Source organism: Xenopus laevis, chromosome 8S (assembly GCF_017654675.1).
Source record: "Xenopus laevis strain J_2021 chromosome 8S, Xenopus_laevis_v10.1, whole genome shotgun sequence".
Taxonomy (NCBI): Eukaryota; Metazoa; Chordata; class Amphibia; order Anura; family Pipidae; genus Xenopus; species Xenopus laevis.
In genome coordinates this window covers 58,115,234-58,187,322 of record NC_054386.1, presented here as the reverse complement: position 1 = coordinate 58,187,322, position 72,089 = coordinate 58,115,234, and the positions used below count along the sequence as shown (strand labels likewise).

At 39.1% G+C, this 72,089-nt stretch overlaps 1 protein-coding gene across 1 annotated transcript; it reads left to right on the top strand.

The window, feature by feature from the left end:
- The first annotated feature begins 14,668 nt into the window (after positions 1-14,668).
- Positions 14,669-71,788, top strand: gucy2f.S (guanylate cyclase 2F, retinal S homeolog). Its single transcript, XM_041574927.1, has 20 exons — positions 14,669-14,898; positions 20,693-21,529; positions 29,118-29,419; positions 29,748-30,102; positions 40,196-40,280; positions 41,160-41,256; positions 50,368-50,511; positions 51,798-51,878; positions 52,271-52,447; positions 54,790-54,946; positions 57,421-57,570; positions 58,270-58,418; positions 60,666-60,829; positions 61,508-61,700; positions 62,614-62,788; positions 63,078-63,176; positions 64,752-64,846; positions 66,968-67,053; positions 67,152-67,240; positions 71,251-71,788. The coding sequence occupies exons 2-19, from the start codon at positions 20,788-20,790 to the stop codon at positions 67,237-67,239; spliced, it is 3,339 nt and encodes a 1,112-aa protein (XP_041430861.1). The 5' UTR covers positions 14,669-14,898; positions 20,693-20,787; the 3' UTR covers position 67,240; positions 71,251-71,788.
- Positions 71,789-72,089: the final 301 nt, after the last annotated feature.

The window sequence follows — 72,089 nt, the reverse complement described above, 5'->3', positions numbered from 1 at the left end:
CAGCCCGTCCTTTTTACGTTCACACGCCCTTTTTTAGAATAGGTCAACTATTCTGCTGTCTTTTTGGATTTAACCGGCAAACCATATACAAGGGGCTTCTCAAAGCACGTTTAAATGTAGTAGTAACAGAATAAGTTTTGTGAAAAGTTCATTAATGTGCACATTCATTACCTATATGCCCAGAACAAACAATCTAGATCATAAACAGTAAGAAGGCTGTATTTGTGGCATTAAGCTTTAGCTGGAACACAAATACAAAAGGCAACTCCCATCAAAAAGCAACCGCTTGACAAACATGGGGCTGTTCTTGTTACCAAGCAGCTGCAGGGCTACAGTCCCCCTTATTTGGGAATAAGTTATCTGTCATTTTTAATTAACACTGACTTATTGAATTGAAATAAGCCTATACTTTTTGCCTCCCCTGCAGTCACAGGGTCTACTTCCTTGATATTTATGCTCATTCCCTATGCGTCTCAATCAACATGTTTTATGGATAGCCTCACATGAGCATGGGTGGTTGGTACATGTACAGGGGATTCACCTGAAATGTGTAGAAGATATCCAGATAAAATGCCTTGTGGTGGGATCCTGAGGAAAGTTGGGAAGCCTTGAGGACAGGAGTAACTCCATGTAAAGACCTGCCAGTGCTTGCACTGTGTTTTGGGTCACATCTTTATCACAGAGCAGGCTAAAAGGGGCCTGACATTCTCCTGTGGTAGAGGCACTGCAAGAGGTACAGAGTATAGATCTAAGAAGTTTTTTGCCACTGCTGCTTGTTATGTTGGGGTCACAATGAAAGTGAATTAGATTGGCAAATGGATAATTCCACCATTCAGCATACTAATTTTAAACGATAAACCTCCTTCCTCTAATCAAATTATACTGTGGCTCACGGAATGCTCTTGGGCAGAGGCACATCCATACACAATGTGTATAGCTTGTTTATTCCACGTACTTCCAAGAAATTGCCCTTATTTGGTTTATTCACCCTGAGCTCTTTACAAGAAAACTGACGTCCCCAAAGACCTGAGTTTTGTTTTCTCAGCCACCATTAATGTTTCCAGCTTTTCTTTTTTTTTTTGAAGATCTTGCAAAGCCCATTTCCTGCATAGTCCCCTTGCCTTCTGCTGATGTCATTTATCATAAGGATGCAGGCACAGTAGGCACTCAATAAGCAGCAGTCAAAATATCATCAATGTTTAAAATATTCCCCCAAGTACCATGATGACTTGTAGCCATACACCAAGTTAAACTGGAAGTGTAACACTGAGGCATGTATGACAATGTCAGCGTTTTTCTGGAAAGTGCGACCTTTATGAATGTTCAGATCAACGTGCAAGTTATGAATTACTGGTAAAGAGTAAGCTAATGTCATTTATTTACACTTTTTCCCCCCAAATTAAATGTTTAATGCAGCATAGTTTTATTAGTTTATTGTTGATGGGGAGGTCTTATGCCATTAATCATTATGATTACCTTTCATTGTAGCTGTAGCTGTTTTTCTGGAGATCAGTGAACTTGACATGTCTTTTTCAAGTGTCAGCTAACACCATACCATTTGGACTCTTATTTAATGTGACATTTATTGGATTATTTATCAAAATTCTCTGTAAAATTTTCCCCCTTATTTATCAATCCATTTTCCATAAATTTGCTGTGCAGGAAAAAACCCCACAAAATATTCGGATTATTGCACGAAACCCAGCGCTCATCAGGATATCTGATAATGTGTGGGACAGCTAAGCTGGTTGCACAGAATATGTACAGAAAGGGCAAATGTTGCTGGGTATGATTGGGAAAATCATCACCAAAAATGTGGCTACACAAGGTTCATGTCCATCCAATAAAAGCTGATTTATAGCCCTAGCTTCTAACCCTTAGCAAATGGAACAGAAGTATAACCATTTATCATGTGATGGCGGCAGATTAAGGTATTGAACCTACATAGCACACACATTCTTTAACTCAGGGGTGCCAAAAAGGTAGATCGGGATTTACCAGTAGACCTTTAGCTGGTGATCAGTAGATCTCAAGACACTGTCAACAAACAGCTTGTCTAAATCATCCTCCTATTTCATGCATTTCATTCAGATATGTATTATGATAAGGTTACAGAAGGAATAGTTGTTTGTTAAATAAAGCAATATACATTTTCTCATAAATCAATATTTAAGTATTTAAATATTTTCCATGGAACAAAATGCTAACAACGCTTTTATGGATGTAGATCATAATGGGACAACATCACTAAAAGTAGACCTCACATTAGTAAAGTATGGGCACTCCTGCTTTAACTGCTTTTAGGTTGTACATTTGTTTGGCAAGATTTTTATCCCACAAATAGTGTCAATTTCTAAAAGACCATCTTGAATGTAATCTGTTAATAAATCCTTAAATTACATAACTTCATAGTCTTGAACACCTGTGGGGGTTGCTGGGGGCTCTTAAACAGCTAAAAGCTTTGAGATTGGGCATGTTTTCCTGAATAACCTGGAACTTCCCTTGCTATAACTCTGGGCCGGGTTCACAGCTTGTGTGGTTCTATTCCACCTTTGTCCACAAATACTGGGGCTAAAATGGTCACAGATCACAAAGGACCTTAGACTAAAATGAAAGCAGTCATGCTAACCATATATTTCCAACTGACTGCTTCCTCCCCAGGGGCAATCCTGGCCCTCCGCTTCTGCCTCCCTCCCTCCCCCGGGCGCTTACCTTTTTGCGCCTGAGAGGGTCCACAAGGGGGCGGCAGAGAGGGCCAGTACGCGAAAGAGTGCAAAGAGCCTAACTGCGCTCTCTGTGCCAGAAGAGCCTGAAATTCAGCTCTTAAAGTACCAGGAGCGGCATTTTTGCTGCCCCTGGTGCCTAGTGGGGCGCTGCCGCCTGAGGCGACAACCTCAACTCGCCTCATTGGCGAAGCACCCCTGTTCCTCCCAACTACATGATGGTGACAAATTGTGCCACAAGATCACATGTCTCATGCCCAAATACTAAATATATCCACTTCCATTCATAATAGAAAAAAGCTGGGAAGTCTAAAGGCATTATACACAGTTAACATTCCAAATTCCTTCTCTAATGTACCCCAGACAAACTGACTCATGTAGTGGTGTCACATCTCTTCCATATACAGCGATTCTTTGAATCATTTCCTTTGGCATTACAGTGAAATCATTTCCGTCTCTGAAATAAGCCAACTAGTTTTCATTTTTAAGTAAGAGGGTGCAGTGCAAAGTTCCCTAAAATCCCTAGACAAATGTGGTGGTGAATTTGGTGAGATAAAAAATATTACCAAAGCATGTCTGATTTGGAAGGTGCCCAGCTCTTAGAAAGCTGAACCCAGCAAGATTCAAAATTCCAAAAACGGGGGATGCTTGGGGAGCATGGTTTTCTTATCAGTCACTGGACCATTATAAACAGAAGCCCATTTATTTTTCTGTGTAGCCATGGGGCTGTAACAGCAAAAAAACAAAACAAAAAAGAGGAGGGTTACTTATTGTTCTGGTTCGTTCTGAATCAACAGAGCAGGGAGACGCTTGGATAACCAAGGAGTCCATATCTTTCCAAATGTTTTTAGATGAATAGAGAATGTGTTAATAATATAGTCTGATTTCGGATTAATTTAACATAAAATATCTAGTCAAGAGGTCCTCTGCACTCTGCCCTTTAACAATATACAGTATAAGGACAATGCCCTCCCCTTTAAACAAAATGTACAATGTATAATTAAGCAGTAGAATTCTTATTTAATCAGATGAAAGTTGAGTGTAAGACTGGCCAGACCAGGGATGACTTTGATGTAGTTAGATTGCAATGCAGGTATGGAACCTGTTTTCCAGATTGCTAGGTACCTGGGGTTTTCTGGATAATGGATATTTTTGTAATTTGGATAGCCATACCTTAAAGTGATACTGACACAAAAAAAAATATTTTCAAAATATGAATGTAAATTAAACGTTTTTCGCTAATCATTCTGCTTTTGTAAGTAATTGTAACTTGCAGTTCCTAAACCTGACTGTTTTGTCAACCTGACTATCCTTTCTCAGCCTGTGAGTTAGAATTTCTAATGCTAACGGACTACTGTTGCAAAGATATGACAGCCCCCTCATAGGAAAAAAGGGGGGTAATAATAATGTAAAAAAAAGGTAATGTAAGTAATGTAAAAGCATCAAGCAAATACTTTTATGGCAAAACTATAAATAGCATTCATAATGTTATGATAGATATTAAAAGAGTTTATTTTCTGGTGTCAGTATCTCTTTAAGTTTACTAGAAAATCATATAAATATTAATTAAATTAAATATTAATCAAGTACATGGTTCTGTTCTATTATTAGAGAGAAAAAGGAAATAATTTTTAAATATTTGGATTATGTGAATAAAATGGATTATATGGGAGATGGCCTTTCTATAATTCGGAGCTTTTTCCGGACAACGTATCTCATACCTGTATATGGACAAACTATTCCTGTTTTGTTTAAAGGGGAGGGCATTTTTTAGTAGCTTAAGGAACAACATGGTCGAATTTCGAGGGGTTAAAATATTTAATCGATTTATACTTCGAATCGAAGTCGAAGTAAATTCGAAGTTATAGTATCCTATTCGATGGTCGAAGTATCCAAAAAATTACTTTGAAATTCAAACTTTTTGGACTTCAAAATTCACTCGAATAGTAATAGTTAGTAAATCTGCCCCTAAGTATCCTTAAAGGCAAGTCAATCCCTTTGATGAAGTGCCGTTTGTTCTGGGCACGAAACGCGTAGGCTGAACTGCACTATTGATTGCCACTGTATATCACATTGTTTGCTGGAATAAAGCCACATTTGATGATGATTATACGTTCCCTATTTTCTCCGGCTGAGCACCCGCACTGACTGAGCTCATCTTGTTCTGTGTGAATTGGGATTGCTTACGCCTGTGGAGTTCTTGCTGGATGCCACTGGAGGGGAGACGTGCTTCCTAAACGCAGAGTGGGTGAGCTCCGCTATTTCTCCTCATATACCTGTTTTCACCTTCTAGCACCTATTTGGAGTCAATTGCTGGACTCTGAAAAATCTAAGTTTTTTGGGAAAAACTTTCAATCTAATTTGATCGAATGCACTATTCCTTCGATGCGTACAATTCGAAATAGGCCGAATACGGACCTATTCGATTAAAAACTGACCTATTTGACCAAAAAAAACTTCCACTTAATTTTCCCTTTTTGAATTCAAATTTTGACATTTTTTCAATTTGAAATTCGACCCTTGATAAATATGTTTGTCTTTGGTGTTTCAGTTTGGCTGCTCAGTTATCCAGGTGAAGATTTTGAACTGTTTCAATGTACACTATTAGTTGATCCATTTCTCAGCAGCATCCGTGGAATATTAGCCACTATTGTATCAATTCTAACAACTGTTAATCAGCTGCCATGTCTTACATTGTTTCCACAGTCTGAGCCATCAGGGCAGAATAGAAAGGGGCAGACAAACACTGCTTTCAATAGCAATACATACACAAATAACTTAAAAACCATAGAAAATGTGTAATGAATATATATATTGCAAAGTTGCTTAGAATTATGTTTTCTTGTATTAGGCAAAAATGATTTTTTGGGTTGACATTCCCTTTAATCACAGTGCTTGCCAACTATATTTATAGGAACTCAAGTAACTAAGAAACTATATGGTCAAGAACAGTCATGAGTTCAGAGCAGGAGAGGCTTAAATTAGGATTCTGGGTGAAGTTATATGGTAACGGTTAAAAAAGAAAAAATCTTCCATCTACAGTTTCTACAGAAATTCATCCCTTGTATATGGTTAAAAATAACCTATTTATCATCGAAGACTGGTATATTCAAATTATTGGGTCATGCAGATGGATATATTTCTGCAGTTTCAATGCCTTGCACACATCTGTTATTCTTTTTTTTTCATGCAAGGCAAAGAGAGAAATGGAGTCTTGGCTGGAGGGAAGCTGACTGCCTCCAACATTGTATCAATGGTACATGCACTAAGAGTCACAAATACTGAAAACAGCAAAGGACAGAGAGAAACTATATTCAGTGGCAATTTTATATGATTAAAATTGTGTCATTAATGTCATTTTGCTTTGCTTACACAAACTTTTATAGCTGTTTAACTGTTTTTGAAAGTCTATGTTTGCTGCCAATTCCTGCAGCCAATTGAGTTGAACCCATGTTACTATTATAATATATACTAATATACTATGCATATCATAAACATACAGCATGACAAAACAATTCTACTCATCTGCTACTTTATGGCGCCCTCATGTGGTTAAACATTGGATTTTTAAACATCTTTGCTTGGTATTTTTTATCATAATGTATTTATAAAGTGCCATCATATTCTGCAGAACTGTACAATAAATGCATTAATACATTGAGCATGCATGTTTACATACAAATGTAACAAATAACTGATACAAAAGGCAGTGTCTATACAAAGGAATAGAGATGTCGCGAACTGTTCGCCGGCGAACTTGTTCGCGCGAACATCGGGTGTTCGCGCTCGCCGGAAGTTCGCGAACGTCGCGCGACGTTCGCCATTTTGGGTTCGCCATTTTGGGTTCGCCATTGTTGGCGCTTTTTTTTGCCCTCTCACCCCAGACCAGCAGGTACATGGCAGCCAATCAGGAAGCTCTCCCCTGGACCACTCCCCTTCCCTATAAAAACCGAAGCCCTGCAGCGTTTTTTCACTCTGCCTGTGTGTGCTGAAGAGATAGTGTAGGGAGAGAGCTGCTGCCTGTTAGTGATTTCAGGGACAGTTGAAAGTTTGCTGGCTAGTAATCGTTTTGATACTGCTCTGTTATTGGAGGGACAGAAGTCTGCAGGGGTTTGAGGGACATTTAAGCTTAGGTAGCTTTGCTGGCTAGTAATCTACCTTCTACTGCAGTGCTCTGTATGTAGCTGCTGTGGGCAGCTGTCCTGCTTCTGATCTCATCTGCTGACTGCTGCAATAACAGTAGTCCTTGTAAGGACTGCTTTTATTTATTTTTTTGTTGTTTTACTACTACTACTACTACTACTATAAGAGCCCAGTGCTATTAGTCTAGCAGTGTTGGGGAGTGGGACTGGTGTGCTAATCTGCTGCTCCTAGTAGTTCAGCAGCACCAACTTTAATTTTTTTTTTTAATATTCATTTTTTTTTTATTTTACTTTTTTTTATTTTACTACCGCTGTAGTAGTGTATAAGTTGACCTTTTAGGCATTATTTGCCCTGTAGGCATTATTTGCACACTGTTTTCTTCAACCCGCCATCTAGCTGTGTGACCTTGTTCACATTCTGTCTAAATATCCATAATATTACCGTCTCCAGAAAAAACACCGGAGTGACTTTTTTCAAGCAGCCATAATATATTTTACGTAATCCGTATCCACCGCTGTAGTAGTGTATACGTTGACCTTGTAGGCATTATTTGCACAGTGTTTTCTTCAACCCGCCATCTAGCTGTGTGAGCTTGTTCACATTTTGTCTAAATATTGATAATATTATCGTCTCTAGAAAAACCACTTGAGTTACTTTTTTTCAAGCAGCATTCATATATTTTACGTAATCCGTATCCACCGCTGTAGTAGTGTATACGTTGACCTTGTAGGCATTATTTGCACACTGTTTTCTTCAACCCGCCATCTAGCTGTGTGACCTTGTTCACATTCTGTCTAAATATCCATAATATTACCGTCTCCAGAAAAAACACCGGAGTGACTTTTTTCAAGCAGCCATAATATATTTTACGTAATCCATATCCACCGCTGTAGTAGTGTATACGTTGACCTTGTAGGCATTGTTTGCCCAGTTTTTTTGGCCGCAGCCACTGAAGAACAGAGGCCAGAAAAAATATGCCATATAAATGCTGAAAATAGTCATTTTTTGCCATACGTTGACTCAACGTATATGGCAAAAAATGACTATTTTCAGCATTTATATGGCATATTTTTTCTGGCAACTGTGCTTCAGTGGCTGCGACCAAAAAAACTGGGCAAACAATGCCTACAAGGTCAACGTATGGCAAAAAATGACTATTTTCAGCATTTATATGGCATATTTTTTCTGGCAACTGTGCTTCAGTGGCTGCAACCAAAAAAACTGGGCAAACAATGTCTACAAGGTCAACGTATGGCGAAAAATTACTATTTTCAGCATTTATATGGCATATTTTTTCTGGCAACTGTGCTTCAGTGGCTGCGTCCAAAAAAACTTGGCAAACAATGCCTACAAGGTCAACGTATGGCAGTTGTTTAAAGAGAACAGTAGATTACTAGCCAGCAAAGCTACCTAAGCTAAAATGTCCCTCAAATCCCTGCAGACTTCTGTCCCTCCAATACAGAGCAGTATCAAGCAGATTACTAGCCAGCAAACTTACTATCATCTGTCCCTGAAATCACTAACAGCTCTCCCCCTACACTATCTCTTCCAAGCACACACAGGCAGATTTTTCAGATACATTTTTGCCCTTGATCCCCCTCTGGCATGCCACTGTCCAGGTCGTTGCACCCTTTAAACAACTTTAAAATCATTTTTCTGGCCAGAAATTTTTTTTTTAGATGTTAAAGTTCGCCTTCCCATTGAAGTCTATGGGGTTCGCGAACCGTTCGCGAACCGCTCGCATTTTTGCGCAAGTTCGCGAATATGTTCGCGAACTTTTTTTCCGACGTTCGCTACATCCCTACAAAGGAATGCAATAATAATTACAATATCTATTTTGCTTACAGTAACATGGATTGATGTGGCCCAACTTTGTGGGGAGTATTTCTGCAATCCCAAACTCTGTGTATATTGCCTATTGGCAGAACATATCTGGGATGAAGATGGATGCCTTGTAAACACACAGAGCTGTAAAAGAAGTGGCAAAGTGTAGGGAACAGTAAGCTAACCAGACAGGACATTATTAGCATGAAAACTTGGATACAGCCAAATGCATGCTACATGTCTAAGAAGCCCTTGCGCCTTCTCTCAAAGTGGGCTGCACAAGGTGATGGAAATGTCCATGTGACCCTGGCCAAAATACAGCACAAAGGTTACTGTTTTATACTTAATTTAACAGCCCTATGCCACTGAAGTTATCATCTTATCTGGTAAAAACTAATTGTTTTCAGATAGATCACCAGAAATAACGGCTTTTTCCAATTAATTTGTATTTTCTATAAGTGTAATTTTTCACCTTCTGAAGCAGATCTGGGAGGGGGGTCACCGACCCTTTAACCTGTTCTAAATGGATACATTTAGTTGATACATTTCTTATCTTTGTCCCTGCTGAACAGAATCTCTGGGGATTACATGCAGTTGCTAGAATTGATACAATACAGTAGTTGCTAATACTCCAGAGATGCTGCTGAGAAATGTATCAACTAAATGTTGCAAAATTGTAACAGTTTAGAGCCGGGGTTAGCAACATTTACTATCAGAAGAGCCATTCTGCCCCGTCTTCCACTAAAGAAAAATAGTCTGGAGCCGCAAAGCATAACACAGCTTATAAACTCTTAAAAGTTTTAACCTTTTCTTAATTTTAATTGTTACAACAACATAATACAACAAACAGAAGTGCAGTGTGCATGTGTAGGCCCACTTTGAAATAAATTAAACACTGAATAGCCCTATTAAATGCTAGTGTCCTCATCTGTTTAATGTGACTTCTGCGGTAAGGACCAGGATGAATCATCTTGCTGCTGCTTGGTCTTGCCTGTCACTCCTGGGACGTCTATACAGCCCTTGCACCTGCTGGCGGCTTCCTGAGTGTGCGACTGCGGTAAGCTAAGTGTTAGCTTACCACGTTCACACACTGAAGAAGCCGAAAGCAAGTGTGAGAGCTGCATAGACGTTGTGACAGGTAAAGCCGCAAGACAGAGCCGCAGCAAGCAGGATGAAGAGCCGTATAAGGCTCTGGAGCCGCGGGTTGCCTACCCCTGGTTTAGAGTCTGCACCTGAATTACTGAGTTGTCAGACTGAAACACCAGAGACAGGAACATTCACCTTTAAACTTAGATTTTGAAAAAGCAGTAAAAATGGAAAGTAATTGAAATAAGTCTTTATTTCTGGGTAAAAATCTAAAAACAACTGAGTGTTTTGGAAGGTCAAAAACCCCTTTAAAGAGTCAGTGACCGGGGGTAGGGGGAGGGGGGCCCCCGACTCTTTAACTGCTTTAGGTGAAAAATGAAACTTTACACTTCAATGTAAGAAAAGAAAAGTAGAAAATAGAAAGTAATTGTCTTTATTTCTGGTGAACAATCTGAAGCCAACTGAACTGAAAAAGGTGTTTGAAGGTGAACAAACCCTTTAATGCCACTGAGCCTTTGCACGGTGCTACCTTAGGTGCAGGATATTGGTGCACATGTACATCAAATACTCTACATCCCAAGCAGAAATTTGGGGGGCTCTGAGTTAGGTGGCATAGGGCTGCTAACTATGAAAAGCAGAACAGCCATCCTTAATTTGAGGCTATGTTAATAAGCCCTTTCAGTTTATGACCTAATGAATGTATTTAGTAGTCATGGGTTCGTAGTTATAGATAAACGTCTCTCCAGTAGTACTGAAATGTACAGTGGAAGTAAAAATTACATAGATGAAAATCCCTTGGTGTACACAAGAGGGTGCTGCACAATCCCAAATCTCTTGTTTCCACTGAGAAAGTTCTACACCACAGGGAAGCTAAAACTTTTTCTAGTGTTTACTGCAGGGAAATTAAATTTTTCATTCAATAGATTCACCTAATAGAATAGTGAACATTAAAAAAGAAAAAACATGTAAACTATGACCAAACATATCATTGCACAATACTAAATTGATCAACAGTGCTGTATGATTTCAAATAAACATACATGTTTAGGTTAACAAATAACTAGGGGAAAAATACAAGATAGAGACACAAAGTAACATATCAAATAATACTGTATGGATTCATATCTAATGCCAATACACTGCATGTTATACATTTACTTTCTCCCCAAAATATATTACATAACAGGAAAACATTCCCACTTCAGGAAGTGTAAAAATATTATATAAAGCAACAAATAACTCTGACTTGCCATCTTATGAACAGATCATCTGAAAAAGTGTGGATACATTTAGGGGATTATTTACTAAACTCCCAATGCATAAATCACGAAAAATTCTAGATTTTTTTTTAAAAAAAAATCTGACTTTGAAAAATCATGATTTTTTCGGAATTTATTAAACCCCAAGGATGGAAAAGTCTGAATCAGAAAATCCAGCATCCAGATGTGCGCTGGGTTTCGTGCAATACCCTGAAGTATTCAGAGTTTTCGGGTGAAAATTCAGAAAAAATCGTGAAAATGTGATGTTTTCCACGCAAAGCAAATTTTCAGGAAAATGTAATAATAAATAAGCATTAAAAACTTGAGTGGATTTGATAGTTTGTAGCAGAAAATATTGAGATGAATTCGGACTTTGATAAATAACCCCCTTAGTATTAACATTTTCATACTATTAGTGTAGATTATAATCTAGCAATGGAAAATAACCAAATGTTGCCCATCATGTTACCTGGGATGACTGTAAATCTTTAAACTCAGTGTCAGCTGGAACAAATGCTAGGGGGAGTGAAGCTCAACTGAACAGTACTCCCTTCCTCATCCATACAGATTGCATTTAAGTCCATGCCCAGTAATGTTTTTGAGAAAGAACAGCAAGAGTGATGAGGGTGGCCATGTAGCAACTGCACCCCTATCCTTCTTTTTATATCTATAGTAAATGGTGGGCAGAGAGGATCAAGCTTAAAGTTAAAACACATGTGTGTATTGATGGTGCTAAATTGTGCAGAGCTTTAACTTACAAATTGGAAATCTGGGCAGCAAACTGCAAAATGAGGTTCAGTGTTGATAAATGAAAGGTTATGCACTTTGGCAAAAAGTGTTGTGATGGCAGATTTTATTATTAACTTCCTGACAATACTAACTTCAGGTTTTGTAGTTCCGTACTGATATGTTTTACCCAAGGAAGCCATTAACAGTGACCTGGAGCCTTCCAGTGAAATAGTAACATAGTAACATAACAAGTTAGGTTGAAAAAGACACACGTCCATCAAGTTCAACCTTTTAAGTCTACGGTATATATAACCTGTCTAACTGCTAGTTGGTCCAGAGAAGGCAAAAAAACCCCATTTGAAGCCTCTCTAATTTGCCTCAGAAAAAATTCCCTCCTGACTCCTAGGGGCAAATTTAAAGCTAGCGACTTTTCGCCAGCGTTGTCACTCGCAGGCCAATTTACTAACAGGTGCAAGAGCTAATTTGCTACCGAAACAGACTGTCACTATTGGTCATTCGCACTCTATCACCAGGCAACTTTTCAATCTGGCAAACGTACGTTACTCAGCACACTCACTAAAATGCGGATTTTACTGAACGTTACCTCTTTCGCCAGAGTTGCCTTCGCCACCTCAGACCAGGCGAAGTGCTATAAAGCAACTAGATCTTACTCAATCTTCTGTCACTTACATCATATCCTTTGAGCCGACAATGCATTAAAGTTCAAAAAACGCTGTAGTCTTTTTTCAGCGTGATTGCCTGCAAAAGTCCTAACAAACTTTTTTTGGGGAACTGTTTTTTTCCCAGACATTTCCAAACATATGGAACATTCATTCTATAGTGGGCTCATGTGTATTGCATTATATTAACTCTCTTGTCTTTATTAAGGTTCTCTGGACATGTGTAATATAAACCGGTAACTTAAAACATTTGAAGCAACATTTATTATAAAGAAGTCGATACAATTTCCCGCCCTATGCAAATTGACCTAAGCGCAAGATCACTAGGCACAAATGAATGCTAGGGAATCTTCACTATGAAATGCTTGCACAGCCGAAGTAACAGTAGAGAAAAATCGCCAGCGTTCTATGCCCGGGACGTAAATTGGCATTTCAGTGACTTACTGTTGCGTATTTGCGTGGTGCCAGTTTGTCAAGATCATGCTGCAGGAATACCGCATTCTGGATGGAATTAATTGGGCTGGATAGTTTTATGTCATCTACAAACACTGATACATTACTTACAATTCCCTCCCCTAAGTAATTAATGAACAAGTTAAATAAAAGTGGACCCAATAGAGAACCCTGAGGGACCCCACTAAGAACCTTACTCCAAGTAGAGAATGTCCCATTAACAACCACCCTCTGTACCCGATCCTGTAGCCAGTTTCCTATCCGTGTGTAAACTTCTTCACTAAGCCCAACAGACCTTAGTTTACAAAGCAGTTATTTGTGGGGCACTGTATCAAACACTTTGGCAAAATCCAAATAGATCATATCTACTGCTCTCTCGCTGTCCAGCAACTTACTTACCTCATCATAAAAAGCAAATTTGTCTGACATGACCTATCCTTCCTAAAGCCATGCAGATTGCTGCTCATAATGCCATTCACTAGGACAAAATGTTGAATGTGATCCCTTAACAAGCCTTCAAATAATTTGTCCACCACAGATGTCAAACTTATTGGCCTATAATTGCCAGGCTGACATTGGAATTACATTGGCTTTCCTACAATCCATAGGTACCATACCAGATGACAGGGAATTTGAGAAAATCAGAAATAGAGGCCGGTCTAAAACTGAACTAAGCTCTCTTAGAATCTGGGGGTGTATTCCATCTGGCCAATCAGTGCAGCTATGAAGTAAGCCTGGAAATTTTGACTCCTCTATTGTATACACTGAAGAAAAGAACTGGTTTAGTACATTTGCCTTTTTTGTATCTGATACAACCATACTGGTACCATAATTTACAGGAGCCACGCTCCCAACCTGCATCTTTTTTCTATTAATATACTTAAAAAAACTTTTATGGGGTTAGACAGCCTCTGCTGCAATGTGCTCCTCATTTCCTATCTTTCCCCTTTGGATTATAGTGTTTATATTCATTATTCATTATAGCAAAAATATTTCACTTGTTAAAGTTTTTCTCGACATATGGGGAACATGCACTTTCTATGCACCCTTCATTCATAAATGGCTCTTTTCACTGGCTGAAAAACATAGAATAAAAAGGAGCACAGTGATGTGTATTTATGTTGCTAATTATCCGACATGTTAGATATGCATATATTTGGAAAGGATGATATTAAAATAAGGAGGAATTTTGGGGGAGGGGGGTTATATAATATAAAATGCACAGCTTGTAACCTGCAGCAACCAATGATCAGCATTTCCTGGCCTCCTGTATGAAAGCAATCTGATTGGCTACTTAAGGTTTCAAAAACCCAGAGCACACTTTGCACCTATTTTTGCTTAACCCTATAGAGTGATGCCATACAAAGTTGTCCTTGTGTAGGCTGGAAGCCTTTTCAGGCTGCACTTAGGGTATGGGCTTGCCATTCAACGGACCTTATTTATACATAGTGCTTACAGAATGAGATGCATGATTAAGATATGCTTAGCAAATAAAAATATCTAAAGGTAGACTTTGCCCTATTAGCTACTCAAATGTAGGGATTATAAGAAGCATATCAGAAACACAAGCTTTATGTTATTTAATAGTGAGAGCAGTGAAGAACACTTAATTTATTAGGGAGAGCAGTGAAGTCCAACTGCAGGTCATATATAGGTCGTTAGTAAGTCCTAATTGGCTAGATCAGTTTAAAGGATTTAAAGCGTTATTGTATAGTAAATCTTAATCTGGTTCTTCGGTGGACACGCAGAGCGGTGATTTGGGAGGTTTATGACACATTCCAACTATGCACACCAACTTCTACCAGAGGAACATAAGAGAGTGAGGGGAACGCTGGCAGAAAATGCAAAAAGGGTTTCTGTGCCACCAACCTGGAAGCATTACTGCTGCTAATATCATGGGGACTGGGCCTCTTGCAGTTATTGAGATTGATGTTCACAGACTGGAATGATTTAACTGAAATCTTGCAAAGTCTGCCAAACAGAGCTTCAGCACATACAAGGGTGAGTGAGCATTATTAAATAACCTGCATAGGTAGCCCATCAATAAAATCCAAATCCCTCAGCCATTCCTATGCATCCAGTGGGTTAATCTCCATCTGTAAGGATTTAAATAAATTTTATAGTTATTTGCAACGTGTTTATAAAGTGCTTACTGAGTAAATGTTATTCCAAGGATCACAACAATGAGTGTGTATTGTTTTATTACTGCCGAACAGGGAGCATCACTTGTTTTATTATTAGAAACCTGTCAACACACTTCATTTTGCTGTGATGAAACATGAAGCATACAGTGTCTCATTGCAAAGGATAAATCATCCTCCCTTCCTCATTACTGAACAATGAATACCGACTGATTTATTCTGGTGCCGCACATTTTAACCTTTTTCAAATTATGGAAGCCTCAAATTAATAGATTTTCCTGCCAAGAATTGCTTTCACTTTAATTATCGGGGGCCTTGATTTTCTACATCCTTAATTTGTAAATATCGATTGAACCCTCAATTTAATTTGCCCCAGATAAGTGATATTTGTCAGTCTGAATGAAAGGTAATGAAGTGATTCAGTATGTGTATTAACTGAGCCCAGCACCTCGCCTTGTAGGGCAGGAACATTCTGCCTGTTTGTACCAGCATGTAATAAAAGTAGCAATGCATATAAGGACTGAATATGTTACAGGATATGGTTTAGGGGATTCAATGGGAACAATATCTGAATGTTAAACTATTATAACCTATGGACGCGTTGGTTGAATCTACCAGTAGGTAAATTCTTTGTACTTGTGCAAAAGATATTTTTCTGTCTATGGCCTACCCTCAAAATGTGCAGTGTCTTCATTCTTTGCCAATGAATCCCAACAGAGATACAACTCCCTACCTCCTAATAATGGGTGTGGGCAGTGGCCTAACTAGATGTTACTGGGCCCCACAGGAAATGCATTCTATTCTACCAAGGTTTATTGAAATTGCTCATTAATTAGGGCTTTACTGAGCCCCTACACTCCAGGTCCCTTCTGCACCTGCAGGGTCTGCTTCCTCTGTAGTTACGCCACTCATTGTGGGTTGGATAATATAAAATTAATTTAGACAAGGATTTATTTGGATGCTGGAGTGAGACAGTAAGAATGCTGCATATGTATTCTAACTCAAAGCTACAGTTTTTTGCACATGGTAATGCTAGCACTACCAAATCTAGAGCTGATGAAGTTAAGCCACTGCTTCCTTGAACTAATGTCATACTCACTGAGACCCCCTCCAAGCAAGATTTTCACCAGAAATAGTCATGGTGAGTAGAGTTCCACTGGCGTTGCATTAAGCTGAGTTGTAACAAATGACAAATATAGACATGGGCCGGTGCTGTATTTTGCTCATCAACAGATTAAAAACCATTCAATCTTGCCCAAGTGTTTTGTTTTCCTGATAAATGAACTGATCATATTCTACACAAATAGCTACTACCAAAGCACAATATATTTTTGACCACTAAGGATGCTGTTGTCAACGTGATATTAGAAGAGATTACCAAAGCAGTATGGCTGAGCTGCTCCTAATACATATTCACTTAACTTGAATTCATTATTTATTGTAATAGAGAATCAGAGAATGCCTGAAAACATATATTATAAAATAAAGCATGTAGCTAAAGATATAGATTATTGATAAATATAGATAAAAGATGCTTTCTGCAAACAATAAGCTAGCCTACAGCTTTCTTTGTTAACTGCAGTACTATAACCAAGTTTTAGAATTGCATTCCAAAGTCTCTTTGAAGGCTTAAGGCTATTGACAGCATTAAGCAACTAATAGAGCTTATGAACACTGACACCATAAGGATCAGTTTCCCCTGAACATCTTGCTTGGGCCCAGTATCAATAGGATCTGAATGCTGAGAGTGCATAAATCAGGAGCTGTCCCTGAGCTGATGGTGCTGAAAATTGTTTTATGCACTTCAAACATTGTAGGGATTGTCCTGTATAGTTTAATACTGGAATAGAGAAACCTGAAAAAGCAAAGCCTTCCCAGGTCCAATTTATAACAGTGACGTGCTCAGAACTTGTCTTTGCAAATTCTAACTAACTGCAGCACTCGCCATACATGAGGGCCCTTTATAGTGCTAGTTATAAATATCAGTTTCCTACAAATAACGTATCCTTTTGTTGCTCCTGTATTATCTGCTACCAAGAGAACAGGCAATCAACCACGATTAGAACCAATAGTTCATGACAGCCGGATGTGTTACAGAAGAGGAGCAAAAATAGAAAGAGGCATATAGGAGGAATATGCTATGCTTTTGTGCCCTGTGTAAAGAAAAAAAATGAAAAAAACACTACAACTATCCTTGAAATTCTAACTTTGTTTTGGAACAATTGCAGCACCTTTTGTACTGAGGGAGGGTCTGACCAAGGCCCATTTACATACAAAGTGTAGTGGGTACATTATCGAATGCACTGTACCTCAATTTCATTTATACTGTATATTTTTTTTCAATGAACGTTGCCTTTTCCAGGTTAGCGTTTCCATATATCAGAACACCACACATTTATAATTAAAATCAATTCCCAGGTTTATCTAGATATTCTCAAGGTATTCTCACAGTGAACAGTTAACAGTACTAATCAGACATTACTATGAAATCCACTGCACATGATGATTTGTAAACTCATTGGAGGCTTGACAAGGGGGAGAGCACAGACCACACTTCAACATTAGCTGGAGATGTTTTGAAATGGAAAGTGTACACAGAGCAAATGTTGCCTTATTGTAACTAGGGTATTAATAAAGTCCCTGGGGTGCTGTTTATTTGCAAAATGAATGTGTGTGTAATGCAGGAAGAAATCTCTTTATTACACAGTGCTTTAATCAAATGCATCTCAGGATCCTTATGGGCAATGATTTTAGAGTATGTTCCATAGATTAGATTACATTGACATTTGAAGACTTGCAGCCCAAGAGCCCTCTGTTAATAAATAACAACAGAGCTCAACCGTATGATGAGCACTGATATGATGATGATTAGTAGATTAAATACAGCCGGTGTGAGTCTAATTCTTTATATTTTTTTGCATTAGATTATATAGCACTGCAGAGGCCTGAGATTTTAGGTTTGCTTGCTAAAGGTAATTTACATTTTATTGGAATAATCTTCACTTAAATAAATATAGTGCAACTGTGGTGTATGGAGCAGATGCACAAGAATAAGAGAAATGGGTGAATCATAGAGCGCACGCCTGTGGGCCACTGGACTCTCTGCCATTTCTAGGCATGGAAGCATGACAGTAATACTGAGTGTAGCTAGCAGGGAAATCACAGCACAAATTACATGGAAAGCATAAACTGAGCTGTAACAACAATAATTCTAAAGAGCTTTTATTATTTAGATGCTAATAGGAAAATGTCAGTGTAATTTAGACTGCAGTCCTCATTTTCATGTAGAGACCCTCAATATGGGAAAATAATAGTTTTTTTTTTTTTTAAAAGAAGCCAACACTTTTAAAACTAGATCTCTAATATGACTAGAATGCGTATTTAATTGGCTAACCTGGCCTTGTAAGGAAAGGGGGAGACAAGTCGGTAAAGGTTATAGAACATGCTCACTCACTGTTCAGCACTTTCAGCATCAATGAGCATGCAAGTGGCAAGTGGGGATGGTGTTTTGGTGAGGCATAGGAATGAGCGAAATACATTCCCCATACACTAAAATTATAGTCCAAATAATGTGGCTCTATTTTATAAAAATGTTGCACATTTTAAAAAATGTCACTCAACAAATGCCTCATTGACTTCAATGCATGTGGCAATTTTTTTGCCATTTGGGAACTTTTGGTGAAGCAAAATGGGTAATATTCACTCACCCTATTGGGGTGAGTTACAAAAGGGGAGGGTGCAGATGATGGGAAGGTGCTTGCCTTGTATGCCCTTACCTTTTGGCCTGGCTCTAACCCCTGCCATAGAGGAGGAGAAAAGTACAGAGCCCAGCAGCATCATGTGCCTAATCATTCAGAAATTCAGAGTGGGGTAGCAGTACCTTGGTGCTGCTTCCAAACCTCCCCTTATTAATACAGTGCTGTTGAAAGGAGTAGATGTAGATCCTTTACTCCACTGCGGAGTGCAAAGATCCCAGCATCTGGGTGCTTAATAACATATATGACCTATACGGAGATTGAAATCAATGCACATTTAAGACATAGTCCACGGTTACCAGAGTACCTGGCAAAAGCAGTGAAACTTCTAAAAATGTAGGTAGTAGAATTGATTATCACTATTCAGATCTTTGCTTTTATTTTCTAACATAGACTGATCAAAGTAAATAGCTGATTGGTTGCCTTAGGCAACTGCATCAGTGCAATTTATCACCACTGTCTTCAGAGATTGAATGCAGCATTTTATCAAACAACAAAGCACATAACACACAACACTTAAATTGCTTCTTGGGTAAAACACTCCCTTGAGGAAGATTATTCCTACTATCTGTACTAGAGAAGAATTTAGAATTCTGCAAGTAATATCTATTGCTTCAATTCCTAATTCAGTGGTAGCCACAGGACCATCGATAAAGCCTAAGTTATGCAAACAAAAGCATACAGGTTGGATGACCTGGTTTAGGAGAAATAGCATTAGCATTTTTCTTATTTGCTCTGGCCAACATACAATGAATACAGGAGGATCATGAATCAGCAATGTTCAGCCTACAGCACATGACAGATGAGGTTAGACACTCCTTTAAATGGAAACATCTTCCTACAGGTACTATCATGCCTATATTATCTGTTTATCAAGTCATTAAGAGCTATAGACCGCTGCTGTACTTACATATATTTGGAACATTGAAGCACATCTAATACCTTTAATACATTTTTTATTAACGGGTTGTTCAGTCAGCATTTCTTTTAAATTATCTTAGTTTTTTTTTAATATTTTGCCTTCCTATTTTACTATCACTTAGATAAAACATAAATGGGTTAATGTATGACCCAGTGACTGGCCTTAGAAAATACAATTGTGCTAGAGAGGCTCCTTCCCTCTGTCTAATTGTTTAAAAATTAGTGGTGACAACAACTTTCCCTTTATTCCTTCCCTCCACCTATCAGCCCATGTCAAGCATCTATGGCAGGCATTAAGTACAGGGCTGCCTTATCCTTAACAATGCTCTTCTCTGCACTTGGCACCAGAGTTTTAATCTGGTTTACAAGATTCAGAGTTCAGCCTACATGGATTTTAACTGATTGTTCTTTAGAGAAATGATATGATCTTGATAAAGGCCTTAGGAAAGGAGCGAAAAGGTTGATATTTTTAATATATGTTAAATAAAAGCTTGTTATTTTTTAAAAGTACCCAGTGTGGACTCTGCTTTGGTATTATACTGTATGTATATCGCCCAAATGTAGCTCACTGATTGTACTGTTTTTCTCGGGTGCATGGCAAATGATTATAGATACTCCAAAAGAGACCAGCAACACAAAGTAATCTTGTGAAAAACGTCTAAAGTGTATTCAAAAGTGCATGAGCAGCCAATGTTGTTTTGGTCCCAGTTGGGACCTTTCTCTCTCTCTATATATATATAGTATATATCTCCTGGGCTTTTAGCAAAATTGATGTTAACTGTAAACTGATGTAGACTTTTATTAGACCAGTATTTAAAGGAGCTTACAATTTTCTGGTTCATGATGTGCAAATTTGAGACTGGTAAATTTGAGGGTAACAGTGAAAGAAAGATATTGATGGAAGTATTGCTTTCAAAATAATATTTTACCTAATCATTGTTTTCATTTGTTTATTGAATGTCACAATTTTTTTTCTAGGACTGAACTGGAAATGCTGTCTTAACCACCTTTACACCTCTATAGAAGCTTGAGGTACATTTTTATCAGCTGGCTCTGTTACCTGCAAGAGTGCAATGCCAAAGGAGCATTGGCCTTTTTATAGCTTTCAATTAAAATGCACAAGCTATCCAAAATGGACTGAAAGTGACTACCTTACATTTTCAACTTTTCCATCCAAAATAATTGTTCTTGGGTCACTTCTAGCTATCCTCTGCTTTCCACAATTTGTGCACTGCATCCCATACAAAGTGGGCGTTGTTGGACCTTGGTCTTGTGACCCGTTGTTTTCCAAAGCACTTCCAAATGTTGCTGCCAAGTTAGCCATTGAACGTATCAACAAGGATGCATCCCTAGATCTTGGACTCTCTTTTAATTATGTGATACTTGATGAAGATTGCCAAACTTCCAAGGCCATTTCAACCTTCCTCACATACTCTGGAGTTGCTTCAGGTTTCATTGGCCCTTCCAATCCAGGATATTGTGATGCAGCCACACTTTTAGGAAAGAACTGGAACAAGGCTGTGTTTTCCTGGGCTTGCATAAACTATGAGTTGGACAATGTAAAGAGTTACCCAACCTTTGCTAGAACTCTCCCTTCCCCCACCAGAGTTCTTTTTAATGTGATGAAATATTTCCAGTGGGCACATGTTGGGGTTATTTCATCTAATGAAGATATCTGGAGAGACACTGGCAGGAAGGTAGCTAATGCCCTCCGGAGCAATGGTTTGCCGGTGGGAATTGTTGTTTCCATGGGAGATGACACTAGGAGCACCCAGCAAGCTTTGGAAAAGGTTAAAAAAATTGACAACATACGCAGTAAGTTTGCCCGTTTCATGTTTACTTGTTTTAGAAATTGGTATTTTTTGTAAGAAATTTAGGAATGTTAAAGAATGCTATAAGTATTGTTTTAAATTACTACTGTTATGGCGATGTTAACTTCCTCCGCTACAGGCCCCTGCGGATCGACTGGAAACAGGACTGATTTGGTCTGGCTCACTTGTAGACCTGACAGTTCCCCGAATTTTGTCATGACTTCAAGAAGGCAATTCAGAGAGGGGCCCCAGTCCCCCAAGTACACTAGGGTGTCGTCGGCATATAGTTGGATTTTTTCTTCTATGCCCTGTATTTTAAACCCAGTTATGTCCTTTGCCTGCCGGACAGCCTGTGCAAATGGTTCAATTGCCAGTGCAAAGGGGGGACAGGGTGCCCCTTGCCAAGCAGAAAGGAGCGGTTAGCTCAGAGTTAATCCTCAGCAAGGCCCTTGGGGAGTGATATAGGAGTTTAACTAGCCCCTGGAATATTGGACCTATACCAAAATGTGATAACACCTTCCAAAGATAAGGCCATTCGACTGTGTCGAAGGCCTTTGCTATATCCAGGGCCGCTATAGCTCTCTGGCATTTATTCTCATGGTCAAGAGTAAAAATAGTCGTTTAGTGTTCAGAACTGCTGTTTTCCTTGCAATAAAGCCTGTTTGGTCAGGATTAACCAGCATTGCAACCACTTTTCCAAGGAGTTTAGCGAGTATTTTAGCTAGAACTTTTACATCCGCCGTAAGGAGGGATATGGGTCTATAGGATTCACAGAGCAGTTGATCTTTGCCTGGTTTCGGCAGCAGGGCAATTGCTGCTTCTTACATTGAATCTGGCAATCTCCCCTGAGCTAGGGCTGCATTATATGTCTCTAGTAGTAACAGGGCCAGGATAAGCACATGCCGCTTGTAGAGCTCAATCAGTAGCCCATCAGCGCCAGGGGCTTTCCCGTTTGGGAATGACTCTATAGCCTCTACAACTTCTTCCTTAGTAATGCTGCTTTCAAGGAAGTCCCTGTATTGGGGGAGGAGTATAGGGGTGTCTAAGTCCTCCAAGAATTTATCTCTGTCCTCCAGGGGCTTGGTCAGTTTGGAAGAGTAGAGGTCAGTATAGAATTGGGTTAGTGTGCGATTGATTCCTTCAGCATCTTTAATGGTGACCCCATCTCGGTTCTGTATGGCCCCTATCGTGGGAGGAGTAGAGTGCTGTTTTGCCAGTTGCGCAAGCATCTTACCAGCTCTTTCCCCTTGCTCATACACTTTGGCCTTGGTAAAAAGCAAATTCCTTTGGGCTTTCTGCGTCATAAATAGATTATACTCTTGTTGTTTTTGTTTAAGTGATCTCATACTATCTTCTGTTGGCTGCAGGGCCACCAGCTGTTCAGCCTCTACCACCTCTTTTTCAAGGCTCTCTTGTTGTGCATATGCTGCTTTTTTAAATGTCGCTATATCAGCCCCTAACTGCCCTCTGAGGTAAGCCTTAAAGGCATCCCAGACCAGTATTGGTTCAGCAGTACCCCTGTTATGAGAGAAGAACTCCTGTATAGCAGCTTCCAGAGTGACTTTGTTGTCCAGTATTTGTAGCCAAACTGGATTTAGGGACCATGTTAGTACCTTTTCCTTCTGCTGTAATTGGATAGCAAGTTCTAAGGGAGAGTGGTTCGAGATCCCCCATGGGAGATATTGAGCGGAGGTTATTTTGGGCAGTAGGGGTCTATCAATAATTGCATAGTCAATCCTAGATAGCGAGAGATGGGATTGGGAAAAACAGGAATACTGCCTAGCCGTGGGGTTCAGATATCTCCAAACTTCCACCATCCAGAGCCCAACCACCAATTGCTGCAATTCAGAGGTTTGTCTGCGTAGGGGCTGACCAAATCTAACCTATTTATCCAGATCCGGATCCATCAGAGTGTTTAAATCACCCATGGCTATGGTATGGGCAAATGGGTGTTGAGCCATAAATTGTGCCAGCTCTATCATACAGTCCCTCTTATAGGGTGGCGGAATATATATATATTTGCTAGGATAAGTTCTATATTATTAATATGACAGTGTATAAAGATATATCTACCCTTAAGCATCAGATTTAACTGCACCCAACACAAATGGAACTTTCTTATGAATCAATACTGTAACACCCGAGGAATGGGTCATACACGTGGAGTAGTAGGCCCACCCAACCAAGGGCTTTTTTAAGGCCAGCGTTCTGCTCCCTACTAAATTAGTTTACTGGAGGAAGGCAATAGTGGCATGCTTTTGCTTGAGGTAGTCCAACACTAACCTCCTTTTTATTGGACAGTAAAGGCCTCGGACATTCCAACTTATTAATTTCTCAGCCATACTGACCTATGTTTTTTTTTTTTCATTTCCCATTTACACACATTAAGTAATTTCCCCACCAACCTGTAGCTTGAGCATATGCAATAAACATTAAACTTTCCCCATAATTTCCTCCCTCCCCTTCCACCCCTTCCCCTGTTGGGGGGCAGAATTAGTCCCGAAACAAAACACATGTTGTGAACTGGGGTGGCCCTTAGGCCTGGTCTAGCATTCAGACCGTGAACACACAGTCAAGAGGTAGTCCTGGGGGCAGTCGAAACAAAAACATTGCGACTCCCCCCCTCCGGGACATTCAGTTAGATCCACAAGACAGTCTGGTTTCGGTTATGGTGCGGTTGGTTAGGCTAGTAAACCGAATATGGAGCAACAACTCTTCATAGCCCTTATAAGATTCGGTGACAAGAAAAAAACAAACAAAAAAAAAACAGCTTAGTTGCCGTATCTATTCTCCCCGCTCAGCATTTGCGCTACACTTACTGTCCAAGGGCCTTCCCATTATGCCCATTCACATGTAGAATTAGTGTCACAGTACATTTCAAATCGGCACCGGGGATATTGTATACAGCTGGGCCACCATGGTTAACCATCTCTGGACTTCTGGTATTAGGCAAACCAAAACTGTGGGAATTGGGAGACACTTGTTGCGTCTAAGGGCGTTGGGCGAAATAGCAGAGGAGAATAACAAAAAAGGGTTATCTGAACAGTACCTGTACCTGGCTTCTTATTTTTAACCATCTTGGGACTGCTTGTCAGGTTCTTCGGATGCTGGCACGTTCTGGGCATCGAGCCACTTGCTGGCTTCTTGTGGCAGAGTGAAGAAGTGAGCGGCACCATTCAACAGGACCCGCAGCCGTGCAGGATACAGCATGGCGTAGACGATTTTCGCTGCTCTGAGCCTCCTTTTTACTTCAATGAATTTCGCTCGCTGGCGTTGGACTTCTGCGGAGTAGTCCGCGTATATGGAGATCGTTGTCGCTTGGAATTGTAGGGCTTCTTTCTTCCGCGCCATGGTGAGTATGCTGTCACGGTCCCGGGCGTTCAATAATCTGGCAATTAAAGGCCGCGGTGGGGCCCCTGGTGGGTTGGACGTAGTTAGGATCCGGTGCGCCCTTTCAAACGCAAAGGAGGAGGATAGATTTGCCCTGCCAAAATTGCTTGCCAGCCATTCCTCAATAAATTGCTTGGGTTTCTCCCCCTCCGCCTTCTCTGGAAAACCCACAAAGCGCAAGTTATTTCGCCTGAGACGATTTTCTAGGTCGTCCATTTTCGCAAAGCCACCAACAGCCATTCTGTGCACTTCTGCTACGCGCTCAGGGAGAGTTGCGCAGGTGTTTTCAAGGGTACTCACTCTTTGCTCCACCTCGGTAGTTCTCTCTCTTAGCCGCTGCAGGTCCTGCTTTATGATAGAGAGGTCCAGTTTTATTTCGTCAGTTTTGGTACTGATGAGACTGGTGCAGGTGACCTTGGAGTCTCTTATTTCCTGTAGGATTTCTTGCAGTGTAGGTTCTGGCGCTTGTTGCAATAGGGAAGGAGAGGGAGACCTGCTGGGTGTTCTTTGGGCGCCATCTTGCTTATCCTCCCGGGCAAATCTTTCCAGCCTGTTTACTGAGCCCTGTTCTGCCCCATTAGTACTCTTTGGGGTAGGTGCTGCCAGTCTAGTTCTTCTGAGGCCGTCTTGAGGAATTTTTCAGGGTCTTAAAAAGTAATGTATCAGTGTTTGCAGATGACACAAAACTATCCAGCCCCATTAATTCCATCCAGGATGTGGCATCCTTGCAACACGATCTTGACAAACTGGCAATCTGGGCAGCTAAGTGGCAAATGAGATTCAATGTTGATAAATGTAAAGCCATGCACCTGGGATGTAAAAATATCCAAGCCACTTATACCCTTAATGGGACTGCACTAGGCAAATCCATTATGGAAAAGGACCTTGGAGTCCTTGTAGATGATAAACTTGGCTGTAGCAAGCAATGCCAGTCAGCAGCATCAAGGGCAAATAAGGTCTTGAGCTGTATTAAAAGAGGCATAGAGTCACGGGAGGAGGGGGTCATTCTTCCACTGTATAGAGCACTTGTAAGGCTCCATCTAGAATATGCCGTACAGTTTTGGTCTCCATCACTCAAACAGGACATTAATGTATTAGAGAGGGTACAGAGAAGGGCAACTAAGCTGGTAAAAGGGTATGGAAAATCTTAGCTATGAGGAAAGACTAGGCAAATTGGGGATGTTCACGCTGGAGAAGAGCCGCTTAAGGGGAGATATGATAACTATGTATAAATATATAAGGGGATCATATAATAATCTCTCTATTGCTTTATTTACCAGTAGGTCTTTCCAGCTGACACGAGGTCACCCATTCCGATTAGAAGAAAAGAGGTTCCGCCTAAATATTCGGAAGGGATTTTTTACAGTGAGAGCTGTGAAGATGTGGAATTCTCTCCCTGAATCAGTTGTACAGGCTGATACATGAGATAGCTTTAAGAAGGGATTGGATAGCTTTCTAGCAAGTGAGGGAATACAGGGTTATGCAAGATAGTTCATAGTACAAGTTGAGCCAGGGACTAGTCCGATTGCCATTTTGGAGTCAGGAAGGAATTTTTTCCCCCTTTGAGGCAAATTGGAGAGGCTTCAGATGGGGATGTTTTGCCTTCCTCTGGATCAACTAGCAGTTGGGCAGATTAAAAAAAAACAAAAACTAAAAGGTTGAACTTGATGGATGTGTGTCTTTTTTCAACCTTACTTACTATGTTACTATGTTACTTCTGGCAATACCACACAAAAGCTTCAACAGGCATCAGTGTCTCACTTCCAAAATTAATTCCTTTTCTGCTGAGTAGTTTGTTTTTGTGACTAAGGTTTTATCAAAATCTTGGATTTTCCCAAAGCATAGAAAGTTGATGAGATAAATAATTATAAATATAATACATTTAATTTGGTATCAGTATTGCATTTCCAAAAGCACTGAACTTCTAAATGGAGCTGAAGAGTATTGAAGAATATCTAACCAATTTTCCCTTAAAGGGATACTGTCATGGGAAAAAAAATTTTTCAAAATGAATCTGTTAATAGTGCTGCTCCAGCAGAATTCTGCGCTGGAATCCATTTCTCAAAAAAGCAAACAGTTTTTTTATATTCAATTTTGAAATCTGACATGGGGCTAGACATTTTGTCAATTTCCCAGCTGCCCCTGGTCATGTGACTTGTGCCTGCACTTTAGGAGAGAAATGCTTTCTGGCAAGCTGCCGTTTTTCCTTCTCAATGTAACTGAATGTGTCTCAGTGGGACATGGGTTTTTACTATTGAGTGCTGTTCTTAGATCTACCCGGCAGCTGTTATCTTGTGTTAGGTAGTTGTTATCTGGTTACCTTCCCATTTTTCTTTTGTTTGGCTGCTGGAGGGGAAAGGGAGGGGGTGATATCACTCCAACTTGCGGTACAGTGATTGAAGTTCATCAGAGCACAAGTTACATGACTTGGGCTAGCTGGGAAACTGACAATATGTCTAGCTCCATGTCAGATTTCAAAATTTAATATAAAAAAATCTGTTTGCTCTTTTGAGAAATGGATTTCAGTGCAGAATTCTGCTGGAGCAGCACTATTAACTGATTCATTTTGAAAAATTTTTTTTTTCCCATGACAGTATCCCTTTAAGCTAACACTAGTTCGGATTTGTTTTAAAAGACTTTTCTTTTCAGTCAAGATAGAAATTTGTGATCCATTTTCTGTGTCATTATTCCAGCTACTTGTTATTCAATCATGCAAGCACTTGAACAAGTACTGAGAAACATTTGGGTGTCTTGACACTCTGTTTCAGAATCACTGCTATAATCTATTTATCTGCAGTATTTATTAGAATAATCAGCATACTTTAGCACATAATCAGTTATCTGGTTAGATTTGTGCTCTCAATAAAATAAAGCACTGTGAATGAGCCCAAAATATTGTAAAGTAGTGCAGCAATGCTTTCTTCAGTTTGTCACAGTTGTAACACACTTTTTTAAAGAAAACAAGGCAGACTCGAAGCCTTTGGTTTGGGCAGGTTCGGACCAACTTGTGCACAACATTTGAGGGCCGAGGGAGGATGTAACTTTAGCCTGTGTTGACCCTGCCTGCAACTTTCTAGTGCCCACTTATGTCCAGATGCATGCATTTTTATATACTCTTTTTATATACTCACGCTGGTGTGCCCAACCCCTTCCATGATGGGAATATTAATATGAAAGTGCACCAGGTTGTCCAATGTCCGGTTAGGGTCTCGGGGGACAGAAATGCAATAGTACTACTGGGCATAAGAACATGACACTTAGGGCTCACGCATGGATGAAACTTTTTTGCTCTTTCCATCCTGACTTCTATGTTGTAAATGAACCCAATGTCCTTTATTCATTATCTAATAGAAATAAGTCTAAAGCAACTAGACTTTCTGAGATTTCTTGTGTGTTTCACCACTTATCCAACCAGCCTCTTGAACTGGACTGAAGATGAACTAAGAGGTTGAACTAAGAGGTATTTGAAATATTTTCAAGAAAGTCCAGTTGCTTTAAGCTTGGTTCTACTAGATACTGTTTATCATGACCTGGATGAATTACAATCTTCATAGACATATCACCAAGTCAACATACTGCTGACACAGCCTACAGCAGTAGGCTTATTGTATAGCTCATATCTGGTCACTATCTGGTCACTATATTTGTTGGGTGTAAAATAATAATAGCTGCAAATATGCAAAAGGTGTATGAACCATCAACTGGTCAGACGTTTCAGAAGGCAAAAGTGAAATATTCGATTGCTGTGATATTCCTGCTTAATTTTTTCTCTTCATATGGAAAACAGTCAATAAGTTGAAACAAAACATTTAAACTAAGAGAGATCGAATGGATTTGAATTGTGTTAAAATTGCTAATAGTTACTGTACATTTTTTTCATTTTAAGTGTTATACAATTTTTGAATATATTGTAGTTTTTTTTTACAGGTTTCTTCTGCACCGCTAGGGTGCAGAGAGCCTGGCCTCTACCTATGCCAAAGGGAAGTATTAGGCGCATCTGGAATGCTTCTATAAAATGCAAGTTTTGTTTGTACCATGGTCTCTTGGCAAACAGTTTTTTGCATTTTTTTTTAGTCATTTAAAGCAGAACAATTAACCAAGTACTTTGCATTTTCTTCATTTATGGCTTGACAGCATATTTTAAATGTTTACTATATAATGGTTTGCAAATGGATATTTCTTTTCCTGGCTTTGTATTACAGTCATTATTATGTGCATGCATTCTGTCCTAATTGGGGGACAGGCACAACGGCAGCTATTGGAAGTGGCCCATGACTTGAAAATGACAGATGGCACCTATGTGTTTGTTCCTTATGACACACTCTACTATAGTTTGCCATATCGCAAGGCCACATATGATATGCTGAAGAATAGCCCCAAGCTCAGGGATGCCTATGATTCTGTGCTCACAATCACAGTGGAGTCCGAAGGAAAAACCTTCTATGAAGCATTCCAAGAAGCACAGGCAAGAGGGGAGATGGATGCAAACATCAAACCAATTCAGGTAAAGTAACATTTCACTCTTGCCTCTTCATGTTGAACCATCTAAAGTAGTTGTCTACATGTGTGGGGTCTCTTGAGCACTGTTAAATGAAGCCTGTACTTGCTTATACAGATTGTGCCAGACTGACCGGACACTTGGACACTTCTCCTTTCATTGGCTGAAGGTCAATTTGAATTACCACCAATCACATAATTCAATCCTTACAGTTATTACAACGAAATGAGAGATATGTTTAATATATATAACGCCTTGTTCAATGGAATATCAACATTCCCAAAACAATTAAATAAAATATCATTAAAAGTAACTGATTGTATTATTTGCTCAGGTGTCACCATTGTTTGGAACCATATACAATGCAATATATTTCACTGCTCATTCCATAAACAGCAGCAGAAGGCAGGGACCATGGGTGTCTGGCTCCAGCTTGGTAAAGCATTCAAAAAATATGCAGTTTTATGGATTTAACCAATGGATTAAAACAGATATGAGCGGCAATGGCTTCACAGACTATGTTATCCTGGATGCCGACATCAAGACATATGAGCTTCAACGCACCTATGTTGTGGACATGGAAACTGATATGGTCCGATACATGGGAAGGCCAATTCACATTCCAAACGGGGTCTCACCAAAGACAGATTCCTACTGTTGGTTTTCTAATGGAAAAATCTGCACAGGAGGTGAGTTCAGTTCTGAATTAAATTGGACTAGTTAGCGATTAAAAGTAAAGTCACATCCCTGGTTACTTTCTGTTTGGGAGAAGACAAGTTTTGCAGGTTTGCTTGTGTTAAAAAGCCATTTACACACTGTGATAGGACCAAAGTTTTGTGCACCAGCTGTTCCTATTAATGGACATGAGGCGAATTGTGCTGTATGCAGAGCCACAACGGAGTCCTTTACTTTATCCCTGCCATTGACCAAGTGCTAAATGCAGGGTTTCCTATGTGCATTGTGGCAGTGTACATTTTTTGACACATTAAGGGGCAGATTGATCAAGGGTCGAAGTTTGAAGTTAAAAAAAACTTCGAACTTCGAATTCAAAAAAACCAATCGAATAGAGCTCAAAGGTTTTTGGGGGTCAAAGCGGTCCGTATTCAAACGATCCATTCCACAGATCCAGTCCAGATCGTTCTACAGGAAAGCTGTCCGATGGAAAGGCAATTTAAACATAATTGGAATGGGAGAGTGTGTCTCTCAGCAGGGCACAGCAGGTAGGAGACCTGGCTGTGTTAGGAACTCCCAGAGGAGCTGGGGGTGCCGCCTGATACTGCATGAAGCAGAGGGAGCCCGTGACTCTCACAGAGAGTATTGTGAAGAGAGTGAGGAAGCCAGGAGGCTGAATATTACTCGGACGAAGTTCTGTGAGTACAGGGGTGAGCCAAACAATACTGTCTTGTTGTGCTGGTCGTCCACAAGGGGCCCAGTCTAGTCAGGGACTGCTTCAAAGTGTAAAGTTAGTGCCCAGTGGGCAAGGTTTTTATTTTATGATTTATGTTTGTTTGCTACAATGTTCACCCCTGTGCAAAATTGACTGTTTGTTTAAAAGTGGGAAAATAAACCCGTGTTTTCCTTGTAGAAACCTATGTCCCTGTCTTTCTGATCCTTTGTCCTATGCTGCCTGCCCACCATTGACTAATCCCCCCCAAAAGTTACACGTGCAAGATGCCAGTTTGTGTGTGTGTGTTTTATGAGCAGGGCCCTCATATTCTTCTGTATCTACCACTATATGCATGTTTTATGTGTACACCCAATTATTGTACAGAGCTGCGGGATATGTTATTACAAGTTATACTTGTTAATATTAATGGTAGAAATCTGATCTAATGGAGAAACAATCAACTGTTGGAAATCAATAAAGTTTTACTGCAAAAAGTCCAAACATTCTCTGCTCTATGCTATTAGGGAATACTTACAGTCTTTTTAACCAAGACTTCAGATTAGTGAAAAATACTCCCTGGGCTCAAACACTGAAACACTCAAACACTGAAAGCTTTTGAAAGGAAATGTTCACCTTACTTTTAATTTGTTTTGGACACTTTCCTTTTAGCTTTTTTATGTCTTCTTCTTGGCTTTTGAATTATTTAACTCAATCGTATTAAACTGTTTTGCAAGCAGCTCAGGTTTTTAATGGTAAAGGAAAGAGATGAGAAAAAAATTAAAGGACACAATGTGTGCTTAAAGGGGTTGTTGACCTTTAAATTAAATTTTATTATCATGTATAGAGTACTATTCTGAGACAATTTGTAATTGATTTGAATTTTTTATTTGTGTTTTTGATATTTAGCTTTTTATTCAGCAGCTTTCTAGTTTGAAATGTCAGCAATCTGGTTGCTATGGTTTAAATCACCATAACAACCATGTGTTTATTTGAATAAGGACTGGAATATGAATAGGAAGGGGACTGAATAGAAAGATGAGCAATGAATAGTAGCATTCACAATACATTTGCACTCTTACAGAGCATTTGTTTTTTTTAGATGGGGTCATTTAAAAGAGTCAGAATAAGGAAATATTTCAAAAACTATAAAAAAGATGAATAATAAAGGCCAATTTAAAATTTGCTTAGATTAGCCATTCTATAACATACTGAAAGTTAACTTAAAGGTGAACCACCCCTTTTAAAGTGGGTACACAGTAGTGTAACTAGATATTACTGGGGCCCACAGCAAATTATTTTTCAGGTCCCCAAAATGTCTAAAGTTTTACCAGTATTTATTGATATGTTATTTTAATTATATAGATATATAATTATAATTGAAAAAAGGAGAACAATTAAAATAATAAATATATATAAGCAAATAGAAAATAAAGATCAGCTGCAAAGTTGTGATTACTGCTGTACAGCATGCTTATGGCAAGTATGAAAATGAACCTCACAGTTGGACAGTAGAGTTACACCATCTACATACTGTATATGTTAAATGTTGTGATCTACAAAAAGCAAGGATGTACAGCCATTCATGTGTCTCTTGTAGACAGTAAAGCCCATTTGTGGTGCAAAATGCCCTATACTTCCAAAGTTCACTACCGTCCATGAGATCAATTATGCACAGTTCATCACCATGCTCAAAACAGGTACAATCCACAAGTTGAATGAATCATGTATGGGTGTGAGCACCCCTTTTAAATAGCATTATTGCATGCTACATTTGGCTTCCAAGTAGTGCCCCTGGAAGTCTGACCATGACTCTCCAGCATAACAGTGACAACTCAGGGAATAGCTACAGGAAACTACATTTTTCCTACAGTTTCATTAAATTGGGCTGTCGCTGTTTTCTGGTATTTTAAAGGTAATCACTGAAATAATGTTATGGAAATGATTGGAAAAAGTAACTTGAGTCTCACGTGGATATCAAGATTGAATGTTCTTGTTCAAAATGGGATTATAACAAACTGTGCCAAAAGGTTGCTGCATGCAAGCTCAGTAAACCTTACAACCAGAAAATAAAGGTGTGCTGTGGATAAAATTATGTTTACAGGATACTATTAGACAATTGGATAATGTAATTATGTAATAATACTGTGATTTTTTTAATGCAATACTTAGAGAAGAATCTAACTAGAAACAGTCCTCTCAAGTGGCCTGCAGCTCAAAAAGCATGTCACAAAGGCTGTTGGGTTGAATAATGGTCTTCTATACAATGTGTGTTAATGTATTGGAGAGCAATCGTAATCACTAAGCACATTAGACACTTTTGTGTGTTGTAAAATGATGTGTTTATTCAAACAGCTGATTAATAAATGTTATCTGCTAATTGGTTGCTGTAGGTTACTAGAAAAGCAGCAAAGTTTAGACCATGTACACCAAGACATTACCCTGTAGCAGCTAATCAGATGTTTACAATTAAATGCTGCCAACTGGTTTTGCATATAGGGGATTTGCTTTTCTATGGTGCCCATGGCTCTAACTAACAGGGGTTAGTGATCCCACTAAGATAGTAAAGTTGTTGAATGAATTATTGGAAATGTGTTTATTGCAATATTATTATTGATAGAAGCATAGTGACAACTGCATTTAATAAAATACATCATTTTTTCAACTGCAGAATGGAAGGTGAGATCTGCCTATTCACAGTGTATCCATGTGAAAATGTATACAGGAAAAGTGTGTCACCTATTAAAAAAGATTATAACATGTACAGAATAGCCCTTATTATCACTGAATCATTCTGTATATTTGTTCAATTATTTCTTTATAGAAATGTACAAACCTTCCAGGTTGATCAAATGTAATGATATATTTGCCACATCCCCAGAAAATGTTTTTATAAAGTTCAACAAAGTTGCTTTGGCATTTATTTTCTCGTGGATCACTGCATTTCCCCTTTTCAACTGAGGTTGAGCATTTCTTTGCAGGCTTTGATAAAACTTAAGGTGATGTCCCTGTTATGGCAGATTCGATATTGAACCCCTTTTATATATCTCACTCCCCTTCAGCAAAATCATGGCACATTATGCATACAACACTCCAGATTTCTATAGTCTAAATGTCCATAGGCTGGTCCTCGTTCAAACATATTCTGTAACAAGTTCTTGGTAGCTTTACAAACCAAGAAGTCCCAAATGGCCAGAGTGTAAAAGTCAATAGACTGAGGCAAAAAAGGGTATGCACCAATGTCCTCCCATGAGTTGAAATCATCCTATGATAAGCTTAACCTGTAAAAGCCTTGCCCCTTTGCAAAGTAGTTCCCCAGCAAAAGAATTCTGCTTAAAACAGGAATGACATCCTTTAAGGAGACTTTTTGGGTGGCTTTGAGATATTGTCCTCTCCTAAAGCTGGTGTTAAGCTCTTCTGTTCTTCTAGTCATGTCTTAGTACATACAAGTCTATTGTATTATATTTCTTTGTATGCACATTTTATGAAAACACATTTTCCAATTAAATGAATAGTAACTATTGCAGCATTTCTATGTGCATTCTATTATTCATTTTCAATTTCACTATAAAGCAATTTATAGTTAAAAATCACATGGTATGATAACTTCTGTGGTATCATATGGAATGTAATTTACAGTCCGCAGTTATCCATCACATAGCTTCATCTACTTGCTCAACCTCCTGTTAAATAGAACTTTTTATGCAGAGCTTGATAAGTAGCATTGCTACTCCAATATTAATGGATTCTATTCAGTGAGCCTCAGGTAGTTATATGATGTACAATTAATACATATCTCTGTGGCCTGAAATTTGGGTCTATACATACTCAAACACATTTAGTCAAATGACTGTTCATTTAAGTGTGGAAAAGTGAAATCAGTTGAGTTATACTGCAGTGATATTTCACCCATTAACTGAAAAGCCTGGGAAATTGGCCAAGACAATTAATGGGAATGTCCTCTTTCTGCCAGCCATTAATAACAGGACATTGGGCATGTATATCTGGTGCTTTTCCCTCTGAAAAAATGCCTACAAATATAGGCAGTGATAAAACCACAAAAAATAACCACAAAAAATAACCACATAAAGCCTTGAGTTTTCAACAAAAAATGAAAATTACTATGACACATGGAGGTACACACATCCATATAAAACCAGACCAGATGCATAAATGTATTATTAGAAGTAGTGAGACAAAATACCCTTACATTACTGTATTCATTATGTACTTAAAAAGCATTAGACTGGAGGGCCTTATAAAATTACAATCATCTAGTATGAATCCAGCAAGGTGTCATATTATAAAATGATTAAGATCAAATCCCATGTACTCCTGGTGGCGGTTCCCATACCACAACTAACTCAACCTAAAGCCAAATTTCCATAAACTTCCAGTACACATGTTTCGCATTTTATATGTTTGGACTGAGCTACTAATAACTACCAACTAACTGCTATTTAAATACTAAGGTCCTTGTAAGCATTGCACTAACTTTATATTATATTATTACTGGCAGATGAGGCTCTGGTGTAGACATTTCGCTTCTATTAGTAATAGAATGATTCTCTTGTGTGTTATGACAACACTATCCTAGATGATGATTCAGAAGGTATTTGATGTTCCCAGTAATATGGCTGCAGTGTTATTCGGCCTCATACAGATATGCCAGGGCAACTGTATTACCATGTGATATGCAGTACTGCTGCCAGAAATAATGAGGCCTTTGTGGTGGCTTTTGGACAAGGACGGCCTGATTGACTGAAAGACAACCTTGTGGTGAGATCATGGTTGGTCCCTTTGGTATTAGCCCCATATTTTCAGTGACCCCTGGTTCTTCCTTCTGCCCCATTTACAGCTCCATTGGAGAAGCCAATGCAAATTGGTATAACTCATCTCTCAACAGAGAAAAAGCTTGAAATACATACTTCTAGTCACTGCCTAGAATTGGGATAAAGGCACATTTTGCTCACAGAAGCTGGAAAACTCCAATTTTTATTTTTAATCTACAAAATCTTGATAATCCTTCATAACATAAACCCAGTCATCCCTCCACATCCCTCCAGAACAGAATAAGGGGCAGAAGGAAACTTCACATCTGATGCAAGTGGGCAAAATACGACATTGTCCAATAGTGTCAGACCTAATACAAGAAATTTCAAAAATCTAATTAGCAGCAACACTAGGGGGGCTATTTACAAAAAGTCAAATTTTGTTCCATTATATCAATAATAAAAATATTCGACCTAACTCAAAAGCACGATCTGGCTTAATTTACTAACAATTTGCATTGAACATTGTGGGATAAGTATCAACAAAATCATCCAACAATTCGTATTGTGCAATTTTTTTCCAATTGTCTCCTCAGCAACTTGAATTATTTGGATTTTTAAACGGAAACCACACATTTTTCGGATTATTGAATGTAAACGAGTGTCAAACTGCCCAAATTTTTCGAACTTCATAAAGGCAAAAAACTTCTTCCAATTGTATAAGAGACCATCTGCCATTGACTTTTACATGACTTTGAAAGGTTTTAGCTGGAGTATTTTTGTGGGCACAAGAGCTGGCGTCTTTCATTTGTTTTTGTTCAGAGACAAAATGAGCGATATGTCGCCGCGATTTGCTTTTTAAAAACGTTGGCGACAAATCGTCCAGTGTGTCCCTACCCTAACACTATTTATAAAGATATATAAAGATATATTTTCTAGTTATTTTCGAGTTATTGTGGCTTTTTTATCCCTTGTGTATGAAAAAGCAAATTGTGCTAGCATATTGAAGCCTACCACAAGTTAATGTAAAAAAATATCAAGGTGGAGTGGAAAAGTGCACACCCCATGCTTACAGCTATGCAACAAGTAACAGCACCCAGTAGGGATGTACCAAATGCATAATTTTTGGATTCAGATAGGATTTAGCCAAGTAAAAGTGCTAATCTTCAATCAAACCCAAAACTAAATGCTGGATTTGGTGCATCCCTAACAAAAAGCGTTAAGGTAGCAAGTGTGTGCATTTACAGACAGAGCAGGTCAGTAGAATTCTGTGACAAACTAAAAACTGGTGCGACAGATGTTGACAGATGTAATCCATGCAACTTTGCAGTGTTCTTTTTTTCAAACCAGAATTAAAAGCAAGTATCCTTAAAATGGAAACATAATATAAATGTCATCTCATGGAAATAGGACACTTTTTAAATATAAATCAATAAATTTACTCTTCACTATCAACCTGCCTCTCCACGTGCAGTTTTTTTTGCCAGCCAGTTATACTGAAAGACAGTTAGCTATAGCACATTGTCTAGGCAAAAGGAGCACATGCCAATGAGGTATTAGACCTACAGTAAGGGGCACATTTACTAAGTACGAGTGACTGATTAGAATAATTTTTTTTTTCGAATTTCCAAGTTTTTTTTGGCTACTTCGACCATCGAATTGGCTACTTCGACCTTCGACTACGACTTTGAATCGAACGATTCAAACTAAAAATCATTCGACTATTCGACCATTCAATAGTCGAAGCACTCTTTAAAATAAACTTCGACCACCTACTTTGCCACCTAAAACCTACCGAGCATCAATGTTAGCCTATGGGGAAGGTCCCCATAGGCTTTCTAGCCAATTTGGGATCAAAGGAAAATCGTTTGATCGATGTATTAAAATCCTTCGAATCGTTCGAACGATTATTCCTTTGATCGTTCGAACGAATTGCGCTAAATCCTTCGACTACGATATTCGAAGTCGAAGGATTTAACTTTGAGGGTCGAATATTGAGGGTTAATTAACCCTCGATATTCGACCATTAGTAAATGTGCCCCTAACTGTCAATCACAATGTGATTCCAACTCCTGCATGTAGAGAGACAGATTTCTAAGAGGGAGATACTATAGAGTAACTTGATTATTTCACAAATGGTACAGAAATTGTATTTGACCATGTTCAGTTTCTTATTTGCATGAAATGAAGATTATATTTATGAGAATCCATCTTGAAAATAAAAATGTAATACTAGCATGAAAAATTAGAAACTTTCTATGTAATCAATCAATGAAAAATTCGGTTCGTTTTCTGAAATAAACAGTTTGCATTGTTTAGGCAAAGGGAGCATACACCAATGTATTTGACCTGTTGAAATCTGACTCCTGCATGAAGGGAGGCAAATTGCTGAGAGGAAGATAGTAAAGAGTACCCAGAATGCTTGTGACCCTGAAGAATAGTAGGAAGAAAGCGTAGCAACTAGGGATGTAGCGAACGTCGGAAAAAAAGTTCGCGAACATATTCGCGAACTTGCGCAAAAATGCGAGCGGTTCGCGAACGGTTCGCGAACCCCATAGACTTCAATGGGAAGGCGAACTTTAACATCTAGAAAAGACATTTCTGGCCAGAAAAATGATTTTAAAGTTGTTTAAAGGGTGCAACGACCTGGACAGTGGCATGCCAGAGGGGGATCAAGGGCAAAAATGTATCTGAAAAATCTGCCTGTGTGTGCTTGGAAGAGATAGTGTAGGGGGAGAGCTGTTAGTGATTTCAGGGACAGATGATAGTAAGTTTGCTGGCTAGTAATCTGCTTGATACTGCTCTGTATTGGAGGGACAGAAGTCTGCAGGGATTTGAGGGACATTTTAGCTTAGGTAGCTTTGCTGGCTAGTAATCTACTGTTCTCTTTAAACAACTGCCATACGTTGACCTTGTAGGCATTGTTTGCCCAGTTTTTTTGGACGCAGCCACTGAAGCACAGTTGCCAGAAAAAATATGCCATATAAATGCTGAAAATAGTCATTTTTCGCCATACGTTGACCTTGTAGACATTGTTTGCCCAGTTTTTTTGGTTGCAGCCACTGAAGCACAGTTGCCAGAAAAATATGCCACATAAATGCTGAAAATAGTCATTTTTTGCCATATACGTTGAGTCAACGTATGGCAAAAAATGACTATTTTCAGCATTTATATGGCATATTTTTTCTGGCCTCTGTGCTTCAGTGGCTGTGGCCAAAAAAACTGGGCAAACAATGCCTACAAAGTCAACGTATACACTACTACAGCGGTGGATACGGATTACGTAAAATATATGAATGCTGCTTGAAAAAAAGTAACTCAAGTGGTTTTTCTAGAGACGATAATATTATCAATATTTAGACAAAATGTGAACAAGGTCACACAGCTCGATGGCGGGTTGAAGAAAACAGTGTGCAAATAATGCCTACAAGGTCAACGTATACACTACTACAGCGGTGGATACGGATTACGTAAAATATATTATGGCTGCTTGAAAAAAGTGACTCCGGTGTTTTTTCTGGAGACGGTAATATTATGGATATTTAGACAGAATGTGAACAAGGTCACACAGCTCGATGGCGGGTTGAAGAAAACAGTGTGCAAATAATGCCTACAAGGCCAACGTATACACTACTACAGCGGTAGTAAAATAAAAAAAAGTAAAATAAAAAAAAAATGAATATTAAAAAAAAAATTTAAGTTGGTGCTGCTGAACTACTAGGAGCAGCAGATTAGCACACCAGTCCCACTCCCCAACACTGCTAGACTAATAGCACTGGGCTCTTATAGTAGTAGTAGTAGTAGTAGTAGTAAAACAACAAAAAAATAAATAAAAGCAGTCCTTACAAGGACTATTGTTATTGCAGCAGTCAGCAGATGAGATCAGAAGCAGGACAGCTGCCCACTGCAGCTACATACAGAGCACTGCAGTAGAAGGTAGATTACTAGCCAGCAAAGCTACCTAAGCTTAAATGTCCCTCAAACCCCTGCAGACTTCTGTCCCTCCAATAACAGAGCAGTATCAAAACGATTACTAGCCAGCAAACTTTCAACTGTCCCTGAAATCACTAACAGGCAGCAGCTCTCTCCCTACACTATCTCTTCAGCACACACAGGCAGAGTGAAAAAACGCTGCAGGGCTTCGGTTTTTATAGGGAAGGGGAGTGGTCCAGGGGAGAGCTTCCTGATTGGCTGCCATGTACCTGCTGGTCTGGGGTGAGAGGGCAAAAAAAAGCGCCAACAATGGCGAACCCAAAATGGCGAACGTCACGCGACGTTCGCGAACTTCCGGCGAGCGCGAACACCCGATGTTCGCGCGAACAAGTTCGCCGGCGAACAGTTCGCGACATCTCTAGTAGCAACATAGTAGAGGTACTAGGGTAAGATGACAACACTAGGGGCAAACACTGACAACATCTGAAAAGTCTATTTTGCACCAGGTCCCGAACATTGCTACAGATAGCCTGATACAAATAAGGATATACAAAAGCACAAGTAAATCCTGTTTGCAGGCTCATTTTCTGCTCAACACACAACTGCTCAAGAGGATGTTGTAGTGTAGTGTAGTGTAGTGTATAAGCAATATTTTTTTCAGGTCTAACAAATATAAATATCTTTCTTCCCCAGGCATTGAACCTGTCTTTGCATTAATGGTCTTTCTCTGCATTGGTGTTGCCATCATCTCTATAAATGGACTTGCTTATGTTATAAGGTTGGTCTTATTAAATACACTCTACTCTGTAATCAGGCAGGATATGCACATCCTAGGGCTAATTTACTAAAGTAGGGCAAGATGTAATGTAAAATACTTGGAATCTGTTTAGCCTTTACTCTTTAATGTTGGGTACATAATACCTATTTTGTCATCCATTATAAAGCTTATTATAAAGTTAATTGTAATCACCCTAGTATTGTTTATAGTAACTTTTCATTTTTAAAAACACATGTACTCAACAAGAAAAGTACTACAAACTGAAATTCATAAGTGGCAATTTACAAAGAATGGGGGAGGACTTGCAAGAACATTAAGAGGCTTAACAGTACTCCTCTCAGTACTCATTGAAACAGCGTTTTTCCTCCCCATCTAGCTGAACTCTGTTCCTCATGCCTACATCGGGGCTACAGGCCAGTCCTGTCCTAGCTGCCTGCCATAGGGCAAGTGGTATGTACAGGGCCTCATTGTCTGTGGTCTGTGGCCTCTGCAGCTCCTTAACCTCTTCTAAATGAAGCACAAATTAGTTATTGAGTAAGGGAAAGAGGAGGTATGTCCCTCTCCCTCTGCCCCTCATGAATATAGTGCTTCTAGGTATAAGTACTGTATTCATCAGGGCAGCCGCAGGTCTCTGTGCTCTTAAACAGACATGGGAAGGCAGTGGGCAAAACAATGGCTTATTGGAGCTGTTTTTTTAACTTTGCACACTGCTTTGTTTTTCGTAAATGACAATAATGTTATTCTTAACCTTTAATGACCCTATATAGTAACCTTAATACTTTAAGAGTTCTATACCAGTAGTAGTATCTCCTGTGTATTTTTTAATGCTGCAGACAATTAGTAACAACATGTGACAAATACATGTATTTGTTTTTCCAGGCGCCGTATAAATAAAATGAAGTTAGTTAGAGGCCCAAACAAAATTCTCTTGACCCTGGAAGATGTTACCTTCATTAATCCACAACTCAGTGTCAAGGTAAGGAAACCTGTTTTTCAAATAAAGCTAAAGTTCATGTATTATTGATGTAATATTTATAATTTGGAATGAATTACCCAGGCCCTAGCTAATTCATATATGTGGGAATGATTGTGTCCTTCATGTTCTCTGGGGCTAGTGACCTGTTTCGCTGCAATGAAAATTCACAAAATGCCAAATTTGCCAAATGCATTGAAGTCAAAGAATGACAAAGGATGACTAATTGTTTCCCCCAATTTGAGTTTATAGGCGTCTTTTTTGCTGCAAAACCTGGTGAAAAATGTCTCCTCCCTCTCCACCCATGAAAATGATGTTGTAATGTGTAACTAAGTGGTCCTAAGGTTGCAAATATCTGTGCATTTCTCACAGAAAATAAGACCAGCAACATGATTCCGTGACTAAAATGTTTCTTTCCTTTAAACTCTAGCCCATTCACGTGTCAGGATAAAACAGATTTAACGCCTGACTTTACCAGCCAAAGGCTTTATTGTAGTGATACAGGATTTTTTAACTTCCACACAAACAACATGGGAAATGATAGGTTCATTAATGGCCAGTGCCCTTCATTTAGCTCTGGAGCCTTTTATCACGGGCAAGATGGGTTTGTACAGTCTGGTGGCAATTGATCATACTTCAGCATTATAGAATCATTTGATCATTTCTAATGTATGAGAGAGATGTTTTAAAAAAGCACTAAAGAACTGATTCAACCCTCACTCTGAAAATACTAGATGCAACTTGCATCACAACGCGAATATAGTTGCTTCCATATTAAAACATAAGACGTCATTGCAGCAGATGCAATTTGGAGCACATCCACAATTATGCGGGGAAATGTTTCATTACGGGTAAAAAAAATACTAACCTATGAGTCATTTGATGAGAGAATGCCAGATTGAGTAAATTCTAGTCAATGAATAAGTATTATATGCTGGTCATGTAAATCTCTGCATGACTTAAAAATCCTTGCTGCACTGTAATGGTTTCAGATAGGGGGTTTCATTTTATTTATCTGGAGGTGTCAGGACTGCCAGAAGTACGCGACCCAGAAGTACTCCACGGCGCTGTTTACATTCCCGGCGGTCACAGTGAAGATCCAAGATGGCGGCGCCCATGCTGAACACATGGCTGCAGCGTTACTGCATGATGATGTCATCACTGGTGCCGGGATCTCGTCATAAAAGGGCGCCCAAAACACTGTGACGGCGCCCAAGAATAGGATTTGCTGCCATTAATCCTGGGTTCCTGTTTGTTTCCTGTTTCCTGATTCCAGCTTGATCCCAGCCTTATCCCAGCCTGTTTCCAGCCTGTTTCCAGCTCCCAGTCTGTTTCTAGCTCCTGCCTTGGTTCTGACCCCCTGCCTGAACTCTTGATATTTGATTCTGATCTGCCTGCCCTCGTTAACTCCTGCCTGTAACCACTACTACTGATTCTGCTTAACCCTTTGGATACCGCGACCTTGCTCCCTCAAGAGGGCTTCCTCCTTGATCCTGACAACCTCCCTGGAGGGAGCTCCCGGCTCCCTGAGATTATTCTTGGGCCATGGATCCCACTGAGGAAGCTCAGCCAGATTTCGGCAGGGCCTTTCGAGGTCTGCATACTCGCATGGAGGCGTACGAAGCTCGGCAAAATTTTGAAGGACACACGCTGGAGGCGATTTTGGAAAAGTTATCCATGCTGACGCCGACTATTTCAATGCCGACAACGCCCACGCCAGTTGCTGCCGACATGGCTACACAGTCCTCCACTTCTGGTCCACGTATTCCTGCACCGCCTCTCTACAGTGGCGACCCTCAAGCCTGTCATGGTTTTGTGAATCAGTGCCAGATCCGGTTCGCCCTGCAACCTGCAGAATTTGTCTCTGAGCGAGCTAAGGTTGGTTTCGTAATCACTCGTCTGGCAGGGAAAGCGCTTGAATGGGCATCTCCGCATTGGGAGAAAGAATCTCCTTTATTAGATGATTCCAAAGCCTTCCTTCAAGAATTCCGGACGGTGTTCGATGCTCCCGGTCGGGTGGCGACCGCTGCTTCTCGTCTGTTCCAGATCCGCCAAGGGAATCGCAGTGTAGCGGAATATGCCATTGATTTCCATACTCTCGCTGCAGAGACTTGTTGGAACAATGATGCCTATCATGCTGCCTTCTACAATGGACTCTCTATCCGCCTCAAAGATGACCTGGTCTCCCGTGAATTACCCATGCAGGTTGAAGACCTCATTGCCTTGTCTGTCAAGGTGGACACCCGTCAGAGAGAACATCAGGCTGATAGGGATCGAGTCAAGAAATTTCAACCCATGTTGGCTCCTCGCTTCCAAAGACCGCTGTTACCTTCTACCCCTCAGCAGCCTTCTGTTATTCCTCCGGAGGAACCTATGCAAGTCGGAAGAGTTCGTCTCTCTGAACAGGAGAAACTCCGGAGACGTACGGCTGGACTTTGTCTCTATTGTGGTGGTCAATCCCACTTTGCCAACTCTTGTCCTGTGAAGCCTCAGAGTTCCCCTCTTCAAGGTAACCCGGGAAAGACTCGTGTGAGGGGTGTTATTCCTGTAAAGCCTCAGAGTTCCCCTCTTCAAGGTGACCCGGGAAAGTCTCATGTGAGGGATGTTGTTCCCAAATGTCAAGAGAACGCTCACAGGTTTCTTCTGCCTTTACAGATCCGTCTGGCCACTAAGACCATTGTTGGCTCAGCATTCATTGACTCTGGTGCTGCCGGAAATTTCATGGACGCTCTCTTTGCTAAGTATATGAATGTTCTACTATTTCCATTGACTCCTCCTCTTCGAGTAACCGCCATTGATGACAGACCCCTTGAATCTGAGTTTATTTCCATGACGACTGGGGAATTGCCTGTGCAGGTTGGGACTTTACACAAAGAAAAGTTATTGTTCCTGATTATTTCCTGTCCTTCTGTTCCTGTCGTCTTGGGGCTTCCCTGGTTACGCCTGCATAACCCTATCATTGATTGGTCCTCGGGGCAGGTTTCCCGTTGGAGTCCATACTGCCAACAGCACTGCCTTCCTGTTGAACCCATCCAGAGGGTGAATATTTCTACGTCAGATTTGAAGACGCTTCCCTCCTTCTATAAGGAATTCTCTGATGTCTTCTGTAAAAAGTCTGCAGAATTTCTCCCTCCTCATCGTCACTACGATTGTCCAGTTGATCTCCTGCCTGGAACCATGCCTCCTAGAGGTCGCACTTATCCTCTCTCCCCAGCAGAGACCGCTGCCATGAAGGAATATATCCAAGAAAATCTCCAGCGGGGGTTTATTCGCCCTTCTACTTCTCCTGCAGGGGCTGGATTCTTCTTCGTGGAGAAGAAGGATGGAGGCCTACGTCCTTGTATTGACTACCGGGGTCTTAATAAAATCACCGTTAAGAACCGGTATCCCTTGCCTCTGATCGCAGAACTTTTTGACCAACTGAAGGGGGCTAAAATCTTCTCTAAGTTGGATCTCCGTGGGGCGTATAACCTTATCCGCATCCGGGAAGGTGACGAATGGAAGACAGCATTCAACACTCGTGATGGGCACTATGAGTACCTCGTAATGCCATTTGGTCTCTGCAATGCCCCCGCTGTCTTTCAAGAATTTGTGAACGACATTTTCCGGGATCTCTTGGGAAAGTTTGTGGTCGTGTACCTAGATGACATCCTGATTTTCTCCAAGGACCTTGCAAGCCATCGCTCCCAGGTGAAGGAAGTACTCTCTCGTTTGAGGAAGAACTCTCTCTTTGCCAAACTGGAGAAATGTGTGTTTGAAGTATCCAAGATTCCTTTTCTGGGCTATATCATCTCCCCAGAGGGTTTCGAGATGGATCCTGTGAAAGTGTCTGCAATCCAAGAGTGGCCCCTACCGCTGAGCACTAAGGCAATCCAGAGATTCATTGGTTTTGCCAATTACTACCGGCAATTCATTAAGGGGTTCTCTTCTCGCATTGCTCCTATCCTGGCCCTCATCCGAAAAGGGGGTAAACCCAGCTTGTGGCCCCCATCTGCTATTGAAGCCTTTCAATCCCTTAAGGATGCCTTCACTTCCGCTTCGGTTCTCCGCCATCCTGATCCGGAGTTACCTTTCTTCATCGAGGTGGATGCTTCTGAAGTTGGAGCTGGAGCTATCTTGTCCCAAAGACATCCCTCTGATGGAAAGTTGCACCCATGTGCATATTTCTCTAAGAAGTTCTCTCCTGCCGAACAAAATTATGATGTAGGAAATCGAGAACTCCTGGCTGTCAAGCTTGCCTTAGAAGAGTGGCGTCACCTCCTTGAAGGTTCCTTGATCCCAGTCACGATCTACACAGATCATAAGAATCTTGAGTTCATTCAATCTCTCAAGAGGCTGAATCCCAGACAAGCAAGGTGGGCTCTCTTCTTCTCTCGATTTAACTTTGTCTTGACTTATCGCCCTGGCTCCAAGAATCGGAAAGCCGATGCTCTGTCCCGAAGTTTCACTCCGGTGGATCGTTCTCCTGAAAGACTAGAGCCAATTATTCCTCCTGTCAAGATAATCGCTTCTTTGTACCCTCAATTTGCTGATCAAATTCTGGCTGGTCAATCTTCTGCCCCTCCTGATACCCCCATCGGAACGGCATTTGTACCTCTTGAACTTCGTCTGCCTATCCTGCAACAGACTCATAGCTCCAAGCAAGCGGGACATCCTGGTCCTGCTAAGACTCTAGAACTTTTACGGCGTCTAGTCTGGTGGCCGACTATTCGTAAAGATGTCAAAGACTTTGTTGCTGCTTGTAGCGTTTGTGCCACTTCCAAGCCTAGCCATTCTCGCCCTAGCGGGTTACTACAGCCATTGCCTGTCCCCTCTCGTCCTTGGACGCATTTGGCAATGGACTTCATAGTCGAACTTCCTCCCTCCAGTGGGAATACCGTGATCTGGGTCGTCATAGATCGTTTTAGCAAGATGGCCCATTTCATCCCTTTACGGAAGCTTCCATCTGCAGTGGAGTTGTCGCAGTTGTTTATTCAATTCATTTTCCGCCTGCATGGCTTCCCGGCGGAGATTGTCTCTGACAGAGGTTCCCAGTTCACGGCGAAGTTTTGGCGTTCCTTATGCAAGGTCTTGGGTATTGCTCTCCAATTCTCCTCTGCCTATCATCCCCAAACGAATGGGGCAGCGGAGCGAGTGAATCAAGCCTTAGAACAATTCCTGAGAAATCATGTCTCCCTCTGCCAAGATGATTGGTCTGACCTTCTCCCGTGGGCGGAATTTGCTCATAACAACGCCTGTCATTCATCTACTGGAAGATCTCCATTCATGTCTGTGTATGGCCAACATCCTCAAGCCTTTCCACAAGAACTTTGTTTTGACTGATGTCCCAGCCGCTGATGACCATGCGGCCCATATGTCCACTATTTGGGCGGCAACCAAGTCTAATTTGGAGAAGAGTGCTCTTGTGAACAAGACCTTCGCTGATCGGAGACGTAGGTCCTCTCCTCTCTTCAAGGTTGGTGATAAAGTTTGGCTTTCTTCCCGAAACATTCGTCTGAAGGTGCCATCTCCCAAGTTGGGTCCGAAGTTTGTGGGTCCATTTCCCATCTTGGAGATTATCAATCCTGTGGCTGTCAGACTTCAGCTTCCCCCTGAGATGCGAATCCCCAACGTGTTTCATGTCTCCTTGGTGAAACCCGCTACCTCCAACCGCTTTTCTGTTGACCAGTCTCCCCCTCCTACTATCTCTGTGGATGGTCAACAAGAATATGAGGTGGAAAAGATCCTTGACTCCAGAATCTCCAGGGGTTCTCTTCAGTACCTCATCAAGTGGAAGGGCTTTGGCCCTGAAGAATGCTCCTGGGAAGGACACTCTGATGTTCATGCTGCTCGTCTTGTGAGGGATTTCCACGCCCGGTTTCCCCAAAAGCCTTGTCCTGGTGGTCCAGAGGCCCCCCATGGGGGAGGGGGATACTGTCAGGACTGCCAGAAGTACGCGACCCAGAAGTACTCCACGGCGCTGTTTACATTCCCGGCGGTCACAGTGAAGATCCAAGATGGCGGCGCCCATGCTGAACACATGGCTGCAGCGTCACTGCATGATGATGTCATCACTGGTGCCGGGATCTTGTCATAAAAGGGCGCCCAAAACACTGTGACGGCGCCCAAGAATAGGATTTGCTGCCATTAATCCTGGGTTCCTGTTTGTTTCCTGTTTCCTGATCCCAGCTTGATCCCAGCTTGATCCCAGCCTGATCCCAGCCTGTTTCCAGCCTGTTTCCAGCTCCCAGTCTGTTTCTAGCTCCTGCCTTGTTTCTGACCCCCTGCCTGAACTCTTGATATTTGATTCTGATCTGCCTGCCCTCGTTAACTCCTGCCTGTAACCACTACTACTGATTCTGCTTAACCCTTTGGATACCGCGACCTTGCTCCCTCAAGAGGGCTTCCTCCTTGATCCTGACAACCTCCCTGGAGGGAGCTCCCGGCTCCCTGACAGGAGGGGGTGGTAAATATAGCTCTACAATTTGATATGCCTAGTGCCTATATTTTGTAACTTGCCAAGGATCCACACTGTCCTCATTGTTCACCTTGGTTGTAATGGTAAAGAAGTTCATTCCTTTATGTGAAATAAATAACAAACAGTTCAAGTTCTGACTATTTTTTTGAGTATTTTCAACATTAAAGTGGATAAGGCTAAAACCAACTTTAAAGGACACCTGTTGCCTAAATATATTATCCCCAACCAAAGGTGCAGCCTAATAAAGCCAACACTCCAGTTGGGGGTAACTATTTTTTTCAATTGCCCCCCACTAGCGCTAGGCCACCTGCACCAGGTGGGAACTCCTGGGTTGAGCAGCCATGTTGGGGCACATGCATGTGCATAATAATCGATGCAGCAACTTGCTCATTATGTGCATGTGCGTGACATCAGAAGTGTGTTATGCACATGCGCTCTGACTGAGTTGCATGCTTGTGCCGGGCAGGCCACTGGGTCCTAGTGCCTGGCATCGGCGCTCGCACCGTCCCCACCCCTGCGTGCGAGTGTGCAAAGTCATTGGAGCACTGGGCATTATGCATACAAGAGTTCCTATACCCAGTACTCCTTAGAATGCGGCTGTGCGCATGCCTCCCTTAAAATCTTGCCGCCCTAGGTACGGGCCTTTGTGGCCTCACCACAAATCCAGGCCTGGCACCAGGAGCTCCCTCCCAGTGCGAGTGTCCAGAAAATCAGAACATTCAGAATGTGTGCCAATGGGAAACCTACTGAGAGAAAACTAGTAGCTAGATTCATTCCATGTTAACTACACATAATATCCTTAAAGCTTAAAGGAGAACTAAAGCTTAACTAAAGAAGAGGGCAGAAATGTTGTACAGGTATGGGACTTGTTATCAAGAATGCTCGGGACCTGGGGTTTTCCAGATAACGGATCTTCCCGTAATTTGGATTTTCATACCTTAAGTCTTATAGAAAATTATGTAAATATTAAATAAACTCAATAGGGTGGTTTTGCTTCCAATAAGGATTAATTATGTCTTAGTTGAGATCAAGTACAATGTACTGTTTTATTATTACAGAGAAAATGGAAATAATTCTTAAAAATTTAGATTATATGGATAAAATGGAGTCTGTGGTAGACAAACTTTCCGTAGTTCGGAGCTTTCTGGATAATGGGTTTCTGGATAATGGGTTTCCGGATAATGGGTTTCCCCATACCTGTACATTATGTTTTGAGCTTCTTTATCAGCCCAAGGCAACCACAGCCCTTTAGCAGGGAAGATTTGTGACTATGAATATGCCCCAGGAGCTCCCCATCTTCTTTTCTGCTGATTCACTGCACATGATGTTCTGTGCTGCTGTCACTTAATGAGCTTAGGGACCGACGTACAATATATTGTATTTATGTACAATATAAATGTCACAATATAAGTTTGTTTAATAAATAATTCAGATTATTGGTACATGGCAGCTCAGAAACCAGCACAATTACCATCAGAATCCAATAATCAGTCATGTATCATCGGCTAATATGACAGGCAAACCTCATTTCCTGCTTAATGAGTTATGACGAGTCTGACCCCAAAGCTTAACTTCAACAGCTGCACAGAGCTCACTGAGCAGGTTAGTGTCGCAGACACTTCTAACAAAATCCAAGATGGTAAGCCCCTGTGACAACTTTGAAGGCCTGGATCATTACTACTATAGAGATGCTGAACCTTTCGGCTGGTTCAATACGTTCAGTATATATATTTTTAGGGTTTAGTTGTTCTTTAACAATTTCACTAAAACATTTCATTATCACTAAAATCTATGCTATCCACATAGGGTTGCCACATTTTCACCCAGTGCAATCTGGCCAGGGGGCTTAGCCGTTATATCGAGGCCATGACGCGGCAGGGATGGACCAGAACCGCTGGTCGTCGTGTCAATCATAGGAAATCCTGCCCCGGTATTCCTAATTTGGAAAACCAGGCAGGCAGTTTTGACCCGGGCAGCCCTTTAAAAAAACCGGGCAGGTGGCAACCCTATATCCACAATGAATCTCATTTTCCACTTACAATTCAAAAACATCAATCTCCTTGAGCTAGGACATACTATGACATTGCTTATAGTCAGTTTTTGAATTGCATCTGCTTTGCATGCCCTTTTCTCTAATGAGCTCTCTAACGGGCTGGTGGATGAACTTCATCAGGGCCTTAAATATTTATACATTTAATTAGTCTTTGGGGAACATTGACTTTGTGAGTCTAAACTATTACTATTCCAGTAAATTGCTATTGGTTTTGCGTGCAATTATTTAAAGCTACTTCTAACAGCTAAAATGTAGACCATTGTTTTAGCTATTTAGACATACAATTTAATAGGAAAATTGGAAAACATCACAGCAACAAAATAACATTTACTAAAATAAACATTATTTGCTAAATCCCTTCATAAAGGTGGAATATATGTTAAGATGTGTCAGGAAAGGTCAAGAATAAACCATTTCTAGACAGTAACAGGCCTGTGTTTGGGTTGTGCGTATCCAGGATAGCTGTGAAATCTAGTGTTCTGACAGCTGCTTTTTGCAGGTATAGATCTGAACACTTGATTGGGGGCCAATATTTCAATTATTATCCCCCATCACAGCTATACCGAAGCTTGGAATATATTGTTAACTGATATTTTCTTTTTAGAAACAAAGTAATGATGGTAGTCGTACTAGTGACAGCGGCCCAATAGTAGCAGATACAAGGAGTATGAAGTCCCCAATGAGGTCAGGTTCAACTCAAAGCCTTATTCCTGCTACCTATGAAAATTCAAATGTAGCAATATATGAGGTAGGTAAATATGTAACGTATATATTCTGTGTTATACCTGATGGGATTTTTAGTCATCAAATAAATACAGTATATACAGATATACGGAATATAACGAATAATACAGAATACAGAAAAATGCAAAACTATGGCATATATATCTTAGAGATACTATATATATATATATATATATATATATATATATATATATATATATATATATATATATATATATATATATATATACACATACATATAGGGCCTTATTTATCAAAGTTTAATTTATCTGAGAATTTCTCTGATTTTTGCCCAAAAAAATCTGAAAATCTAAAAATTAGAATTTTGTAGTAAAAAAACGGAAATTCTTCAAGTTTTTGGCATTCATACGTTAATAAATAATCCCCTTAATGTGCAATTAAATATTTGCAGAACATGTTTGTTTTTAATTTCATTCAGTACTATTAAAACTATGATTATAATTCCTGTTTAATCCATAATTTGCAAGATTTATAAATGATATATGCATCATTATCATTTATGTCTTGCACACCTCCATATAACCCAAACACTGTGAATTTCAGCCCATAAGTGTAAATTACAAAAACGGTAGTGTGAAGGCAAGAAGTAGTATTGTCTCTAAACTGTGAGCTCATACAGTATGTGCAACCACAAGTTATAAAATCAGCACACACAACAATCTGTGGCGTACACACAACATTTTACATGACTGCACATGGGGTCATTTATGAAGCTCGGGGGGCACAAGTGCGAGAGCTTAAAGAGATGCAAAGGCCTGTGGATGTTACAAAATGCTCCACTCAGTGGGCAAAGTACAAATAAAGTGCTCAATTGTTGCCTATTTTTTGCACTTAGCACACTTTGTGGGACATTGTAAATCAGTCTTGAGTGCACAGTTTTTAAAAAGATATTTGAGACTAGAGAAAACTTTGCCCAGATAGTTTAGTCAAATGGAAATATATATATATATATATATATATATAGATATATATATATATATATATATATATATATATATATATATAAACAGTGAAAACACACACAAATATAAATATAACAAATATTAAATAAGAGACGATTTTTGGATTCTGAGTTTTTTTTAAAATATGAGAGGATATCACAAATATTAAAAAAAAAAACGCATAGAGGAAGTCAAGTTCCTTTACCCTGGACAATAAGCAGCTAAAATGCAACTGACAATAGACAAAAAAGTTAAAAAAAAAAAGGCATGTCAAGATTAGCATTTCTTCTAATGTTTAATCATTACTCATGTGATTTTCTGTCCCAAGGGTGACTGGGTTTGGATGAAAAAATGTCCTTCTGGAGATTTTGGAGAACTTAAACCAGGAACAAGCGATGTGTTTGAAACGGTAAATATACATTATATGTGTTAGAGACAAATCTTTGTCTGCAGCAAGCAATGAATGTCTACATGTGAATGCGACCATGATCACTATTAATGGCTTCACAGCTGATGTGCTGCCCTTTTGGGGCTTTATTCTAGTGACAACGGTGCTCAGGATTTTTTGACTTCAGTAACCTGCTATGGTTTGATTCACTCATATGATACATAGCAGTAAGGGATGCTGTTGACATCCCAGGTGTACATTACCCCTGCTGTGCCTGTTCATCACATATCCTGAGTCTCCACAGGTTACATTTTGAATGTTTGTTGGATATGTTTGGTTATCTTTGCTATTTTGTTGTTTTTTTAAATACCACATCCACCAATGAATTTAACGGGTTGTGCATTTCTATGCAGATGAAAGACATGCGCCATGAGAATGTCAACCCATTTCTTGGGTTTTTTCACGACTGTGGAGTTTTTGCCATTGTCACAGAGTTTTGTTCAAGGGGCAGTTTGGAAGATTTACTAAGAAACCAAGATGTGAAACTAGACTGGATGTTCAAATCTTCCTTAGTTCTGGATCTTATCAAGGTAAATAATGTGACACAAAGGAAGACACTTGGCTACTGACTGATTGGCAGTAGTTTAAAGGCATTTAATTGTAAAAAGTATGTTTCAGAAAATGCAATAAACATTTCCTTAGCTGTAAGAGAAAACATCAAACTAAAGCTTGTTTGAATGATGCTGTCCCCAATATGAACTACCAGGTGTGAGCAAGCTGACCTGGGGAGACATATTATCAAGGGTCACATTTCAAATTCATGTCAGGTGAATAGAAATGACCCGAAAACTTGATTTGAGTTTTTTTCTCTGAAAAAAACTTGAATGTCAGGAAGGCTGCAAACAACTACAAATTGATCCCTGGACATCCCCCATTGACTTAAACAGCAATTCAGCAGGTTTTAGGTGGCGAATTTGAGTTGAGAGTATGATACATCTCGAAAATCTAATTCAAATGTTTTAAAAACGTCAAATCAAATTTTAATAACTCCCTCGTTGAATTTGACAGTTTTGTCCATAAAAAAACCTAAAAAATTTAAATTTCTAAATTCAATTTGACCTTTGATAAATCTGTCCCTAAGTCACCGGTCTCAATTGTTGCTCATGAGCCGGCTATATAGACTGACCCTAAAAGACCAATAAACTTCAAGCAAGTACAACACATACAGTCTATTTCTTTGCAATGCCGTCAGTGATCTTGCACCTACTGTAAATTTCAGAAGCCACATATATTTGTTGATGAAACTTATACGGGGGGGAAGTAGTTATAGTCGGTAACGTAAAAAAATATTCGCAAGTATATGCTTCTATGCGAACAAATTTTGCTTTGCGCAAATATAAAGGGATCCTGTCATCGGAAAACATGTTTTTTTCAAAACGCATCAGTTAATAGTGCTACTCCAGCAGAATTCTGCACTGAATCCATTTCTCAAAAGAGCAAACAGATTTTTTTATATTCAATTTTGAGATCTGACAAGGGGCTAGACATTTTGTCAATTTCCCAGCTGCCCCTGGTCATGTGACTTGTGCCTGCACAAGAAATGAGAGAAATGCTTTCTGGCAGGCTGCTGTTTTTCCTTCTCAATGTAACTGAATGTGTCTCAGTGGGACATGGGTTTTTACTATTGAGTGCTGTTCTTAGATCTACAAGACAGCTGTTATCTTGTGTTAGGGAGCTGTTATCTGGTTACCTTCCCATTGTTCTTTTGTTTGGCTGCTGGGGGGGAAAAGGGAGGGGGGTGATATCACTTCAACTTGCAGTACAGCAGTAAAGAGTAATTGAAGTTTATCAGAGCACAAGTCACATGACTTGGGGCAGCTGGGAAATTGACAATATGTCTAGCCCCATGTCAGATTTCAAAATTGAATATAAAAAAATCTGTTTGCTCTTTTTAGAAACGGATTTCAGTGCAGGATTCTGCTGGATCAGCACTATTAACAGATTCATTTTGAAAAATTTTTTTTTTCCCATGACAGTATCCCTTTAATATAGCTTTTGCGAACCCGGAAACTGTTTAGCAACCACTTCCGACAGTGGAAGAAGGTTTGCAAATTTTATAGTTTGCGCCAGTGCGCAGTGAATGTAATAAACTTCTTACTGTAAAATGTTGTTATGCTTGCTCCAAAAGATTAAGACACCTTCAAGCATTTCTTAAAAGTGGGCAATGCGCAATAAAAATTTGCAATGCGCAATGAAAATTCGCAATGTAATAACAGTTTAAGGAAGAATATTACATTGGGAAATGCACATTTTTATTCTTATTTGTGCAAATTGTTTTGGTCTTTGCGACTTTTATTACATTACCCCAATATTGTGGTGTTGCTTGAAGCTGCAGGAAATAATTATGTGTGGCCTTATTGTAATCTGCTGCTCATTAGCTATTGTCCCAAATTTTTTTAAAAAAAAAAACTGTTACATATTTTATTTTGTTATTTATAAATACTATCTCCAACAGTTCACCCATATCATAGAGGCAAAACATTAATGATACTAATAATTATGAAAAACTAGTAACTGAAATGTCTCTTAATCAGGCAAAATTGTCTGTCAAAATAGGTTGAAATATTAATTAAACAAAACAGACTTCTTTATCAAATTATTTCAGTTTAAACCATGGTTTCTCAAATTTTGGGGCCCAAAGTACTGGATGGGGTGACCTAGTGTAAAGGCCAATTAGGATGACAGAAGGAGCGAGCAATTGTTTCATATTCTGGATACTCCTGGAACTAAAGCAGATTAACTGATACTTGTTAGGAGCTAGGAGAACCTTGACTTGGACCATAAAGGAGAAGCAGAGCCTCAAATATTTGAAAAGAACAGATAAATTCTCGGAGGCAGCACCCTTTTAAATAAATTCTATTTTTATGTGTAGGGAATGAAGTATCTGCACCACAGAAAGTTTGTCCACGGGAGACTCAAATCTCGGAATTGCGTAGTAGATGGACGTTTTGTTTTAAAAGTGACTGACTATGGTTATAATGAAGTACTGGAAGCTCAGAGGATTCCTCATAATGACCCAACTGCATATGGTAAAATGACTATTGTAGAAATAGTTGTTACATAGATTTTGAATTTTGCTTGAAAAAAAAGACAAAGGTGACAGGTCCATCAAGTTCATCCCCCCAAATTATCCCAGTGCCTACATATATACAGTACATACATATACAGACTTACAAATACACTCACATATATAAAACTGTATATATATATATACATATACATAATTAACTGTATTATGCATGCTCAAGAATCCAACCACCAAGCCACTGTTAAAGGCATGGGAGTGGTATGCTGTACATGCAATAAAGAGACACGACACCATAGCTTGAGTGGAGAAAGGCAGCAGCATTTATTATAACTCAATAAACTTTTAACAGCAAATACATTAACGCCAAATTAATGAATATGATCACATAACAGCATCTGTTTGTATGCATGGCAATGACACCTAGCCAGCCTCAGTCCATTTAACAGGCCGCCTATTGATTGACCATTTGTGAAAAGGCTCAGCCTTATCCAACTCCTAGCCACGAGCCCTTTGTTTAAACCTCAAATTTTCCTCCATGCTGCGACAATATATATATATATATATATATATATATATATATATTTATATATATATATATATATATATATATATATATATATATATATATATATATATATATATATATATATATATATTTTTTTTTTTTTTTCTTATGATAAAAGTATATATTAACATATTTAGGGAGGGTGGGTGATTCAAGTGAACAAGCTATCCAGCTGCCAGAACAAGAAGAAGAAGTATCTGTTCTGGCACCCCTTTTTATACACCCCGAACTTCCTGCTCTTAAGAACACGTGGTTCCAGGATCCAATCATGCCCTGAGATAACCTTGCCCTTTGACATCATTACCCCAGCAACAGTAATTTACTGTGGTAACTAACACGTGGCAGCGCACCTACTGTCCCACATTAACCAATGCACTGCCAACAACCCTCCCATGCAAGTCCAGGGGAAAATGAATTCCACTGCACCTCACATTAATAGAATCTGCCACTTTCAACATCACGGCTGGGAACTCCACAACCTCTCTAGCTTTAGAGTGAAGAACTTTTTTAAACTAGCAGTTCGCAAGTTATATATAGACATAACTGCTTGGCCTGCTTTTGAAACTTATCGGGCCCAATGATTGTCAGTGAAATCAATAGGGAGCAATCCTGGGTGTTTGGTTGCCTGCCCATTGAGCTATTATATGCTCTGGCACAACATCCAGCATTGTATCCAGTTAATCTGTTTGTAACAGTGACATTTCTACATGCATGAATAATGCATACACATGTGATAGAGCTCATAACAGGAAGAGGATGCAACAAAGAGGATAACATTCTGAATTACAAAAAAAAAAGAGAATTCAAGACCAATGGCTAATTATCTTAGGATCTGTACCTATCTACATAACAATAAAATATAATTTTAAGGTGAACTTAATCAATTATCTAGATTTCGGCAACCCTCCAACGGAAGTACAAAATTGTTTTCATGAAATACAGAATTACAAATGTAGATGCAAATTATTACTCAAGCAATGAGCTTGGCAAAAGAAGGTAAAATTACACACAAAAAAAAGAAGGCTTTGGCCTAGAGTCTAAAGCTAATGGTACATCAGGCATTTTCTTTGCTTCCATGCAGTATCTCTGCTAGTGAAAAAAGACCTGCAACTATCATTATGTCCACGGGTAGGTTTCTACCATAATATGCAGATTTGGTCATTTTCAGGAGAAAATCTGCTCGTACAAAGGTTACAAGAAAATAGTAGGGCCCAAAAAATCCTACCAAAAACCAAACATCAGCATACTGTATATTTTCTACATGCCCAATAGCAACTGGTTAAAAAATGAAACTCCTGTTACTCTGTACAACCACATGTTATGCATACTTAGAGGTAAACCGAATTACTTTTCAACTTTTCTTGTCCTTTAATGGTAAGTGGCACTGGCAGTTTCACCACTTATATGCACTAAGAAATATGTAGTGTGCCCTTAGTAAGTGATCTTCCTCTTCTGCTGGATCCTAAGCTAGAGATCTGGAGTGGAAGTTCCAGTAGCAACGCTTTTTTTACCCTCAGTAAGACAATGGTGACCCAGGAAAATTGTGCATGTGATAACTACCTTGGTTGCTGTAAAGTGGTTTGTGTGCCACTAGTAATACTTACTATTAATACTAACTATGTGCAACACATACTTTTTATGCTATGAAGATATTGTAAGCAAAGTTTGGATTCAGTTTAGTATTCAGCCAATCTTTAGCGGCAGTTTCCATATTTAACTACATTTAAAGATTGTGATGCTAGTGCACCCCTACTGTACTCATAGCAATTAGGTAATATAACCATTCTTACATTTTACTTTGGAGATATTATATGCTGTACAATGTGAGTAAAGTTGGAAGCGTGTACCCTTCTGATTTTTGTTTAGTTAAAAATTAAATGAGCCTGCTAACGTTCCTTTTATAATTGCAGAGCTACTGTGGACAGCACCAGAACTGCTTAGGGACCCACTTTCAGCAGTGCATGGCTCTTTCTCTGGAGATGTATATAGCTTCTCTATTATCATGCAGGAGGTTGTGGTGCGGGGCCCCCCATTTTGTACAGTGGAAGAGTCTGCAGAGGGTACGTTTAAATAACTGAAGTGATTAAATTAACAGTAACACCAAAAAATTAAAGTGTTTTAAAGTAATGAAAATATGCACTGTTGCCCTGCACTGCTAAAACTGATTTGTTTGCTTCCGAAACACTACTATAGTTCATATAAACAAGCTGCTGTGTAGCAAGGGTGGTAATTGAAAAAAGGCTATATGGCAAAGGTTAAATAGTGGATAACAGATAACACCATTATGTTCTACAGAGCTTATCTGCTATATGCTGTGTAACCTGAGCCTTTTCTCCATTGAATAGCTGCCCCCGTTGCTACACAGCAGCTTATCTATATAAATAATAGTAATGTTTCTGAAGCAAACACAGCAGTTTTTACCAGTGCAAGGCAACACTGCATTATTTGTTTATTACTTTAAATTACGTTAACTTTTTTGATGTTACTCTTCCTTAAAACAATATTGTATAACACACATACAAACTATGCCTTTGCCTTTGTCATATTCTGAATACATTATGTATTTACAGTTAAAATTCAAAAGATATTTGCTAATAAGTATTATTTATTAATATAGTAGTAGGGTAGGAAGTCTAATACTCCTGTTTAATTGATATTATTATCAGTATACAGTATGTGAGATTGGCAAGAGATTAATTGGTGGCTTGTAACCTTCCTTTTCATCATAGCTAAAACAATTTTGCGATTATACCCTACAGAAATCATCCAGAAGATAAAGAAGCCGCCACCCTTGTGCCGCCCAGTGGTGTCTCCAGATCATGCTCCAATGGAGTGCATTGTACTAATGAATAAGTGCTGGAATGAAGTGCCGGACAGGCGTCCCTCCTTTGATGAAATATTTGATCAGGTGAGCAAGATTTTATAATAACAGATAAAGTCAATTGAATACCAACTAGTCAACAGATATACCATGTAACGTGTATATATATATATATATATATATATATATATATATATATATATATATATATAAAATACATTTTGAATCATTTACGCAATAAGAGTGCTGATCCATCTAATTGTAACTATGACATTTGATCTTGCACCTTACATGATTCCTATAGATTGAAAGCTGGCATATTGATACTATATACTACTATATTCAGTGAAAAAAGACCGCACTCACAGGACTTTGTATGAAAAAAAAGCCACTAGGGCTGTGATTTTATTCCTCAATGTTTCGGCTATCAAACTCTAGCCGTCCTATATATATATATATATATCTTTGGTAAACTGTGGAGGTGTTGGTGCAGAGGTTTGGTAGTGAATTCTGCTTGTTTTTATATAACGAGGATTGTATTGTAATCAGGAGGCTCACACAAAAAATGTGATAGTGACAGTGACTCTCCAGATTATTGGTATTATTTAATATTTTGCTAAAGTTATAAGGGCACACTTGGACTCTGCCTTCCAGCCCAAATTAACTCATTTCGCAGAACAGGGACCAGACAGGGTTGGACTGGGCCGGGGGGAAATCAGGAAAAAATCCAGTAGGCCCCAGCACTCGTGGCCCAGACCTGCTCCCTGTGTGAAGCCTTTGCCACAGCTTCCGAGCTCCGTCCATGACCCCCATGTGGGCACAAGAAGGAGGGGTCTTAGGGGGCTTTGCGTCTGGGGCGGGGGCATGGTGAGCTCTCCTTGAATACAGGGCTGACTGCATTTGACATTGATTTATTTATGAGGAGTGGGAGGCATGTAGCTGTCCCACCTTCCTCCCCCTAATGTGTGTCTGAATGATGGCAACTGCTGCACATTAACTGTAAAAAGATGCAAAGATTTTGTTTATGGTCTGGTTGATTCTAGAAGTGGAACAATTGTAACCTTGACACCAGGAATGTGGCTGGAGAATGCTTATCTGTTAACAGTTATTCATGACGTATATATGATGACTCACTTGACCTGAAAGGAGAAAGATCCCATTAGTATTGAACACAGAATGCACAGCATCTTCCCAGAAACTCACAACACTCAATTACAGCAATCTATCAATGCTGAATTTGAATTACATGGAAATTAGGGGTCCTAAAAATGTAACAAGGAATACCATTAAACATAAGGTATACAGAGTCACTGTAGCCATTCTAGAGCACACAAGAACATATAGTGGGTTATTTATCAAGGTCCGAATTTATCTCAATATCGGCTGCTACAAACTCCGATATATGCCGCTCGAGTTTTTAATGCTTATTTATTATTACATTTTCCCGAAAATTACCTTTGGGGGAAAAGCTCAGCATTGTACTTATTCATAGGCATGCCTATGAATAAGTACCGGTGGGTACGAAACGCATAAGGCGGAACGTCATTTGGTCTTTATGCCTACTTTTTAATACTTGATGTTAAATACAGACTGATTTTTTTACTTTTATAGAATGCCTTGGAATATATTTTTTGAATTTGATACATGTGCCCTTTGAGCTGGGGGCTATATTCCAGCTCTTTGGCCCTTTGGACAGTCCTTACAGACTGCAGCAGTTGGTAAGTATTATAATTTTTTCAACTAACTCCTGGCTAAAAAATAGAGCACAGAAACCTGCATTTCCCCCATGAATAAATCCCTGCCTGTGTTCAGCAGCACTGTATTCATGAGGGGCGAGCAGGGAGAGGCATCTAGGCATTATCTATATTGCCCATCATTCAGACTTTATAGTTAGGAAGCGACAGCACTCTGTATTACCACTTGCACTTAGCCCAGACATTAATGTTTTTACAGTCTTATACCAAACTTCAGACACAATTAAAAAAAAAATGTTAATTTGTGGTAAGGCCTTTTGATTTGAATAAAGATTTGGGGGATTATAATGCTCAGGTTCAATGCAAAGGTAACAGCAGATACGATGGATTCTCCTGTCATTCACTTCTATGGCATCCATTTGTGAGCCAAATATGCATTTTCAGACTTAAATTCCCCATGTGTGCACAGTGGTTCCATGAGATAAATGTAAACAGTGTTTCTATGATATAAACTTAGACAGAGTTTCCACAAGAAAGGTTCTGATTACTGACAATGTAGACATGTTTAAGACTTGTGGATGCCCCACAACTCTCCAATCTGATATCCATCTGAAGGCCATCTGAATATCCACCTTAACAGTTTAAGAACATCAATAAAGGAAGAAAGACAAACATCATTGATTCCATGCTGCGCATGTTGGAACAGTATTCAAGCAACTTGGAAGATTTAATCAGAGAGAGAACAGAGGAACTAGAGATAGAGAAACAGAAGACTGAGAAACTCTTAACACAAATGTTACCTCCGTAAGTAAATACTTTTGGTCTGTGTTTTTGTAATTATCAGGATAACTGTTGCTCCTCTTATGTTTATCTTTTTGAACCAAAATCTTCTCTTCTAGAAGGAAAATTTCAATGGGATAATATGTAAATTCCTTGCATATAGTATATTGATTGGAGCAGATTCCTATTCTTAGCCAATTATGCTTTATTAGCTCTACTCTAGAATCACTTTGTGCAATTAAAACTAATCAGTTGAGGACTTTAGGGGTTAGTGGGCCAGAGTAAAATATCAGGAGACAGCAGACATGATTCCCATAACCAATGACACTCCATGATAAATATCAAGTTAGAGGGAAAGGGAAAGTATTTAATGAATCTTGGGAAGCAGTCAGTAAGTGCATGCAATTTCCAATTTGGGTTTGTTCTTACTGCCCATTTGAGAGACTTGGAAAGTGATGTGACTTGCTAAGCCATGTGATTGCAACAGTAATCCACATGGGTTTTATTTCCCTTACTATAAAATGAGATTAACATTATTAAAATAAGAATTCTGTAATTTCTGGAAGATGTTTCATACATCAGACAACAGGATAAAATAAAAGAAGGCATATTTAGATGCATTCAACTTGCCTATATGTCATGTCACAGCATAGTCTTTTTATTAACTTGGCATCTATACTTTATTTATACGCTGATTTTCAGATCAGTGGCTGAAGCTCTAAAGATGGGTTGCACGGTGGAACCAGAGGGCTTTGATGAGGTTACATTGTACTTCAGTGATATAGTTGGCTATACCACCATATCGGCCATGAGTGAACCAATCGAGGTGGTGGACCTTCTCAATGACTTGTATACACTGTTTGATGCTGTTATTGGAAATCATGATGTGTATAAGGTAAGTTACTTGATTCCACTGTCATTGTTATAGAATAGGTTTTGCATATGCTATTAAATGATAAGGGTGTGATTCAGTGTAAAAATAAAAACTGGGTAAATAGATAGGCTGTGCAAAATAAAAAAAATTTCTATTATACGTAGTTAGTTAGCCAAAAATTTAATGTTTACAGACTGGATTTCTAACAGAACAGGACAGAATACAACTTCCTACTTTTCAGCTTTCTAACTCTGAGTTAGTCAGCAAATTTAGGGGGGGCCCCCTCAAGTCAATGATTGGTTACTGTCTGGTAACAGTAGAAACCAAGAAAGAAGTGTTCCGGCTATTATGTTAGACATTCAGTCACTCCAGCCTTTATACATTACTTTTTTTTACTAACTATAATGAAAACATTTTTTATTTTGCACAGTCTAGTTTTAATTTTATACTGAACAATTCCCTTAAGGTCATCAAATGATTTTGGTACTCAAGTTCTTACCACTAGGAATGAAGGCATTCTTGACCAGTTTAAGAGAAATAAAGTAAATAAACTATGCACTTTCTAACAATACCTTACCAGTCACTGTTACTAATGTTGCAACATTATTATTATTTTATCAAGCATTTAGTCAACTCAGTGGTTTAACGGGTGACCAATTGGAATATTTTACATGTTGTTTAGGTCTTTTTTCCTACATTTATCCATGTTCAATGTTATGAGAGGGATCAACGTAATTGTTCAGAAAGTAGTTACTTCAGGACATTTTGTTTTATGATTGAAATACAACATGCACATTTAATTTACCACATACCAAGGCTTCATAAAACAGAGGCCAATGACTGACTTCATGTGGAAATAATGTCTTCTTTAGTATTATCTGTTTATCATGTTTTAAGTATAAAAACATGTACTTTCCCTAATCTCTTTGTGCAGGTAGAAACTATTGGAGATGCCTACATGGTTGCTTCAGGCCTACCAAAGAGAAATGGAAATAGACATGCAGCAGAGATTGCAAACATGTCTCTTGATATTCTGAGTTCAGTGGGGTCTTTCAAAATGCGACACATGTCTGATGTTCCTGTAAGGATACGAATTGGCCTCCATTCAGGTAATTTGCTGCCCTTGTATGGATATAAGTGGTCTGTCTAATTGTATCTAAATTTTACAAACACTTTGACCACTATCTTGTAAATAAGAGAATGCTTGTAAAAAAGTAATTAACATATTCTAAAGTCTTAAAATATTGTATCAGTTATATTTAAGTTTAACTCAAGGATTTATGTTCATATATTGTCATTATGTAAAGTGAGTGGTTTCTTGAGGAGAACAGAAATCTTTGTACACTGTTCATGAACAGACAAATGCAGGACAGTTTCTTAATAATATTCTCCCTCTAGGTTCTGTTGTTGCAGGAGTAGTGGGTCTGACCATGCCAAGGTACTGCCTGTTTGGGGATACAGTAAATACTGCATCACGAATGGAATCCACTGGGTTACGTGAGTAAAGAAGATAATCATCATTGTTTTAACAGCATTTAATGGGTTTTTGTTGCACATGCTAAAAATTGAAACTACCAGATATAGAACATTAAGGCTATTGGATTTTTAAGCAAAGAAAAACCAAAAAGACAGATAGCAATTTTTTTGTCGTGTAAACTATTTTAATATTAGGTACATATTGAACATCTATCATAATAAAACCAATACATACCAAGTCACTGTTTCTTTAGTTTTCCTTTTCATTAGCATTTAAATATACTTCTTACATCTACAGGAGCAGAATATTTTATAGCACAGAAGCTTTGACACAATTCAAAAACAAAGATTGGATTTATAGTAGTTTCACATGGAATTAATAATATTTAGTAATATAATTATAATAACATACAGAAGCAATCTCAAGAATATATATTCAGACAATGGCTCATGTAATGTATTCTCAGATGGCCTATATATTCACCGGTCCATTAAGATCACTACATGGAGGAAGACCATGAGGGTGTTGATTAGTTGATGATCCTGATGAGCACAAATGGCGACAAATGTTTTACCCAAATAGATGATTGGTACTAATCATGTATTGCCTTCATTTTTAAACAATTCATATCTTAAGCTGTCCATACAATTTAAGATCTGCTTGTTTGGCGAGGTCACCAAACGAGTAGGTCTTTCCCCCGATTTTCCCACTTAAAGGGGAAGTAAAGTCTAAAACAGAATAAAGCTAGAAATGCTGTATTTTGTATACTAAACATAGACATGAACTAACTGCACCACAAGTCTAATCAAACAAATGATTTATGCTTTCAAAGTTGGCCACAGGGGGTCACCATCTTGTAATTTTTTTTAAACAACTTTGCAAGACCAAGCCACATGCTCACTGTGGTCTGGGCTGTTTAGGGATTGTCATAAATTATCAAAACCGCACAAGTCAAATAATATCTGCTAGAAGCAGATACAGCAAGACTGATTAATAATCAGAATAGGCAGACTGCACTGGGTCCTGTGTTGTCATGTAATCTAATGTGGATTTTATCATTTTTGTATTGTTTAATACAAACTTTCTCCAACTCTGCAGAACCAGTGGCTGCAGCAAAATAATCCTCCAAATATAATCCCAGTTTATCTGTTTAAATCTGGCTCCATGATCTTTGTCCTGCAGCTGGAGTTGGAAACAGTAAAGAGGATGTAAAGGCAAAAATAAAATCCAATACAAATGTCTACACAATCGCCGACTGCTCTACAGGGAAACAAACAAAGCTGCTTGAGGTCTGCATGGCTGAGAAGTAAGGCTTGATAAAGGGCCATATGTGGCTTGAAATGTTGTCTGTCCAGACTATAAAGCCATGAAGTAACAAATAAAGGCTTTTTAAATATATTCCTGAATGGTGCTGTCTGCTACATTTTTGGGAAGTAAGTATGATTGTTTCCATGCAGAGCAGTTAGGGCCCGTCTGATAATTCCTAACCACAGCAGTAAATGAAGGGAGAATAATAAGATGCAAACATGGAAGATGATACAGTTTATAAATGATGGAGATTCAGCTGTTAGATTAAGTCTGTTTTTCCATTCCAGCCTATCGAATCCATGTCAATCAAAGTACTGTTAAAACACTTAGGTCTTTAAATGAAGGCTACCTCTTGGAATTACGAGGAAGGACTGAGCTGAAGGTAAGTACCTTAGTAAATGTATTGCCCCATATGCTGGGGTAGTTCATGTTAAATTAATTATGAGTAATATTGATTTTTCCTACATACAGTATGTTTGAGGAAGTAGGCAGGGACACTACATTGATCAGTGTCACATGAAGACCCCTTTACAAAACTTGCAGTTGCTGTTTTGCAGTTGTACAAAAATAATGGAACTTTAGCTGTTGATTGTGCATTCACCATGTGTAATGCAATTTGTTTCAAACCATGGGTTGGCTTCACACTTAATTAAAAAATGTGTATTCCACGGATATGCCATAATAAGGGTAAAATTAGTCTGCAAATGAAATAAAATTCATTCTTGCCTTAACTGTGACTCAGCCACTTTGGATTAATTTTAGGTTACTGACTTAACATGGATAAAACAGAAGTGAAATGAAGCAATGTATCTCTTGAGTACAGAATACTTGGCAAAGATTGTTAATTTGGCTAATTTGTTTAAAATCTGTTAATTGTCTTTAATAGATATATTGGATGTTTCTGAATGACTTAAAACCTGTGCCTGTTGCACTACATTGCTGCATTATATAGCATCTTGCAAAAGTATTAAGACCCCTTATTAACTTCCTTGCTCTACTGATTAAATAATACTACTCTGTGCTGTTACAAGACCATGTAGAACAAAGGCTAGCACAAACTGGACCCTAATCAAAAAAATAATACAACTTAAAAAAATATTTTGCTAACAAAATTTAATTACATATTTTTGTGGTACAAAAAGCCTAATGCGTTTTGTGCCACCTTGAGCACTTTATCATAGGATTCGGTGTTGTTGTTTTCTGTGATAATACTGAATGAGTGGGTTCTTATTATGTTCACTCGGCAATTGACTGGGGGTTGATTTGAAGTTCTGAATACATACCAGATCAGACTAAAAGGCAGCAGTAAAGGGATTGTTGGACAATGCAGCTGCCATTATGTGAGTTGGTCAGGAGATATGCCTCTATAAAGCATCAGAAAAGTCGTCAAACTCTCTTTATGTTGTCAGACATCCTAATAGTTTGGGCGAAATATAAATTAAGTTAAAGACCAGCATTATTTTCCATTTGTAGAGACATTTAATGAACATAAATGCCTTGAAAATTAAGGCGAAAGTGAAGTAATGCAATAATAAAATAACCGAGTAATGTCCTTTTAACATAAATGGAATTTTTGGGGGTTTTATAAATGTTTTAGATAAATTGTATTTGTTTACCCAAGACTGATTAGCTACTTGTACAAAAAAAGCAAGAACTATAGAATAAACAAAGTGTTGTTACCAGTAATTTATAACCTCATAACTAATGCTCTTTCTGTTATATTTGAAAGAATGTTGGTTTTTAATTTGTCAGTTAAATTGGATATGTTACTTGTCTTATTTATCCCATATCAAATCTCTCAGTTTGGATCACTGACAATGAGGCACTGCCTGAGTAATTCCCCAGCCATTATGATCTAATGTGAACCACATTTTCTGTACACAGAAACAGCTTGTTCTTTATTTAGGTAGCTTACTTTATAATGAGGCTGCCAGGAGTTCCTTAGCTGATTACTGTGTATCCATCTTGTTGATCAGAAAAGGGAAAGTGATTTTATACATATTCCTATAGAGCTAAGTAAATGCAAGGATTGGTGGAAAGCACAGTAATGCATAAAAAGATAGCTGCACCGATGAGCTGTTTTTGTTAATTTTGAAAAGTGCGCTCACTTTCCAAAGTGGAAAACATTGGTGCCAGAGGTTCTTTAAAAATTTAACCCAATATATTCAATTATGAATTTGCCCAGCATATAATGCAGTTTCATCCAAAGTGGCATTTATGGATGGCTGTATGTACTGTAACTTTGGGGGTGCCAAATGTTAGGCACCCCCAAGTGATTGTATTGACTTACCTGAAAACCCTGGGACGGTGCTTCTGTCAGCAGAAAACTGCACTGGATCTGGTGGGAATATAGCAGTACAATACAAATCTTTCTCTTAATGCTTATACTCTATAGTTTGTTTTCTCACTTATGAAATGAAGACTTCTTTGGTCCATCCTTGGTGGCATTCCAAAGTCTTCCATAGGCTCATGGTAATTATGTCCTTTGTCTCTTTTGGATAAGGGTAAAGGTATTGAAGAGACATTCTGGCTGGTTGGAAAAGAAGGTTTTACAAAACCATTACCCGTCCCGCCAGTGATCAAGTCAGGGTAAGCGAAGAGACCTTGTGGTCAAGGCGCGGGATATCGTCTTGCTACTAACCTAACTGGTTTTTGTTTTTACGTCACTATTTTGATATCGTTCACAGGCAGAAGGGTCATGGTTTGCTGCAGGATGAGATAACAGCTTTCAAAAGAAGAAAAGCAGAAAAACAGCTTGCAAGGAAGAATAACTGAGGTAATGTTATGCATGCAAATGTATAACATTACATGCTTTATCTGTTGTATGCTCAAACCACATCCCGTGGCACATTTCTCCTAATTGTTTGGAAGAATAAAATCAGAATGTTCAGATTTATTACAGTTAAAGCTTGTCCTGTCACTCTGTAGCTGACCAAAATGCACTCACCAACTGTTTTAGATTTAGTGGGACAGGTAAGTATCAGTCAATGGCAAATCTCACTGAACAAGTCTCAGTGATGAACATTTACATTACAAATCAGTTGATCCTTGTCATGTTAAAGGGATACTGTCATGGGAAAAAATGAATCAGTTAATAGTGCTGCTCCAGCAGAACTCTGCACTGAAATCCATTTTTTTATATTCAATTTTGAAATCTGACATGGGGCTAGACATATTATTTCCCAGCTGCCCCAAGTCATGTGACCTGTGCTCTGATAAACTTCAATCACTCTTTACTGCTGTACTGCAAGTTAGAGTGATATCACCCCCTCCCTTTTTCTCCCCAGCAGCCAAACAAAAGAACAATGGGAAGGTAACCAGATAGCAGCTCCCTAACACAAGAACAGCTGCCTGGTAGATCTAAGAACAGCACTCAATAGTAAAAACCCATGTCCCACTGAGACACATTCAGTTACATTGAGAAGGAAAAACAGCAGCCTGACAGAAAGCACAAGTCACATGACTGGGGGCAGCTGGGAAATTTCAAAATGTCTAGCCATGTCAGATTTCAAAATTGAATATAAAAAAATCTGTTTGCTCTTTTGAGAAATGGATTTAAGTGCATAATTCTGCTGGAGTAGCACTATTAAATGATGCGTTTTGAAAAAAACATGTTTTCCGATGACAGTATCCCTTTAAGTATGTTCTTTGCCCCTAGCCTCTCCATCCCAAGCTGAGAAAGCAGAACAGAAGAGCAAATTCTGATTGTTGGTGCACAATAAAACATATTACAAATAAGTGGAATATTTCCATCCTACTGGTTCATCACATGAAATATATCTGTCCATCCCACATAATGCCAATGTTTGTTACTTCTTCAGGCCTAAAAGTTATGACAAGTTCTGATTCTACTAAAAGTAGTTTTTGAGGTTTTACATTTGTCATTAAAATTGCTTTTGAGACTTAACATATGATAGTAGTCTTCAAAAGCCTAGGAGGCAGATTCACTAAAGGGTGAATTGTCACCAGCGACGGCTTCGCACACATCGCACCACTTTGCCAGGTGCACATTTGCTACCACTATGCTAATTCCCTTGTGTGTGAATTTTCGCCCTGGGCGCCGAATGCTGGCAACTTTCCAATACCGTTAATTTGCCAGTGCGAGCATTTCATAGCGTTCGTTTGTATCTAACGAAATTTTTTTTGCATATGGCGGGTAATTTAAAGTTGTATGAATGCCTTTACTATAAATGTTGGTGCAAATGCTTGAAGTTACCACTTTTTCTTACAAATGTCCAGGGAACATTAATAAAGACAAGAGAGTTAATATAATCCCTTAAACATGAGCCCACTGTAAAATGAATGTTCCATATGTTACAAAGTATCTGGAGAAAACCAGTTACCCAAAAAACGTTCAAGTTAGGACTTTTGCAGGCAATCCCGCTTAAAAAAAGGAAAAGTCACCAGCGTTTTTTCAACTTTAATGCATTTTCGGCATACAGGATATGATGTAAAAGACAGAAGATTGAGGAAGATCTAGCTTCATTTTAGCACAATGCCTGGTCTGAGGTGGCAAAGTCAACTCTGGCGAGGTAATGTTCAGTAAAATCCGCACTATACCGAATTTGCGGAGTTACAACCAGTCACAAGAGCAAAAAATCGGCTGGTGATTGAGTGTGAACGAACGCAAACGACGGTCTATTTCACTAGAGAATTGGCTGTTATTAAATTGTCAATGTCACTGCTGATTGTAACACTGGCAAAAAGTCGCTGGCGTTAGCCACTTCGCTCTTAAGTGAATCTGCCCCTAGGAGTTTGAGGAGAATATTTTTTTACGGCATCTGGGGTTTGGGGCTGATTAGGAACATAGATGCTAAATCACACATTCTTTGGCCAGTAGCAGGCAATCTGGACTTTGGTTTTTTTTGTAGATTCTCCAAAGCTAATTGCTGATGGATTGCAATGGAGCACCTATGTTAGAAAACCAGACCCATTGTCTGCTAGTTGCAATGTTCAGTACTGTGCCTCTAAAAGAGTTATTGAACAACACCACACAAAATGGCAGTATTTAGCACTGCAAAGTGAAATAAAATGATTCTGTTCAAATGAATGACTATGACCATACATCCATGGTCATAGTGAAGAAGCTTTGTCTTGATAAATATGGCTCAAATTGTTGCAGGGCCATCCTGCAGCAAACAGACTCTTGATGGAATGAATGCTTATTAACTCTATAATCTGTTTAAAGCTGTATAAGACATAAAGGGAAAGTATTCATAGGAAATGTAATTAAAAAATGTAAAGGACATGTCAAATTTCGGACTCATTTTTGGATCCAGCAAATTTCTATTGGTCATCAACTCTACGCATGCTGATCACAAGGGGAAGGTTGAAATGCACAAGGACAATCAATATTTTGTAACTCTTGGGGGGGGTTGGGGGTACAGGTAGTTTCCAATTAGTACTTTCCCATTTTATTTATAGAACTCAGATATGATTTTTTTTCTGAATTTGTAACATTTTAAATTCTCTCTGGTAATACAAGGTATAATAAGTATACAACCTTTATGTGTTTTAGAAAGTGCACAATTCTAAATAGTTCGACCTATAATTATTTGGGTAAAATGATTTCAAAACAGGTAAACTTGTAGAAAACACATTAATGATGGGCTGTTCAGGGATGACATAACATTCTACGTTCATTATCCAGTCTAAAAAAACGATTTATAAGGGCTGTATACGTTTAGTTTTTTGTATAATGAGCCAGCATGTGAAGAACTTCTAGTTGCCAGAATATTTGTATTTGGGCCCAAGTCTTACGACATTGTGAAATCATATAATGACTGTTACAATTCTTATCCTATTTGCAATATAAAATAATACATTTTACACTTTTAGCTGACCACAAACAAAGTAACCAGGCTACCCAGGTTCACTGTTATTTTGCAAGGCAAGTTGTCTGTGTGCATTAAAATTAGAGTTAATGGCAGCAAAATAGAAATCTGGTTGATGGATGGCCCCATTTTGGGTTTTTAATGCCTTTACCCATAGCACATGTGGGAAGCTGCATTGGCTTTTTACTCTGTAGTCTTCTCCAGTGTTTGTGCCGTAAAGACCCCAACAAAACCCTTCTTATAAGACAATCCTGCCAATGTTCCCTCAAATTTTTTCTTGGCTGTGTGATAAAAGAAATTCTTGTGTGTACACTTTCTAAACAAGTGTGCGCACTTTTAAAAAGGAGTGTGTGCAGCTCAAAAATTACGGGTTTGCACACAAAATTCTTTCTGTGCACCACAATTTATTGTGTGCGCTGGCCTTGATATCTATGTGCGCGAGTACAAGTGCATAGCTTAGAAGAGGGACGTTGAATGCTGCCTATTTTACTGAACTATATAAATGAAAAGATCAGTTGTTTCTGTGGCATCTAAAGGTCACAGCACTAAAATTACAGTGGTATTCCCTATCCTCCATCAGCTCTGTACTGATATACTATGTATGGTATACATACGAGACACTAGTAGCTTATTGGCATGGCTGACCAACATGGATTTCCCACATGGTGCTTTTTAAGCAGGCTTTTCTTGTCTCTTCTGAGTCTAACCTGATGCAGGAGTTGGACTACAAATCACTTCCTCCAGCTTACTGAAACCAACACCATCGATCTTTGAAAACAATGACCCCTATTTTCTGTACTCTGCATGGATGCAGTTACTTTGCAGTACATTTATCAAATCACAAAACATCTCTGGTAACTAATTTCCCTGAATATTACATGTGGTTTGGATACAGACTAAAACTTTGAGTAGAGACAATTTGTACATTTTAATAATCCCCTAATGATTTCAGTTTTTGCAGGGACGAAGTGGCTTTCCGAGATCTAAAGCATCTTCTGAAGACGGCAGTGAAGAGAATATCACAGGTCCGACACATCACTTCTCTAATGGCACCTGAAACAGAAAGTGGATAGAATGCAACTGCAGATGGTGACCTTAATCTTCTGGATTAACTCAAATCTGATGCAGTTAAGAAGGACATCGTTCTGGAGGTCATCACTAACTAAATTTACATATTACACCAGATAAACCAGCCCCGGATGGATCATTACCATGCAAAAAAAAAACAAAAAACCTTGTATTTTTCAATCCTCAAAAACTGTGAACTGTGCAAGTATTTGAATTGCTACCCTGTGGACTTTCATGTTGTTGGTAGAACGTCAAAGCATTAACCTTTTGAGGAGAGCTTGCAATACATTGCTGCACGGTGCAGTGCAGGCCACTCCGGCGGAGTCACAACAGGGTGTCTATGGAAAATCGTGGATTTATACAAATGCAACATATACTCAAATGTTTCATATACTCAGAATGGTTATTTTTATTAATATACTATATATATATATATATATATATATATATATATATATATATATATATATATATATATATATATACACAAAAAACAAACATGGGCCCTTCGCACACTAACAAATCGCAATACACCAGGTGCTGCCGCATTTTTATTTTTCATAATCAATAGATTTTCTTTTTACAATACAAAAAGGAATAAATAAAGGGAAAGTGTTCCCTCTAATACACACTAACCAAAAACGTTTAAAAAATAAATAAATATATATATTTATATATTTATATATAAATATATATATTTTCTATTCCCTGTCATCAGTCCTG

Excerpts from the sequence above, each read along its gene's own strand:
- gucy2f.S (XM_041574927.1), top strand. The coding sequence starts at position 20,788 with ATGCCAAAGGAGCATTGGCCTTTTTATAGCTTTCAATTAAAATGCACA. Across the intron at positions 51,879-52,270 it reads CAAGCGATGTGTTTGAAACG|ATGAAAGACATGCGCCATGA; the intron begins GTAAATATACAT and ends ATTTCTATGCAG. Across the intron at positions 61,701-62,613 it reads GAAATCATGATGTGTATAAG|GTAGAAACTATTGGAGATGC; the intron begins GTAAGTTACTTG and ends CTCTTTGTGCAG.